This window comes from Ranitomeya imitator, chromosome 2 (assembly GCF_032444005.1).
Source record: "Ranitomeya imitator isolate aRanImi1 chromosome 2, aRanImi1.pri, whole genome shotgun sequence".
NCBI lineage: Eukaryota > Metazoa > Chordata > Amphibia > Anura > Dendrobatidae > Ranitomeya > Ranitomeya imitator.
In genome coordinates this window covers 53,736,198-53,808,286 of record NC_091283.1, presented here as the reverse complement: position 1 = coordinate 53,808,286, position 72,089 = coordinate 53,736,198, and the positions used below count along the sequence as shown (strand labels likewise).

At 47.9% G+C, this 72,089-nt stretch overlaps 1 protein-coding gene across 1 annotated transcript; it reads left to right on the top strand.

Moving 5' to 3' along the window:
- Positions 1-34,901: 34,901 nt before the first annotated feature.
- RAB4B (RAB4B, member RAS oncogene family) lies at positions 34,902-50,596 on the top strand. The gene is made up of 8 exons (XM_069746740.1): positions 34,902-35,034; positions 37,039-37,119; positions 39,121-39,235; positions 39,818-39,880; positions 43,512-43,666; positions 45,131-45,226; positions 47,607-47,730; positions 49,793-50,596. The coding sequence occupies exons 1-7, from the start codon at positions 35,019-35,021 to the stop codon at positions 47,720-47,722; spliced, it is 642 nt and encodes a 213-aa protein (XP_069602841.1). The 5' UTR covers positions 34,902-35,018; the 3' UTR covers positions 47,723-47,730; positions 49,793-50,596.
- The last annotated feature ends 21,493 nt before the right edge of the window (positions 50,597-72,089 follow it).

The following is a 72,089-nucleotide window of genomic DNA, read 5'->3' as shown; positions in this document are numbered from 1 at the left end:
CTAGAAATGTTTTTGAGATGCAGGTAAGAAGAGCGAGCCAGTGATCGGATGTAGGGGGTGAATGAAAGGTCAGAATCAAGGATGACCCCAAGGCAGCGGGCATGTTGCTTTGGAGTAATGGTGGAACCGCACACGGAGATGGCAATGTCAGGCAAAGGTAGGTTAGTAGAGGGAGAGAACACGAGGAGTTCAGTTTTTGACAGGTTTAGTTTCAGATAGAGGGAGGACATGATGTTAGAGACAGCGGTAAGACAATCACTGGTGTTTTCTAAAAAGGTCGGTGTGATATCGGGAGCAGAAGTGTATAATTGGGTGTCGTCAGCATAGAGATGGTACTGGAAACCAAATCTACTGATTGTTTGTCCAATAGGGGCAGTATACAACGAGAAGAGTAGGGGGCCTAGGACTGATCCTTGAGGAACCCCAACAGTAAGGGGAAGGTGAGAGGAGGAGGAACCAGCAAAACATACAGTGAAGGATCGGTCAGAGAGATAGGAGGAGAACCAGGAGAGAACGGTGTCCTTGAGGCCGATGGAGCGGAGCATAGTGAGGAGGAGCTGATGATCCACAGTGTCAAATGCTGCAGAGAGATCCAAGAGAATTAGCATGGAGTAGTGACCATTAGATTTAGCTGTTAGTAGGTCATTAGAGACTTTAATGAGGGCAGTTTCAGTAGAGTGTAAAGAGCGGAAGCCAGATTGAAGAGGGTCGAGAAGAGAGTTATCTGAGAGATAGCGGGTAAGACGGGAGTGGACCAGGCGTTCGAGGAGTTTAGAGATGAAGGGAAGATTAGAGACAGGTCTATAATTAGCGGCACAGTTTTGATCGAGGGATGGTTTTTTAAGTAATGGATGTATGATGGCATGCTTAAATGAGGAGGGAAAAATACCGGAAGTGAGGGAAAGGTTGAATATTTTTGTTAGGTGAGAGGTGATAGCCGGGGAAAGGGACTGGAGGAGATGTGACGGAATGGGGTCACTGGTGCAAGTGGTCGGGCGCGAAGATGCAAGGAGCCTGCTTACTTCTTCTTCTGTAACTGCTTCAAAGTCAGAGAGTGAACTAGATGCAGTGGGGGAGGGAGGACAGTGCATGGTATGAAGAGATTGGGAGATGATTTCCTGTCGAATGTGGTCAATTTTTTCTTTGAAGTAATTGGCCAGATCGTCAGCACGGAGATCCGTGGTTGGGGACTGCTCTCTTGGGTTGAGTAGGGACTGGAACGTGTCAAAGAGACGTTTAGGGTTATTGGACAGGGAGGTGATGAGGGTGTTGAAGTAGGTTTGTTTGGAGAGGTGAAGGGCAGAATTGTATGTCTTTAGCATGAACTTATAATGGATGAAATCTTCGGGTAGATTAGATTTTCTCCACAGACGTTCTGCGCACCTGGAGCACCGCTGCATGAAACGTGTTTGCAGCGTGTGCCACGGTTGTTGCCGTCTGTGCCGAGTTGTTTTATGTATAGGAGGAGCAGCTTCATCCAGAGCACTTTGCAGGGTTTCATTGTAATGCTTCAATGCAGAATCAGGACATGAGATGGAGGAAATAGGGGCCAATGAGGACTGCAAGTTCATCATAAGTTTCTGGGTGTTAATGGCCTGTATGTTTCTATAGGTGTGGAAAGTGGGGGTGACCTGAGCGGGATGGCAGTTCTTGATAGAGAATGAAAGAAGGTTGTGGTCAGAGAGCGGGAGAGGGGAGTTTGTGAAGTCATCCACTGAGCAAAGTCGGGAGAAGACCAAGTCAAGGGAGTTTCCATCTTCATGTGTTGGAGAGTTAGTATGCTGCGAGAGGCCAAAAGAGGAGGATAGAGATAAAAGGTGAGAAGCAGATGGGGAGAGGGGAGAGGCAATGGGGATGTTGAAATCACCCATGATAAGGGTGGGGGTGTCACAGGAGAGAAAGTGTGGAAGCCAGGTGGCAAAGTGATCCAGGAACTGATGAGAGGGGCCGGGAGGACGATACACCACCGCCACTCGCATGGAGAAGGGGACGTAGAGTCTGACCACATGGACCTCAAAGGAAGGGAAGACAAGTGAGGGTACTTGGGGGATAACTTGGAAAGTACATTTGGGTGAAAGGAGCAGACCAACGCCTCCACCTGCTCTGTTGTCTGATCTTGGGGTATGAGAAAAGTGTAGTCCACCATATGAAAGAGCAGCAGCAGCGGTGGTGTCTGACTGCTGGATCCAGGTTTCAGTAAGAGCCAGGAGATTAAGAGAATTAGAAAGGAAGAAGTCATGAATGAAGGAGAGTTTATTACACACAGAGCGAGAATTCCAAAGGGCACAATTGAAAGAGACAGCAGGCATGCAGGGAATATTAATAAGGTTAGAGGGGTTTCTGGGTGTAGCAATATCGTCCATCGGGAATATATTGAGGAATTGTAGAATATCGGCCATCGGGAATATATTGAGGAATTGTAGAATATCGGCCATCGGGAATATATTGAGGAATTGTAGAATATCGGCCATCGGGAATATATTGAGGAATTGTAGAATATCGGCCATCGGGAATATATTGAGGAATTGTAGAATATCGTCCATCAGGAATATATTGAGGAATTGTAGAATATCGGCCATCGGGAATATATTGAGGAATTGTAGAATATCGGCCATCGGGAATATATTGAGGAATTGCAGAATATCGGGTCATCGGGAATATATTGAGGAATTGTAGAATATCGGCCATCGGGAATATATTGAGGAATTGTAGAATATCGGCCATCGGGAATATATTGAGGAATTGCAGAATATCGGGTCATCGGGAATATATTGCGGAATTGTAGAATATCGGCCATCGGGAATATATTGAGGAATTGTAGAATATCGGCCATCGGGAATATATTGAGGAATTGTAGAATATCGGCCATCGGGAATATATTGAGGAATTGTAGAATATCGGCCATCGGGAATATATTGAGGAATTGTAGAATATCGGCCATCGGGAATATATTGAGGAATTGTAGAATATCGGCCATCGGGAATATATTGAGGAATTGTAGAATATCGGCCATCGGGAATATATTGAGGAATTGTAGAATATCGGCCATCGGGAATATATTGAGGAATTGTAGAATATCGGCCATCGGGAATATATTGAGGAATTACAGAGTATTGTTTGTTTTCGCTGAGGTTTTCCAGTACAGACTTTCTGGTGTGATTCTAGTCTCAGGTATTTTTGTTTGTGCCTTCAGGACACTTTCAATAACAATTTCCTGACAAACATTTTTACCACCCAACAACTTCCTCAGTCCCCAAGGGTAAAATGAAGAGTGAGCCATCCCAATCACCCTGACAGATATCCTCTGTAATAAGAGGTGACATTGTGGAGTGCAGGGATGTGGCGTGTAATAGAGATGTTACAAATTTGCAGACATATCGTCCAATTGAAAAATACTTTGCAGAGAAAAAAAAATGTCTAACCATTTTGTGTATGTATCTCCTTTGCTAACTATGTATCCCCATGTTTACACACCCTGTATAGTCTGATCTCACAGTCATACCCCCTTCTACCAGTACCTTTCCACCCTCTGTGCTGTTGGTGTATCATGTAGAGGGCTGACTGTCTAGCTGGGTTCAATAGCCAAGCCAGCCCCCTTTTTCTTCACGGCTGATTCAGGGAAGGGGTCTGACTTAGCTTACAAACTGAGCCGAGCAGCCAGGCCCATAAGATGTGCAGAGGGAAGGATTAGCTCTCTGGGAAGAATGTGAAGCTACTGGAGAAGAGTTCTAAAATCAGGACCCGGATGCCTATTTCAACAATTAAAGCGCGTTAGTAAGTTCAGTTGTTATCTATTTTCAGAACATCTAATTGACTTTTTTTTTAATTATCCCCAGATAACCTCTTTAAATCCTTAAGGACGTAGCAAATTTTTGCTAATATATTTTTCCTTCCTTTCATCCAAGAGCCATATTTTTTTTCCCATTGATATGGCGGGCCGATTGTATTTTGAAATAACATCGTTCACATTAACATGTAATATACTGAAAAACAGGAAAAAAAATTCCAATACGGTAAAATAGTGAACCCCCCTAGCCCCCCCCCCCCTCACGATTCTGCCATTGTTTTTTGGGTGGATATTGTGCATTAAAAAGCAATTCTACGGGTCAGTCTCAAATTGTATTTTTTTAAATTATTTTAGTGGAGTAAAAAAAATCAGAACTTTGGAAAAAAATATGTGGTTTGTGTCACCATTTCCCAAGACCCATAGCTTTTTTTAATTTTTCTATCGATATAGTTGTGTGAGTACTTTTTTTTTTTCATTAGTTGCTGTAGTTTTTAAAAATACCAATTTGCGGTACATTTGCTCTAATTTGATTTCATTTTTGGTTGGCTTTAAAATGATTATTTTGTTGATTTTCGCTTTTTTTCTTTACTGTATCTACATTGTGGGTTAAACATTTTTATACATTGCCAGATCTGACTTTAACAGTCTCAGTGATACCAAATATGCCTATTATTATTATTATTATTATTATTATTATTAGATGGGTAAAAGGGAGTGATTTGAATTTTTTAATTTTTAGTTACAGTGCCCACAAGTAGTATTCAACCCCCTGCAGATTTAGCAGGTTTAATAAGATGCAAATAAGTTAGAGCCTTCAAACTTCAAACAAGAGCAGGATTTATTAACAGATGCATAAATCTTACAAACCAAAAAGTTTTGTTGCTCAGTTACATTTTTATAAATTTTAAACATAAAAGTGTGGGTCAATTATTATTCAACCCCTAGGTTTAATATTTTGTGGAATAACCTTTGTTTGCAATTACAGCTAATAATCGTCTTTTATAAGATCTGATCAGGCCGGCACAGGTCTCTGGAGTTATCTTGGCCCACTCCTCCATGCAGATCTTCTCCAAGTTATCTAGGTTCTTTGGGTGTCTCATGTGGACTTTAATCTTGAGCTCCTTCCACAAGTTTTCAATTGGGTTAAGGTCAGGAGACTGACTAGGCCACTGCAACACCTTGATTTTTTGCCTCTTGAACCAGGCCTTGGTTTTCTTGGCTGTGTGCTTTGGGTCGTTGTCTTGTTGGAAGATAAAATGACGACCCATCTTAAGATCCTTGATGGAGGAGCGGAGGTTCTTGGCCAAAATCTCCAGGTAGGCCGTGCTATCCATCTTCCCATGCATGCGGACCAGATGGCCAGGCCCCTTGGCTGAGAAACAGCCCCACAGCATGATGCTGCCACCACCATGCTTGACTGTAGGGATGGTATTCTTGGGGTCGTATGCAGTGCCATCCAGTCTCCAAACGTCACGTGTGTGGTTGGCACCAAAGATCTCGATCTTGGTCTCATCAGACCAGAGAACCTTGAACCAGTCAGTCTCAGAGTCCTCCAAGTGATCATGAGCAAACTGTAGACGAGCCTTGACATGACGCTTTGAAAGTAAAGGTACCTTACGGGCTCGTCTGGAACGGAGACCATTGCGGTGGAGTACGTTACTTATGGTATTGACTGAAACCAATGTCCCCACTGCCATGAGATCTTCCCGGAGCTCCTTCCTTGTTTTCCTTGGGTTAGCCTTGACTCTTCGGACAAGCCTGGCCTCGGCACGGGAGGAAACTTTCAAAGGCTGTCCAGGCCGTGGAAGGCTAACAGTAGTTCCATAAGCCTTCCACTTCCGGATGATGCTCCCAACAGTGGAGACAGGTAGACCCAACTCCTTGGAAAGGGTTTTGTACCCCTTGCCAGCCTTGTGACCCTCCACGATCTTGTCTCTGATGGCCTTGGAATGCACCTTTGTCTTTCCCATGTTGACCATGTTTGAGTGCTGTTCACAAGTTTGGGGAGGGTCTTAAATAGTCAGAAAAGGCTGGAAAAAGAGATAATCCAAACATGTGAAGCTCATTGTTCTTTGTGCCTGAACTACTTCTTAATACTTTAGGGGAACCAAACAGAATTCTGGTGGGTTGAGGGGTTGAATAATAAATGACCCTCTGAAAAAACTTTTCCCAATTTAAAAAAAAAATAAACAAAGAAATAACATTCTTTTTTGCTGCAGTGCATTTCACACTTCCAGGCTGATCTACAGTCCAAATGTCACAGTGCCAAGTTAATTCCAAATGTATAAACCTGCTAAATCTGCAGGGGGTTGAATACTACTTGTAGGCACTGTATATATATATATATATATATATATATATATATATATAATATAACGCTGGGAGCGTCACTCTGTCCGAAGCCTTTTTAGACTGCGCAAGCGCCGGCGCAGTCTGGCCCCCACAGAGTGACGCTCCCAGGAGATCGCGGTATGCGTAAACACTGAACACACACCACGATCTCCACCGGAGAGTCAGGGACCACCAGGAGGGTAAGTATATTCACCTGTCCCCCGTTCTAGCGCTGCGTGCGGCTCCGTCTCCCGGGTCCTCTGCTGTGATGTTCACAGTTCAGAGGGCGCGATGACGCGCTTAATGCGTGCCGGCGCCGCCCTCTGACTGAACAGTCACAGCCAGAGGAGCCGGAAGATGGCGGCGCACAGCGGTGGAACAGGACAGACAGGTGAGTATAGCAAGTGCTGGGGGCCTGAGCTAGCGGCGATACCGGCACCTGACCCCCACAGCGCGCCGGTGTCCCCGCCTGCTCCGGCCCCCAGCACTCGGCGCCCAGCGACCATAGGTGAGTGTGGTTTTTTTTTTTTTTATATATGGCAGCAGCATACGGGGCATATACAATGGAGCATCTTATGGGGGGCATATAATACAATGGAGCATCTTATGGGGCCATCAACCATAATGGAGCAGTGTACGGGGCATATATTATGGAGCATCTTATGGGGGCCATAAACCTTTATGGAGTAGTGTACGGAGGCATACACACTGGAGCGTCTTATGGGGGCCATAAACCTTTATGGAGCAGTGTACGGAGGCATACACTATGGTGCATCTTATGGGGGCCATAAACCTTTATGGAGCAGTGTACGGGGGGGCATACACTATGGAGCAACTTATGGGGGCCATCAACCAAAATGGAGCAGTGTACGGGGCATATACTATGGAGCATTTTATGGGGGCCATCAACCATAATGGAGCAGCTTATGGGGCATATGGATGGGAGAAGCAAATTAAAGAATGGTGGCGCAGGATGGGAGCAGCACATGACAGAACGGGGCGCAGGATGGGAGCAGCACAAGACAGAATAGGGCAGCACATGACAGAACGGGGGTACAGGATGGAAACAGCACATGACAGAACGGGCGCAGGATGGGAGCAGCACATGACAGAACAGGGGTGCAGGATGGAAACAGCACATGACAGAACGGGCGCAGGATGGGAGCAGCACACGACAGAACGGGGGCAGGATGGGAGCAGCACATGACAGAACGGGGGTGCAGGATGGGAGCAGCACATGACAGAACAGGGGCACAGGATGGGAGCAGCAAATGACAGAACGGGGGCACAGGATGGGAGCAGCACATGACAGAACGGGGGCACAGGATGGGAGCAGCACATGACAGGATGGGGGCGCAGGATGGGAGCAGCAAATGACAGAATGGAGGCGCAGGATGGGTGCAGATCATGTCAGAATGGAGGCGCAGGATGGGTGCAGCACATGTCAGAATGGGGGCGCAGGATGGGAGCAGCACATGTCACAATGGGGGCGCAGGATGGGAGCAGCACATGACAGAATGGGGGCGCAGGATGGGTGCAACACATGGTAGGATGGGGGCGCAGGATGGGTGCAGCACATGACAGGATGGAGCAGCACATGTCAGAATGGGGGTGCAGGATTGGAGCAGCACATGTCAGAATGGGGGTGCAGGATGGAGCAGCACATGACAGGATGGGGACGCAGGATGGAGCAGCTCATGACAGGATGGGGACGCAGGACACCCGGGCGTAGAACGGGTTCAATAGCTAGTATATACAGTATATATAATTAAACCATCCTTAATTTCCCTTTATTTTTTCGTTTTCAGGGCCATTGTATCTGTGATGGGTGTATTATATATTGCAATACTTCAGTATTGCGGTATATAGTGAAAATCACAGTCTCCGATGAAGCTCCGCCTATGGCTGGGCTCACAGAAGAGGCTAGATAGTGACGAAGGGGCTTTCAGCAATGGCAATCCACCACCAGAACCTCGTGAATGTGTTGATGTTGAGCAGCGTTTAAGTGGTTAAATAGCAGTGTTTGGAGCCTGCTGTTATAGGCAGGTGATGGCTGTATAACACAGTTGGCACCTGCCTAGTACGGTGCGGGCTCAGATCCTGAGCCCGCTCCATACATCGGATAAGATCTAATCTCCTCCTGGCAGGACCCGCAGGCGGCCAGGATTTATTCCTTTGTGGTTGTATGAAGGGAAGCAGAGGGTTTGGTGCTCTGTATCAGAAAAATTGAGCTCCAAAGATATATTATGACATAGTATCAGTCCTAGAACATGGAGGCGGAAAATCGCTTTAATTGCGTTCATCTGCTAGTGGTGACGGCGGCGGAGAACGACCGAATTGTATCCATTCTTCTAAACAAAACAGTATCACGGATCATTGAGGAAATGGACAATTGCTGACGTTTCCTTGTGTGGCAGTCGGGTCTAGGGTTACACTGTGTTATTCTTTGCTAAGGAGAGTCCCATAGCGGAGGCCTCCACGCTGTAGAGCTCAGGGAGGTAGTGTTTGTGGAGACCACCAGCTGCTGGATGGAGCAGAGCTCTCTGCAGGTATGCAAATTAGCTCCCCTCCTGAACAAAGCAAGCTGACTCTGGCGCCACCTATTGGAGGCAGCTACATCATTCCTTTCTGGAGTCGAGCTTATTTGCATGCTGTAGAAACCGAAGCAATGGGCAGAATACTTCTTTTTTCCAACCGACGACATATGCCTATACAGGAACATCCGCTAAGTACTTTTCCAGGAGTTGAAATATATTCAATAATCAAAAAAATGTGATCACTTACATCCTCTTAGATCCCGTAGATGCAGGGTTTTTAGAAAGATAATACGTTTTTCCCATTTCCTAAGGATAGGGGATAACTTACAGAGCACTGGGATGCCCAGCAATTCCGAGAACGGGGTTATGGACCCCAGGAACGATGCTCTGCTGAGCCCCATCCTGAATGGTGCAGGGGTGCATATGCATGACCTCCACTACAGTCATTGACTATGGGACTGCCGGACAGCGCTTTCATATTTCCGGAGCACTTTTTTGGATCACTGGGGTCCTGGCAATCAGCAAATTACCCCTTATTCTATGGGGACAACTTTCAGTCTTGGGAATAATCCTTCAAGCATGTCCCATCTGCTGAGAACGCATGCCCATGCTAGACATTCACTACAGTGATTGACTATAGGACTGTCGGACAGCGCTTTCATATTTCCGGAGCCCTTTTTTGGATCACTGGGGTCCCGGCAATCAGCAAGTTACCCCTTATTCTATGGGGACAACTTTCGGTCTTGGGAATAATCCTTCAAGCATGTCCCATCTGCTGAGAACGAATTGCCCTAATGAATAGACACTTTATTAATTCTTGGATAAACCATATAACTCAACATCCCATTAAAGGGCAGCTCTCTGACATATCACTGTATGGGTGAGCATATATTGATATGTTACCCATGGGACCCCATTACAAAATATGGGCATCCTGCACCATATACATTTCTTTGAGGGATGCCTCTGTATAGGTAATCAGTGACAGTGAATTACTGAGAGAGGTAATGACAGTTGGTGCTTATAACGTTCTATGGAAGGGGAGGAGCTAGAGGCCGACACAGCGATTCTGCTGCAAATTCTCCTGAATTGTCAGTTACGCTTTAAAAAATAAACTGACTTTGTCGCCCGTAGCAACCATTCACTGAGCCGTTTTCATATTCCCAGATCTGTTTGAAAATTTGAATCCTGAGTTCTAATTGGTTGCCATGGGCAACAACGACTGTTTTTTTTTTTTTCTCTTAAAGACAAAATTGATAAATGAGGTTCGTAATGACACGTGGCTGGTCAGTATTTCACATTTTAGAGGTGTCCCCCCCCTCTTTATGATCTGTATATCTGACTAGGGCCAATCCCTTTAATTTAAAGGGAAATGATATTTACTCATAATACTTCACATAATATAATAAATCATAACAGATCTCGTGTCACATCCAGGAGACAGCACCCAATAATATCTATTATCTGTCCCTTTGATGGAGGTCTGTCCTTTAGATCCCGCACATCCTCGCTTAGTTTAGAGGGATTTGCCGTGTTCTGCGCTTCCTGTCATTTTTCAGGAGCTCCTCAATCAGAGGTAATATAATACCCCTCCCTAATCCCAAAGATCCTGCCCCAGCTCCACAAAAGGCAGCTGACAGCAGAGATTAATAGTCATCAAGGAGCATCCGGCCTGGGACATTCCCGACCCTCCCTCCTTACAATGCATGGTCCTGTGTTCTGTGCACATACAGTACAGTGCCAGACCCCCCTGACACCGCCGGGAACAGGACATGCCGCCAAATCCTGACTAGGATGTGACTATGTGCACAGGCCGGGTCCGGAACAGGTGGTACTGACGGCGTGGGACGGGGGCGCTACGCCATCACAACTTATTTCACTACTCGGCCAACCCAATCTGAATCCCTATGTCCCCCACAGTAAAATAATAACACTTAGGCTGCCGTCACACTATTCTACTTTTCCTCTGATTGTTCCTCTCCTGGTTTTGGCTTACAAATAACTGATGTAAAATACTGACCAAATACTGATAGTGTGACCGTAGCCTTATACTCACCTCCGGTACCGGTGCGGTTCCAGCGGTGCCGGCCCTGCTCTATCGGGCAATGTCCGCGTAGTGGACAACTTCTTTAATATTGGTGGCCCTCATCAGTGTAACCATAGAGGGGGCAGGGGACACAGTCACACCTGGAGCCTAGAGGGCCTAAAAGGTCCCTTTTGAGCATTTGAGAAAGGCAATACTGTTAAAGGGTTATTCCTGCAACAGTCATTATATCAGGGCTCTGGAAAATGTGCACATCTAGCCTCTGCTCCATTCATTGTCTATGGAGCTGCTGGAAACAGTCATGCTGTACTCTACAGTCTCACAGACAGTGAGCCGAGACTTTGCACGCACATTTGCGCTCTCCTTGCATGTTCTTTCTCTGCACAGCATTGCGGTTTCAGGCAGTCCCATAGACAATGAACAGAGTGGAGAAAGATCATGTACGTCTTTGCTCTGCGTACATGCTTAGCCTTTGCTCCATTTATTGTCTATGAGACTGCCGAGTACATCGCAGCTGTTTCTGGCAGTCCCAAAGACAATGAATGGAGCAGAGAAAGAACATGCAGAGAGAGCAGAAATGTGCATGCTTACCCTCTGCTCCACTCACTATCTATTAGACCGCCAAGTACTGTTTCCAGCAGTCCCATAGACAATGAATGAAAATGATAAAGAACATGCACAAGAAGCTGAGATGTGCATGCTTAAACCCCGCTCCATTCTTGTCTATGGGACTGCCGAGTACAGCTTGGCTTTTTCAGGCAGTCACATAGACAATGAATAAAGCTCTACTCATTGTCTGTTGGACTGCTGAGTACAGCGCACCTGTTTTCATCAGTAGCATAGACAAAGAATGGAGGGGAGACAGAACACGTGGAGCTGAGATTTTCATGCTTAGCCTCCGCTCCGCTCACTGTCAATTGGACTGCCAAGTACAGTGTGGCTGGTTCCAGCAGTCACATAGAGAATGAATGAAACTACAGAAAGAACGTGCACAGGGAGTTGAGATGTGCATGCTTAAACTCCGCTCCATTCTGCCAAGTACATCGTGGCTGTTTCAAGCAGTCCCATAGACAATGAATGAAGCTGAAAAAGAAAATGCAGGTGAAGCCTCAGCTGCACTAATTGTCTATGGGACTGCCAAGTACAGTGTGGCTGTTTTCAGCAGTCCCATAGACAACGAATGACACTACAGAAAGAACGTGCTCAGGGAGTTGAGATGTGCATGCTTAAACACGGCTCCATTCTTGTCTATGGGACTGCCGAGTGCAGCAGTCCCATAGACAATGAATGGAGTGAAGAAAGTACATGCATGTGGAGCAGAGATGTGCTTGCTTACCTTCAACTCCACTCATTGTCTATGGGACTGCTGAGTATTGTGTGGTTGTTTCCAGCAGTCCCATAGACATTGAATGATGCGGAGGTAGAACATGTGCACCTCCGCTTTATTTAGGATAGGGCTGCAAAACCCCAATATTGGGACTGCTGGGCACCTCAGCTATCAAAAAGTTATCTCCTATCCTATGGGAAATTGGGGTAACTTAATTAAAACTTTTGACTGTCCGGGCCCATGAGATCCAAATTACGCTACCTGATCAGTGAGAGTCTGACGTCCAAAACTTGATCAACTTGGGGACTGTGATCCCGTTACTGCGTGGTTAGTGGGATCTGGATGTTCTCAATGATGCCACTTGGCATGGTGGTCATATTGTTATTTCTTTTCTTTTTTTTTTCATTGTCGGAGATTTTAGGAATATGCCATTCATATAAACAGCGGAACCATTCAAGTATTGGGATTAGTGACCCTAATACCCGAGGAGAATTCCTGGCACTCGATGAACGCACGGTTTTGTCACCAGCATCACGTGAATTTAGGAAGCTCAGGCGCTCGTCTACACAGGGTCTTAAAATGCAACAAGACGCCTTCATCCTGACTGGCATGACGCATTTTACACCACAAGCGCTGCCATAGGGCGCTGCACTCTATGGATTGCCCATGACTGACCCCTGGTGGTGAATACAGGGGATGCAGTGAGTGCAAAGATCTGTACAAAGTTGTACCAGCAGACTAATAACAACCTGTCAGTAACACAATAATATCTAATATTATAACGGGAAGGTAGTCTCATCCTGCTGTACACGTGAGCCCTTTGCTGCAGTGGTATGTAAAAAGTTTGGGCACCCCTGGTGATGCCACCAGGCTAATAAAGTCAATCTAATTTTTGATCAGTATTGGAGTGCTGCCTATTTTTTCTTTGCATGGGGAGCGTTGCACCCGATGTACTTACCGTATATTTAATGCGCTAGTCCACTATTTTTTATATATTTATATTTTCATCGTTTACATTTTAAATTATTACCAAAAGGAAAATGGGCTTCTTCCTTGGAAAATTCTTCCAGTTCTGTGAGATTCCTGGGCTCTTCCATCCACTGCTATTTTAAGGTCTAGCCACAGATTTTCAATGATGTACAAATCAGGGGACTGTGAGGGCCTTTGTAAAACCTTCAGCTTGCAGCTATTGAGGTCGTCTATTGTGGATTTTTAGGTGTGCTTAAGATCATCTTCCATTTGTAGAAGCCATCCGTTTTGTAACTTTACAGATGGTGTTATGTTTGCTTCAAGAATTTGTTGAACTTTCATTGAATCCATTCTTCCCTCTACCCATGAAATGTTTGCCGTGCCATTGACTGCAACACAACCCCAAGGCATGAGCGATCCACCCCCATGCTTAAGGATTGGTGAGATGTTCTTTCCTGAAATTTTGTGCCCTTTTTTCTCCACGCATACTATTGGTCATTGTGGCCAAAGATTTTTATTTTAACCTCATTGGTCCACAGGACTTGTTTCCGAAATATATCAGGTTTGTTTAGATGTTCTTTTTGCATACTTCTGACTCTGAATTTTATGGCGAGGACGCGGGAGAGGTTTTCTTCTAATGACTCTTCCATGAAGGCCATATTTGTGTAGATGACTCTGAACAGTAGAACAATGTACCACAACTCCAGAGCTAAATCTTTCTGAAGGTCTTTTGCAGTCAAGCGGGGGTTCTGATTTGCCGCTCTAGCAATCCTACAAGCAGCTCTCACTGAAATTTTGCTTGGTCTTCCAGCCCTTATCTTGACCTTCACTGTTCCTGGTAACTGCCATTTCTTAATTACATTTCGAACTGAGGAAAGGGCAACTTGAAAACGCACTGCTATCTTCTTATAGTCTTCCCTTACTTTGTAGGCCTCCATCATTTTCATAGTGGTAGGCAGCTGCTTAGAGAACCCATGGCTGCTGTTTTTTTAGCACCAGGTTGGAGGAGGCTGGGTTTTATAAAGCTGGGAAATTTGCATCATCTGGGCTTTCCTAACGATGATAGTGAACAAGCCATAACCATAATAGGCTAATTAAGGTGTGGAACCTTGGTCAAGGTTATCTGAGCACACAAATCTCCAAGGGTGCCTAAACTTTTGCATACACCCATTTTCATTTTTTTAATTTTTTAAATGTAAAAAATGACAATTTTGGGGGCCTAAGATACAAAGGAAAAGTGTCATCTTTAACTTTAGGCCTTTTAGAGATCATTTCATCTTCAAGTTGCTAACTTAATATTTAAGCGCTGCGGAATATGTTGCCGCTACATAAATAAAATTATTATTATTATTATTATTTATTATTATAACTGTTCACAATGACAGAAATTGTAACCTTTTACATGCCACTGTATACAAGTTATTTTCTTTGGCTGGTATGGCCGATATGTTGAGAGAGGACTTAGTGTAATTGTCACAAGCACCAACCTCTATAAATGGTGCAACTACAACAACCAGGTGATAACTAGTCCCACTAAACCCCAATAATGACCTCCAAGGAGTAAAACATGGCAACTGCACCTTGTGAAAACATATGCAATGCAAACATGGCCTGGTTACTTAGCAAAACCTTGTCACTACCAGCAGCCTCCATAAACTGTGGGGCAGGAACAACTGGGGGATGAAGGTGCTGACAGATCAGCTATGACCTGTATCCAACAAGGTGCAAAACATGACAGCTGCACCTTGTGAAGCCATATCTAACCATCGGAAAGATAAACCCAGGGGCTCCGTGGTTCTCCCCTTACAGAAGGGGAGGTTTATAGGGGGCACTCGGCTGACACTACTGATCTGACCCCCAGCTGGAGGTTCACTGCAGGTGGGACTATTCATTGGGATGTTAAGAAAACATTGCCACCAGGGCTCCCAACCACTGCTGGGCAGGTTACTGGTGCGGCATAGTGGCACACAGTATTGCAGGGTTATGTACTCTGCATGGTGGCATGGGCTATAAGGCTACTTTCACACTAGCGTCGTACGACGCACGTCGCAATGCGTCGTTTTGCAGAAAAAACGCATCCTGCAAAGTTGTCTGCAGGATGCGTTTTTTCTCCATAGGCTTGTATTGGCGACGCATTGCCACGCATCGCAACCGTCGTGAGACGGTTGCGTCGGACTGTCGAAACCAAAAAACGTTGCATGTAATGTTTTTTGGTGCGTTGTGTCCGCCATTTCTGACCGCGCATGCGCGGCCGGAAGTCCACCCCCTCCTGCATTGTAAAACTGCATCCGCTGCCCCCGTTGTGCAGCGCTTTCACAGCATGCGTCGGTACGTCGCCACGATGCATTGCGTCGTACGACGCTAGTGTGAAAGTAGCCTAAAGTGTACCGTATAGTAGCAATATGTGCATTGTACACTACACAGAGTATTGGGACACCTACACATTACAATAGGGGGTAATAGGGCCGGATGTTATACAGTGCGCTGCGGGTGAGGTGCCAATGTTATACACCAGGGGTGAGGGGCCGGATGTTATACACCAGGGGTGAGGGGCTGGATGTTATACACCAGGGGTGAGGGGCCGGATGTTATACAGTACTCCGAGGGTGAGGGGCCGGATGTTATACAGTACACCGAGGATGAGGGGCCGGATGTTATACAGTACAGCAAGGGTGAGGGGCCGAATGTTATACAGTACACCAAGGGTGAGGGGCCGGATGTTATAAAGTACACCAAGGGTGAGGGGCCGGATGTTATACAGTACATAGAGGGTGAGGGGCCGGATGTTATAAAGTACACCAAGGGTGAGGGGCCGGATGTTATACAGTACACCAAGGGTGAGGGGCCGGATGTTATAGAGTACACTGAGGGTGAGGGGCCGGATGTTATACAGTACACCGAGGGTGAGGGGCCGGATGTTATACACTACAACGAGGGGCCGGATGGTATACAGTACACTGAGGGTGAGGGGTCGGATGTTATACAGTACACCGAGGGTGAGGGGCCGGATGTTATACAGTACACCAAGGGTGAGGGGCCGGATGTTATAGAGTACACTGAGGGTGAGGGGCCGGATGTTATACTGTACACCGAGGGTGTGGGGCCGGATGTTATACACTACAATGAGGGGCCGGATGGTATACAGTACACTGAGGGTGAGGGGTCGGATGTTATACAGTACACCGAGGGTGAGGGGCCGGATGTTATACAGTACATCGAGGGTGAGGGGCCGGATGTTATACAGTGCACAGAGGATGAGGGGCCAGATGGTATACAGTACACTGAGGGTGAGGGGTCGGATGTTATACAGTACACTAAGGGTGAGGGGCTGGATGTTATACAGTACACCGAGGGTGAGGGGTCGGATGTTATACAGTACACTAAGGGTGAGGGGCTGGATGTTATACAGTACACCGAGGGTGAGGGGCCGGATGTTATACAGTACACCGAGGGTGAGGGGTCGGATGTTATACAGTACACTAAGGGTGAGGGGCTGGATGTTATACAGTACACCGAGGGTGAGGGGTCGGATGTTATACAGTGCACTGAGGGTGAGGGGCCGGATGTTATACAGTACCCCGAGGGTGAGGGGTCAGATGTTATACAGTACACCGAGGGTGAGGGGTCGGATGTTATACAGTACACCGAGGGTGAGGGGCCGGATGTTATACAGTACACCGAGGGTGAGGGGCCGGATGTTATACAGTACACCGAGGATGAGGGGCCGGATGTTATACAGTACACCGAGGGTGAGGGGCCAGATGATATACAGTACACCAAGGGTGAGGGGCCGGATGTTATAAAGTACACCAAGGGTGAGGGGCCGGATGTTATACAGTACACCGAGGGTGAGGGACCGGATGTTATACAGTACACCAAGGGTGAGGGGCCAGATGTTATACTGTACACCGAGGGTGAGGGGCCGGATGTTATACTGTACACCGAGGGTGAGGGGCCGGATGTTATACAGTACGCCAAGGGTGAGGGGCCGGATGCTATACAGTACACCGAGGGTGAGGGGCCGGATGTTATAGAGTACACTGAGGGTGAGGGGCCGGATGTTATACTGTACACCGAGGGTGTGGGGCCGGATGTTATACACTACAATGAGGGGCCGGATGGTATACAGTACACTGAGGGTGAGGGGTCGGATGTTATACAGTACACCGAGGGTGAGGGGCCGGATGTTATACAGTACATCGAGGGTGAGGGGCCGGATGTTATACAGTGCACAGAGGATGAGGGGCCAGATGGTATACAGTACACTGAGGGTGAGGGGTCGGATGTTATACAGTACACTAAGGGTGAGGGGCTGGATGTTATACAGTACACCGAGGGTGAGGGGTCGGATGTTATACAGTACACTAAGGGTGAGGGGCTGGATGTTATACAGTACACCGAGGGTGAGGGGCCGGATGTTATACAGTACACCGAGGGTGAGGGGTCGGATGTTATACAGTACACTAAGGGTGAGGGGCTGGATGTTATACAGTACATCGAGGGTGAGGGGCCGGATGTTATACAGTACATTGAGGGTGAGAGGCCGGATGTTATACAGTACATCGAGGGTGAGGGGCCGGATGTTATACAGTACCCCGAGGGTGAGGGGTCAGATGTTATACAGTACACCGAGGGTGAGGGGTCGGATGTTATACAGTACACCGAGGGTGAGGGGCCGGATGTTATACAGTACACCGAGGGTGAGGGGCCGGATGTTATACAGTACACCGAGGATGAGGGGCCGGATGTTATACAGTACACCGAGGGTGAGGGGCCAGATGATATACAGTACACCAAGGGTGAGGGGCCGGATGTTATAAAGTACACCAAGGGTGAGGGGCCGGATGTTATACAGTACACCGAGGGTGAGGGACCGGATGTTATACAGTACACCAAGGGTGAGGGGCCAGATGTTATACTGTACACCGAGGGTGAGGGGCCGGATGTTATACTGTACACCGAGGGTGAGGGGCCGGATGTTATACAGTACGCCAAGGGTGAGGGGCCGGATGCTATACAGTACACCGAGGGTGAGGGGTCGGATGTTATACAGTACACCAAGGGTGAGGGGCCGGATGTTATACAGTACACCGAGGGTGAGGGGCCGGATGTTATACAGTACACCGAGGGTGAGGGGCCGGATGTTATACTGTACACCGAGGGTGAGGGGTCGGATGTTATACTGTACACCGAGGGTGAGGGGCCGGATGTTATACAGTACATCGAGGGTGAGGGGCCGGATGTTATACAGTACATCGAGGGTGAGGGAATGGATGTTATACAGTACAATGAGGGTGAGGGGCCGGATGTTATACAGTACATCGAGGTTGAGGGGCCAGATGTTATACAGTACATCGAGGGTGAGGGGCCGGATGTTATACAGTACCTCAAGGGTGAGGGGCCGGATGTTATACTGTACAATGAGGGTGAGGGAACGGATGTTATACTGTACACCGAGGGTGAGGGGCCGGATGTTATACAGTACATTGAGGGTGAGGGGCCGGATGTTATACAGTACATCGAGGGTGAGGGGCCAGATGTTATACAGTACATTGAGGGTGAGGGGCCAGATGTTATACAGTACATCGAGGGTGAGGGGCCGGATGTTATACAGTACCTCAAGGGTGAGGGGCCGGATGTTATACAGTACATCGAGGGTGAGGGGCCGGATGTTATACAGTACATCGAGGGTGAGGGGCCGGATGTTATACAGTACATTGAGGGTGAGGGGCCAGATGTTATACAGTACATCGAGGGTGAGGGGCCGGATGTTATACAGTACCTCAAGGGTGAGGGGCCGGATGTTATACAGTACATCGAGGGTGAGGGGCCGGATGTTATACAGTACATCGAGGGTGAGGGGCCGGATGTTATACAGTACATCGAGGGTGAGGGGCCGGATGTTATACAGTACATTGAGGGTGAGGGGCCAGATGTTATACAGTACATCGAGGGTGTGGGGCCGGATGTTATACAGTACCTCAAGGGTGAGGGGCCGGATGTTATACAGTACATCGAGGGTGAGGGGCCGGATGTTATACAGTACATTGAGGGTGAGAGGCCGGATGTTATACAGTACATCGAGGGTGAGGGGCCAGATGTTATACAGTACTGTTGTGAGTTCTGTTTTTGGGCTCCCTCTGGTGGTTACTGATGGTACTGGGTGACTTGTCTTTCCTGGGTTTCTGGGTTCCACCTGTTCCATCAGCATATGGGAGTTTCCTATTTAACCTGGCTTTGCTGGCATTTCCTCGCCGGTTATCAATGTATCCAGTGTGTCTTGTTACCTCTGCTCCCTGCTCCTAGAACCTTCTGGACAAGCTAAGTTTGGATTTTCCTGTTTTGTGTTTTGCTTAATTTGGTTTTTAGTCCAGCCTGCAGATATGTGATTCTCTGCTGCTGGTTGCTCTAGTGGGCTGAAATTGCTTTTCATGTACCATGAGTTGGCACATGAGTTCAAGTAATTTCAGGATGGTTTTTTGAAGGGTTTTTCGCTGACCGCGCAGTTCACTTTTGTATCCTCTGCTATCTAGCTTTAGCGGGCCTCATTTTGCTGAAACTGTTTTCATACTACGTATGTGCTTTCCTCTCATTTCACCGTCATTATATGTGGGGGGCTGCTATTTGCTGTGGGGTATTTCTCTGGAGGCAAGAGAGGTCTGTGTTTCTTCTGATAGGGGAAGTTAGATCTTCGGCTGGAGCGAGACGTCTAGGATCATCGTAGGCACGTTCCCCGGCTACTTTTATTTGTGTGTTAGGTTCAGGGTCGCGGTCAGCTCAGGTTCCATCGCCCTAGAGCTTGTTTGTATCTGTGCTTGTCCTTTTTGTGATCCCCTGCCATTGGGATCACGACAGTATAACCGGCCCACAAAGTGTTAATTGTATTGGCTGTAGTAGGAGGATAAGTAGTCTGAGGAAGTTTTTTTTTTTTTTTTTTTTTCCCCTCAGAGTTTGCTGCCTAGCCTTATTGCAGCCTGGCTACTTCCTCCTCCTCTTAATCTTTGAATGGCTCTGATCTCTGCTGTTTATCATGGACGTCCAGAGTTTGGCTTCCAGCCTGAATAATCTTGCCACTAAGGTTCAAAATATACAGGATTTTGTTGTACATGCTCCTATGTCTGAACCTAGAATTCCTGTCCCAGAGTTTTTTTCTGGAGATAGATCTCGTTTTCTGAATTTTAGGAACAATTGCAAGTTGTTTCTTTCTTTGAAATCTCGCTCCTCTGGAGACCCTGCTCAGCAAGTCAAGATAATTATATCTTTCCTGCGGGGTGACCCTCAGGATTGGGCATTTGCATTGGCACCAGGGGACCCTGCGTTGCTTAATGCAGATGCGTTTTTTCTGGCATTGGGTTTGCTCTATGAGGAACCTAACCAAGAGATTCAGGCTGAAAAAGCTTTGTTGGCCCTCTCTCAGGGGCAAGATGAAGCAGAAATTTATTGTCAAAAATTTCGGAAGTGGTCGGTACTTACTCAGTGGAATGAGTGCGCTCTGGCTGCAAAGTTTAGAGATGGCCTTTCTGAGGCCATTAAAGATGTTATGGTGGGGTTCCCTGCGCCTGCTGGTCTGAATGAGTCTATGACTATGGCTGTTCAGATTGATCGGCGTTTACGGGAGCGCAAACCTGTGCATCATTTGGCGGTGTCGTCTGAACCGTCACCTGAGATAATGCAATGTGATAGAATTCAGTCCAGAAGTGAACGGCAAAAGTATAGGCGGAAAAAAGGGTTGTGCTTTTATTGTGGTGATTCAGCTCATGTTATATCAGCATGCTCTAAACGCACAAAAAAGGTTGATAAGTCTGTTGCCATTAGTACTTTGCAGTCTAAGTTCATTCTGTCTGTGACTCTGATTTGTTCATTATCATCCATTTCCGTCGATGCCTATGTGGATTCAGGCGCTGCCCTGAGTCTTATGGATTGGTCATTTGCCAATCGCTGTGGGTTTAGTCTGGAGCCTCTGGAAGTCCCTATTCCTTTGAAGGGAATTGACTCTACACCTTTGGCTATGAATAAACCTCAGTACTGGACACAAGTGACCATGCGTATGACTCCCGTTCATCAGGAGGTGATTCGCTTCCTGGTACTGTATAATTTGCATGATGTTCTAGTACTTGGTCTGCCATGGTTACAAACTCATAATCCAGTCCTTGACTGGAAATCAGTGTCTGTGTTAAGCTGGGGTTGTCAGGGGGTTCATGATGATGCACCTCCGATTTCTATCGCTTCATCTACTCCTTCTGAGATTCCTGTGTTTTTGTCTGACTATCGGGATGTTTTTGAGGAGCCTAAGCTCAGTTCGCTTCCTCCTCACAGGGATTGCGATTGTGCTATAAATTTAATTCCGGGCAGTAAATTTCCTAAAGGTCGTTTGTTCAATCTGTCAGTGCCAGAGCATACTGCTATGCGGGATTATGTTAAGGAGTCCTTGGAAAAGGGACATATCCGTCCATCTTTGTCCCCTTTGGGAGCAGGTTTTTTTTTCGTGGCCAAGAAAGATGGTTCCTTGAGGCCTTGTATAGATTATCGTCTTTTGAATAAGATTACCGTAAAATATCAGTATCCTTTGCCATTGTTGACTGATTTGTTTGCTCGCATTAAGGGGGCTAAATGGTTCACTAAGATTGATCTTCGGGGTGCGTATAATCTTATACGAATAAAGCAAGGTGATGAGTGGAAAACCGCATTTAATACGCCTGAGGGCCATTTTGAGTATTTGGTAATGCCTTTTGGACTTTCTAATGCTCCTTCAGTCTTCCAGTCCTTTATGCACGATATTTTCCGTGAATATCTGGATAAATTTATGATTGTGTATTTGGATGATATTTTGGTTTTTTCTGATGACTGGGAGTCTCATGTTCAGCAGGTCAGGAAGGTGTTTCAGGTCCTGCGGGCCAATTCCTTGTTTGTAAAAGGCTCAAAGTGTCTCTTTGGAGTCCAGAAGATTTCTTTCTTGGGGTATATTTTTTCCCCTTCTACTATTGAGATGGATCCCGTCAAGGTTCAGGCTATTTGTGACTGGACGCAGCCTACATCTCTTAAGAGTCTACAGAAGTTCTTGGGCTTTGCTAATTTCTATCGTCGTTTTATAACTAATTTTTCTAGTGTTGTTAAGCCTTTGACGGATTTGACTAAGAAGGGTGCTGATGTTGCTAATTGGTCTCCTGCGGCTGTGGAGGCCTTTCAGGAACTTAAGCGCCGGTTTTCTTCTGCTCCTGTGTTGCGTCAGCCAGATGTTTCGCTCCCTTTTCAGGTTGAGGTTGATGCTTCCGAGATTGGAGCGGGGGCGGTTTTGTCACAGAGAAGCTCCGATGGCTCAGTGATGAAGCCATGCGCGTTTTTTTCTAGAAAGTTTTCGCCGGCTGAGCGGAATTATGATGTTGGTAATCGGGAACTTTTGGCCATGAAGTGGGCATTTGAGGAGTGGCGTCATTGGCTAGAGGGTGCTAGACATCGTGTGGTGGTCTTGACTGATCACAAAAATTTGATTTACCTTGAGTCTGCCAGGCGTCTGAATCCTAGACAGGCTCGTTGGTCACTGTTTTTCTCTCGTTTCAATTTTGTGGTTTCATACCTGCCAGGTTCAAAGAATGTGAAGGCGGATGCTCTTTCTAGGAGTTTTGTGCCTGACTCCCTTGGAAATTCTGAGCCCTCTGGTATCCTTAGGGATGGGGTGATTTTGTCTGCTGTCTCCCCAGACTTGCGACGTGCTTTGCAGGAGTTTCAGGTGGCTAAACCTGATCGTTGTCCGCCTGAGAGACTGTTTGTTCCGGATAATTGGACCAGTAGAGTCATCTCCGAGGTCCATTCTTCTGCGTTGGCAGGTCATCCTGGAATATTTGGTACTAGAGACTTGGTGGCCAGGTCTTTTTGGTGGCCTTCCTTGTCGAGGGATGTGCGTTCTTTTGTGCAGTCTTGTGAGGTTTGTGCTCGGGCTAAGCCTTGCTGTTCTCGGGCCAGTGGATTGTTGTCACCTTTGCCTATCCCGAAGAGGCCTTGGACGCACATTTCCATGGACTTTATTTCGGATCTCCCTGTCTCTCAAAAAATGTCCGTCATCTGGGTTGTGTGTGATCGCTTTTCTAAAATGGTTCATCTGGTACCCTTGCCTAAGTTGCCTTCCTCCTCTGAGTTGGTCCCTCTGTTTTTTCAGAATGTGGTTCGTTTGCATGGGATTCCTGAGAACATCGTTTCTGACAGGGGATCCCAGTTTGTGTCTAGATTTTGGCGGACTTTCTGTGCTAAGATGGGCATTGATTTGTCCTTTTCGTCTGCATTCCATCCTCAGACGAATGGCCAGACTGAACGAACTAATCAGACCTTGGAAACTTATTTAAGGTGTTTTGTTTCTGCTGATCAGGATGACTGGGTTACCTTTTTGCCGCTGGCCGAGTTTGCGCTTAATAATCGGGCTAGTTCTGCTACCTTGGTTTCTCCTTTCTTTTGTAATTCGGGGTTTCATCCTCGTTTTTCCTCTGGTCAGGTGGAACCTTCTGATTGTCCTGGAGTGGACATGGTGGTGGATAGGTTGCATCGGATTTGGAGTCATGTGGTGGACAATTTGAAGTTGTCCCAGGAGAAGGCTCAGCAGTTTGCTAATCGCCGTCGCCGCGTGGGTCCTCGACTTCTTGTTGGTGACTTGGTGTGGTTGTCTTCTCGTTTTGTTCCTATGAAGGTCTCTTCTCCTAAGTTCAAGCCTCGGTTCATCGGTCCCTATAGGATCTTGGAAATTCTTAACCCTGTGTCGTTTCGTTTGGATCTCCCGGCATCGTTTGCTATTCATAATGTGTTTCATCGGTCGTTGTTGCGGAAGTATGAGGTACCTGTTGTTCCTTCTCTTGAGCCTCCTGCTCCAGTGCTGGTGGAGGGAGAATTGGAGTATGTTGTGGAGAAGATCTTGGATTCTCGTGTTTCCAGACGGAAACTCCAGTATTTGGTCAAGTGGAAGGGTTATGGTCAGGAGGATAATTCTTGGGTGGTTGCCTCGGATGTTCATGCTGATGATTTGGTTCGCGCTTTTCATAGGGCTCATCCTGGTCGCCCTGGTGGTTCTCGTGAGGGTTCGGTGACCCCTCCTCAAGGGGGGGGTACTGTTGTGAGTTCTGTTTTTGGGCTCCCTCTGGTGGTTACTGATGGTACTGGGTGACTTGTCTTTCCTGGGTTTCTGGGTTCCACCTGTTCCATCAGCATATGGGAGTTTCCTATTTAACCTGGCTTTGCTGGCATTTCCTCGCCGGTTATCAATGTATCCAGTGTGTCTTGTTACCTCTGCTCCCTGCTCCTAGAACCTTCTGGACAAGCTAAGTTTGGATTTTCCTGTTTTGTGTTTTGCTTAATTTGGTTTTTAGTCCAGCCTGCAGATATGTGATTCTCTGCTGCTGGTTGCTCTAGTGGGCTGAAATTGCTTTTCATGTACCATGAGTTGGCACATGAGTTCAAGTAATTTCAGGATGGTTTTTTGAAGGGTTTTTCGCTGACCGCGCAGTTCACTTTTGTATCCTCTGCTATCTAGCTTTAGCGGGCCTCATTTTGCTGAAACTGTTTTCATACTACGTATGTGCTTTCCTCTCATTTCACCGTCATTATATGTGGGGGGCTGCTATTTGCTGTGGGGTATTTCTCTGGAGGCAAGAGAGGTCTGTGTTTCTTCTGATAGGGGAAGTTAGATCTTCGGCTGGAGCGAGACGTCTAGGATCATCGTAGGCACGTTCCCCGGCTACTTTTATTTGTGTGTTAGGTTCAGGGTCGCGGTCAGCTCAGGTTCCATCGCCCTAGAGCTTGTTTGTATCTGTGCTTGTCCTTTTTGTGATCCCCTGCCATTGGGATCACGACACAGTACACCGAGGGTGAGGGGCCGGATGTTATACAGTACACCAAGGGTGAGGGGCCGGATGTTATACAGTACACCAAGGGTGAGGGGCCGGATGTTATACAGTACACCGAGGGTGAGGGGCCAGATGTTATACAGTACACCGAGGGTAAGGGGCCGGATGTTATACAGTACACCGAGGGTGAGGGGCCGGATGTTATACAGTACACCAAGGGTGAGGGGCCGGATGTTATACAGTACACCAAGGGTGAGGGGTTGGATGTTATACAGTACACCGAAGGTGAGGGGCCAGATGTTATACTGTACACCGAGGGTGAGGGGCCGGATGATATACTGTACACCGAGGGTGAGGGACTGGATGTTATACTGTACACCGAGGGTGAGGGGCCGGATGTTATACAGTACACCGAGGGTGAGGGGCCGGATGTTATACAGTTCACCGAGGGTGAGGGGCCGGATGTTATACAGTACACCAAGGGTGAGGGGCCGGATGTTATACAGTACACCGAGGGTGAGGGGCCGGATGTTATACAGTACACCGAGGGTGAGGGGCCGGATGTTATACAGTACACCGAGGGTGAGGGGCCGGATGTTATACAGTACACCAAGGGTGAGGGGCCGGATGTTATACAGTACATCGAGGGTGAGGGGCCGGATGTTATACTGCACACCGAGGGTGAGGGGCCGGATGTTATACAGTACATCGAGGGTGAGGGGCCGGATGATATACAGTACATCGAGGGTGAGGGGCCGGATGTTATACAGTGCACATAGGATGAGGGTCCGGATGAAATACATCGGGAGAAATGGTGCCAGATATTATACGCTGGGGCAATGGGCTGGATGTTATACATTGGGGGTAATGAGACCGAAACTTATACACCAGGGGTGAGGCGCTAGATGTTATATACTGGGGACAATGGGGCCGAATGTTATACACCAGGGGAAATAGTGTCGGATGGTATACACCAGGGTAATGGGGCCGGATGTTGTACACTGGGGCTGGATATTTTTAACTAGAGGCAATGATCTTGAATGTAATGATTAATATGCAGGGCCTAATAGTTTGTCCATATGGTGTATAATGTTACATGACGGGGGCTATGTAGGCCATATATACTGTTTGAGTTTGCATAGAATATGCACTGGCCATCCCTGCTTTCCATTGAGGAGGGGAAAGTATAAAAAACAGCTGTCTACAGATGGAGGTCTTTGGCTTTTGGCAAAGACTCTGGTAGGCCTTGCCTGTAAGTCTCTCTATGCCACCCTGGCAAGAAGAAACCATACCTCCTAAACCTCAATTAAAATCCTGTCTACAGATGGAGGCTTTTCCTTCTGGGAAGACTCTGGCAGGTTTGGCCTATAGGTCCCCCTACACCAGCTTGGTGGACTAAACAAGCAGAAACAGCACCCTGTAGATTTTAGGATCAAAGCATGTGGAAGAACGAGATAAGCACCGGCTATGTTTTCATCCATCGCAGAATAACATCCTTTTACATGTTTACAATGACAAGTTATTAAAGGAAGGAATGTAAAGACAGCAAGTCATAAAGGGCCGACAGTCATGTCCATCTTCAGGATGTTCATGGCCATAGCCTGTGGGGAAGCTACTGCGGACAAGTGAGGTCCCATAAAAATGGGATGTGTACACGGACTGTGATAAATGGAAGCATTGAAGGAAACGTGTGAGCGATCCTCGGAGGTTCCTTCACCTCTGGGGTTATCAGTCATCGGAGTTAATAATACTGTACAATATGGCAGGCGCGTTATAAGATCACTCATCCCGCCACACGGGGGGAAGTAGGACATCAATAGCCATGGCGTGTAGAAACAACTATGTATTACGTCTCCATTCATCAATGGTCTCACACATAGTGAAGCCCATAGCTCGGGGACATGGCAGCCCATCTGAGCAGCGTGGAATAATGGTAAAGTCTTGTTTTATATAAAGTTTTTTTTTTAGAGCTCTCAGAGACGGGCGTTTTTCAAAAATACATTTGATCTGTTTTTGTTTTTTTTTTGCATGTTTTGCTGCATTTTTTCACTGCATTTTTCAGAATCCATAAGTTCAGCTTTGCTTCCACTACAGAAACATGACAAGGGTGAGGGGCCTTTGCAAGACAAATGGGAAACCATTTTTGGAAAATGTAGCAATGGGGAGAGGTAAATTGGTAGGCAATGGTTTACCTAAAGGAAAAAAAAGAGCATGAACCGCACATCCCAAAATCATACGTTGATCTAAAGCCGCTAGGCAAAAATTTATATACTGAACATGAGGTTTTCAGTTTAACATTCTGATCAGACTGTATGAAGCCCACTGCCACTTCACGGTAAACCTCGTAGTGGGTCCTATCGCCTTAACAGAGCGGAGCCGTGCAGGCGACCACCGCCACAGCGGCCATGCACCAGCAGGGCGGACGGCCTTTTGCCCCACAGCACCCATGCTGCGAGCCTGAGCCCCCATGACTCCAGACCGCGCGCTCTTTTTTTTCCTTTTTGCAAAGAATGGTTTACCTAAGACATGGACAGATCATTGAGTTTGTTGGACAAGGTTTACTTCCACACTTTGGTCAGCCACAGGCATTGTTCAGTTTCACACCTTGGTCGGCTAAGTTTACTTTGTATCACTAAACTGTTCTAATCCTATTAAGTTGTACTAATTCTAAACTACCATGGATATTAAATTTGGGAAGAAAAAATACATGCTTTTTTTCAATAAAAATGCAGCAAAACCTGATACCTGCGATGTTTGCACTTCCCCATGGGTGAAAAAACGCTGCAAAAACGCTAAAAGAAGTGACAAGCGGCATTTTGCAGAAACCAAGGTACTGCACAAAATACAAGCTGTTTGCATGAGATTTCTGAAGTCTAAGACTTTGCCTGTACTGTAAAACAGCTGAAAATTTGCTTTAAAAAATGCAGAAAATACACAATGTGTGAACATAGCCTTACAGTGCGAACTCTGCACACTGTCAGGATTCTCCAGTGCAGGGAGCAGACGGTCATGTGATCACAAGTATATGATTTGCATATTTGGCGCCACATTCTGACTAGTCCAATAAGAGTTAACTGAGTGAGGCTGAGCACTTCTAGTCTCTAGTCAGCAAATCACATACGAAAATCCTGACAGCGCGCACTGTGAGATTTCACAAGTCTACTGCCAAGAGTGATTTCAGACTTTAGCCCCAAGCCTGGACAACCGCTTTAATCAGTCTGTTTTCCCCCTTTTTCTTTTTTACAAAATGCATTTCAACATTTTTAAAGGGGGTGTCCAGGCTTGTGGTTGAACTCTGCAGCCTCTCTGTTTGACTAGAGACCTGTAAACACTCATAACGTGCAGTGTGCACGCTCTCAGGATTCAGTGGCGCCGGGAGCTGGTAGGTGCGTGACCACAGGTATGCGATTTGCATACATACAATAACGTGCAAACTAGACGTTCCGGCCTTGCTCCATTCAATTGAATTGAGCGAGGCGGGACATGTCTAGTAAGACTGTATCTAGAAGTATGCAAACTGCATACTTGCAGCCACATGACCGCTCCGCTCCCGGAGAATCTTGACAGCGTGCGCAAACACAGAGTTACTGCTGAGCTGTGCCCCAAACCTGCACAACCCCTTTATTCTAGGGCTATGTGGTGACATGAAGTGCTGCATTGCAACATTGTTTTTAGTTGTGCAATAGACTGTTCCCATTGAAGTCTATGCAGACAGTCCAGTGGGGTTTGTACAATCATTGCTTTTATTTTCTATTCTGTTGCTGCCCGATATATAATCATGGCCAGGACTACAAAGCCCAGCCTGCTCTGCCACCATGCAATTACTGGGTGCCTAGAGTTTACTGGAAGCCGCCTGTGCTGCCACCATGCAATCACTGGGTGCCTAGAGTCTACTGGAAGTCGCCTGCGCTGCCACCATGCAATTACTGGGTGAGTAGAGTTTACTGGAAGCCACCTGCGCTGCCACCATGCAATCACTAGGTGCCTAGAGTTTACTGGAAACCGCCTGCGCTGCCACCATGCAATCGCTGGGTGCCTAGAGTCTACTGGAAGCCGCCTGCGCTGCCACCATGCAATCGCTGGGTGCCTAGAGTTTGCTGGAAGCCGCCTGCTCTGCCACCATGCAATCGCTGGGTGCTTAGCGTTTACTGGAAGCCGCCTGCGCTGCCACCATGCAATCGCTGGGTGCCTAGCGTTTACTGGAAGTCGCCCGCGCTGCCACCATGCAATCGCTGGGTGCCTACAATTTACTGGAAGCCGCCCGCGCTGCCACCATGCAATCGCTGGGTGCCTAGACTTTACTGGAAGCTGCCTGCGCTGCTACCATGCAATCACTGGGCGCCTAGAGATTACTGGAAGCCACCTGTGCTGCCACCATGCAATCACTGGGTGCCTAAAGTTTACTGGAAGCCTCCTGCGCTACCACCATGCAATCACTGGATGCCTAGCGTTCAGTGGAAGCCTCCTGCGCTGCCACCATGCAATCGCTGGGTGTCTAGAGTTTACTGGAAGCCGCCCGCGCTGCCACCATGCAATCGCTGGGTGCCTAGAGTTTACTGGAAGCCGCCTGCGCTGCCACCATGCAATCACTGGGTGCCTAGAGTTTACTGGAAGCCGCCCGCGCTGCCACCATGCAATCACTGGGTGCCTAGAGGTTACTGGAAGCCACCTGCGCTGCGACCATGCAATCACTGGGTGCCTAGAGGTTACTGGAAGCCGCCTGCGCTGCCACCATGCAATCACTGGGTGCCTAGAGTTTACTGGAAGCCGCCTGCGCTGCCACCATGCAATCGCTGGGTGCCTAGAGTTTACTGGAAGCCGCCCGCGCTGCCACCATGCAATCGCTGGGTGCCTAGAGTTTACTGGAAGCCGCCCGCGCTGCCACCATGCAATCACTGGGTGCCTAGAGGTTACTGGAAGCCGCCTGCGCTGCCACCATGCAATCACTGGGTGCCTAGAGTTTACTGGAAGCCGCCTGCGCTGCCACCATGCAATCACTGGGTGCCTAGAGGTTACTGGAAGCCGCCCGCGCTGCCACCATGCAATCACTGGGTGTCTAGAGTTTACTGGAAGTCGCCCGCGCTGCCACCATGCAATCACTGGGTGCCTAGAGTTTACTGGAAGCCGCCCGCGCTGCCACCATGCAATCACTGGGTGCCTAGAGTTTACTGGAAGCCGCCTGTGCTGCCACCATGTAATCACTGGGTGCCTAGAGGTTACTGGAAGCCGCCTGCGCTGCCACCATGTAATCACTGGGTGCCTAGAGGTTACTGGAAGCTGCCTGCGCTGCCACCATGCAATCACTGGGTGCCTAGAGGTTACTGGAAGCCGCCTGCGCTGCCACCATGTAATCACTGGGTGCCTAGAGGTTACTGGAAGCCGCCCGCGCTGCCACCATGCAATCACTGGGTGCCTAGAGGTTACTGGAAGCCGCCCGCGCTGCCACCATGCAATCACTGGGTGCCTAGAGGTTACTGGAAGCCGCCTGCGCTGCCACCATGTAATCACTGGGTGCCTAGAGGTTACTGGAAGCCGCCCGCGCTGCCACCATGCAATCACTGGGTGCCTAGAGGTTACTGGAAGCCGCCCGCGCTGCCACCATGCAATCACTGGGTGCCTAGAGGTTACTGGAAGCCGCCTGCGCTGCCACCATGCAATCACTGGGTGTCTAGAGTTTACTGGAAGTCGCCCGCGCTGCCACCATGCAATCACTGGGTGCCTAGAGTTTACTGGAAGCCGCCCGCGCTGCCACCATGCAATCACTGGGTGCCTAGAGGTTACTGGAAGCCGCCCGCGCTGCCACCATGTAATCACTGGGTGCCTAGAGGTTACTGGAAGCTGCCCGCGCTGCCACCATGCAATCACTGGGTGCCTAGAGGTTACTGGAAGCCGCCCGCGCTGCCACCATGTAATCACTGGGTGCCTAGAGGTTACTGGAAGCTGCCTGCGCTGCCACCATGCAATCACTGGGTGCCTAGAGGTTACTGGAAGCCGCCTGCGCTGCCACCATGTAATCACTGGGTGCCTAGAGGTTACTGGAAGCCGCCCGCGCTGCCACCATGCAATCACTGGGTGCCTAGAGGTTACTGGAAGCCGCCCGCGCTGCCACCATGCAATCACTGGGTGCCTAGAGGTTACTGGAAGCCGCCTGCGCTGCCACCATGTAATCACTGGGTGCCTAGAGGTTACTGGAAGCCGCCCGCGCTGCCACCATGCAATCACTGGGTGCCTAGAGGTTACTGGAAGCCGCCCGCGCTGCCACCATGCAATCACTGGGTGCCTAGAGGTTACTGGAAGCCGCCTGCGCTGCCACCATGCAATCACTGGGTGTCTAGAGTTTACTGGAAGCCGCCCGCGCTGCCACCATGCAATCACTGGGTGCCTAGAGGTTACTGGAAGCCGCCTGCGCTGCCACCATGCAATCACTGGGTGTCTAGAGTTTACTGGAAGCCGCCTGCGCTGCCACCATGCAATCGCTGGGTGCCTAGAGGTTACTGGAAGCCGCCTGTGCTGCCACCATGTAATCGCTGGGTGCCTAGAGGTTACTGGAAGCCGCCTGCGCTGCCACCATGCAATCGCTGGGTGCCTAGAGGTTACTGGAAGCCGCCTGCGCTGCCACCATGTAATCACTGGGTGCCTAGAGGTTACTGGAAGCCGCCTGCGCTGCCACCATGCAATCACTGGGTGCCTAGAGGTTACTGGAAGCCGCCTGCGCTGCCACCATGCAATCACTGGGTGCCTAGGTTACTGGAAGCCGCCTGTGCTGCCACCATGTAATCACTGGGTGCCTAGAGGTTACTGGAAGCCGCCTGCGCTGCCACCATGTAATCACTGGGTGCCTAGAGGTTACTGGAAGCTGCCTGCGCTGCCACCATGCAATCACTGGGTGCCTAGAGGTTACTGGAAGCCGCCTGCGCTGCCACCATGTAATCACTGGGTGCCTAGAGGTTACTGGAAGCCGCCCGCGCTGCCACCATGCAATCACTGGGTGCCTAGAGGTTACTGGAAGCCGCCCGCGCTGCCACCATGCAATCACTGGGTGCCTAGAGGTTACTGGAAGCCGCCTGCGCTGCCACCATGTAATCACTGGGTGCCTAGAGGTTACTGGAAGCCGCCCGCGCTGCCACCATGCAATCACTGGGTGCCTAGAGGTTACTGGAAGCCGCCCGCGCTGCCACCATGCAATCACTGGGTGCCTAGAGGTTACTGGAAGCCGCCTGCGCTGCCACCATGCAATCACTGGGTGTCTAGAGTTTACTGGAAGTCGCCCGCGCTGCCACCATGCAATCACTGGGTGCCTAGAGTTTACTGGAAGCCGCCCGCGCTGCCACCATGCAATCACTGGGTGCCTAGAGGTTACTGGAAGCCGCCCGCGCTGCCACCATGTAATCACTGGGTGCCTAGAGGTTACTGGAAGCCGCCCGCGCTGCCACCATGTAATCACTGGGTGCCTAGAGGTTACTGGAAGCCGCCCGCGCTGCCACCATGTAATCACTGGGTGCCTAGAGGTTACTGGAAGCCGCCCGCGCTGCCACCATGCAATCACTGGGTGCCTAGAGGTTACTGGAAGCCGCCCGCGCTGCCACCATGTAATCACTGGGTGCCTAGAGGTTACTGGAAGCTGCCCGCGCTGCCACCATGTAATCACTGGGTGCCTAGAGGTTACTGGAAGCTGCCCGCGCTGCCACCATGCAATCACTGGGTGCCTAGAGGTTACTGGAAGCCGCCCGCGCTGCCACCATGTAATCACTGGGTGCCTAGAGGTTACTGGAAGCTGCCTGCGCTGCCACCATGCAATCACTGGGTGCCTAGAGGTTACTGGAAGCCGCCTGCGCTGCCACCATGTAATCACTGGGTGCCTAGAGGTTACTGGAAGCCGCCCGCGCTGCCACCATGCAATCACTGGGTGCCTAGAGGTTACTGGAAGCCGCCCGCGCTGCCACCATGCAATCACTGGGTGCCTAGAGGTTACTGGAAGCCGCCTGCGCTGCCACCATGTAATCACTGGGTGCCTAGAGGTTACTGGAAGCCGCCCGCGCTGCCACCATGCAATCACTGGGTGCCTAGAGGTTACTGGAAGCCGCCCGCGCTGCCACCATGCAATCACTGGGTGCCTAGAGGTTACTGGAAGCCGCCTGCGCTGCCACCATGCAATCACTGGGTGCCTAGAGGTTACTGGAAGCCGCCTGCGCTGCCACCATGCAATCACTGGGTGTCTAGAGTTTACTGGAAGTCGCCCGCGCTGCCACCATGCAATCACTGGGTGCCTAGAGTTTACTGGAAGCCGCCCGCGCTGCCACCATGTAATCACTGGGTGTCTAGAGTTTACTGGAAGTCGCCCGCGCTGCCACCATGCAATCACTGGGTGTCTAGAGTTTACTGGAAGTCGCCCGCGCTGCCACCATGCAATCACTGGGTGCCTAGAGGTTACTGGAAGCCGCCTGCGCTGCCACCATGCAATCACTGGGTGCCTAGAGGTTACTGGAAGCCGCCCGCGCTGCCACCATGCAATCACTGGGTGCCTAGAGGTTACTGGAAGCCGCCCGCGCTGCCACCATGCAATCACTGGGTGCCTAGAGGTTACTGGAAGCCGCCTGCGCTGCCACCATGTAATCACTGGGTGCCTAGAGGTTACTGGAAGCCGCCCGCGCTGCCACCATGCAATCACTGGGTGCCTAGAGGTTACTGGAAGCCGCCCGCGCTGCCACCATGCAATCACTGGGTGCCTAGAGGTTACTGGAAGCCGCCTGCGCTGCCACCATGCAATCACTGGGTGCCTAGAGGTTACTGGAAGCCGCCTGCGCTGCCACCATGCAATCACTGGGTGTCTAGAGTTTACTGGAAGTCGCCCGCGCTGCCACCATGTAATCACTGGGTGCCTAGAGGTTACTGGAAGCCGCCCGCGCTGCCACCATGTAATCACTGGGTGTCTAGAGTTTACTGGAAGTCGCCCGCGCTGCCACCATGCAATCACTGGGTGCCTAGAGTTTACTGGAAGCCGCCCGCGCTGCCACCATGTAATCACTGGGTGTCTAGAGTTTACTGGAAGTCGCCCGCGCTGCCACCATGCAATCACTGGGTGCCTAGAGGTTACTGGAAGCCGCCTGCGCTGCCACCATGCAATCACTGGGTGCCTAGAGTTTACTGGAAGTCGCCCGCGCTGCCACCATGTAATCACTGGGTGCCTAGAGTTTACTGGAAGCCGCCCGCGCTGCCACCATGCAATCACTGGGTGCCTAGAGGTTACTGGAAGCCGCCTGCGCTGCCACCATGTAATCACTGGGTGCCTAGCGTTTACTGGAAGCCGCCCGCGCTGCCACCATGCAATCACTGGGTGCCTAGAGTTTACTGGAAGTCGCCCCGCTGCCACCATGTAATCACTGGGTGCCTAGAGGTTACTGGAAGCCGCCCCGCTGCCACCATGTAATCACTGGGTGCCTAGAGGTTACTGGAAGCCGCCCGCGCTGCCACCATGCAATCACTGGGTGCCTAGAGGTTACTGGAAGCCGCCCCGCTGCCACCATGCAATCACTGGGTGCCTAGAGGTTACTGGAAGCCGCCTGCGCTGCCACCATGTAATCACTGGGTGCCTAGAGGTTACTGGAAGCCGCCCCGCTGCCACCATGTAATCACTGGGTGCCTAGAGGTTACTGGAAGCCGCCCCGCTGCCACCATGCAATCACTGGGTGCCTAGAGGTTACTGGAAGCCGCCCGCGCTGCAATCTCTGTCCTATGGGGCCCATAACTACAAAGCATGAAACCAATGGCAGGATTCCCCCTTCTCCGCACTTGTACGTTTTGCTTTACGCGTTTTTCAGTACATTATGTAGTAAACTGAATGGAGGCATTGTGACTACAAACCGCCCTGCAATAAACAAGCCTGAGCCGAGCAGGAAATAACGCAGCTTGTCCCTGAGGGTAATGGCGGCACAGAACACACAGGGGCCGCTGACAGGAGACTGTGGTCGGCACCCGGGGAGGACGGCGGAGAAGACACTAGTGCGCACACCGCCCCCTCCAGGTAGATAGTGGTACAGCCGCGACTCCGCCCATGTACCGGGTACGCCCACGTGACTGGTCACATGGCCGGGACGTCATCAAAGGTCCTTTAGCTCAGTAAGAAAAGATAGAGGAAGAGGTGAAGCTGCAGTCCGGGCCCCGGGCCGGAGGAGGAGGAGAGGGCCCAGAGCGCGGAAACATGTCGGAGACATACGGTGAGGCCCGGGTCAGGGGAGGGAGGTGCCTCATGTCACGGTGCCGGGGAGATGTCTGATGGTGACACGGGGGGGGGGGGAGAGATGTCTGATGGTGACACGGGGGGGGGGAGGGGAGAGATGTCTGATGGTGACACGGGGGGGGAGAGGGGAGATGTCTGATGGTGACACGGGGGGGGGGGGAGAGATGTCTGATGGTGACACGGGGGGGGGGGAGGGGAGAGATGTCTGATGGTGACACGGGGGGGGGGAGAGATGTCTGATGGTGACACGGGGGGGGGGGAGAGATGTCTGATGGTGACACGGGGGGGGGGGGGAGAGATGTCTGATGGTGACACGGGGGGGGGGGGAGAGATGTCTGATGGTGACACGGGGGGGGGGGAGAGATGTCTGATGGTGACACGGGGGGGGGGGGAGAGATGTCTGATGGTGACACGGGGGGGGGGGGGAGAGATGTCTGATGGTGACACGGGGGGGGGGGGAGAGATGTCTGATGGTGACACGGGGGGGGGGGGAGAGATGTCTGATGGTGACACGGGGGGGGGGGGAGAGATGTCTGATGGTGACACGGGGGGGGGGGGGAGAGATGTCTGATGGTGACACGGGGGGGGGGGGAGAGATGTCTGATGGTGACACGGGGGGGGGGGAGAGATGTCTGATGGTGACACGGGGGGGAGAGATGTCTGATGGTGACACGGGGGGGAGAGATGTCTGATGATGACACGGGGGGGGGGGGAGAGATGTCTGATGGTGACACGGGGGGGGGGGGGAGATGTCTGATGGTGACACGGGGGGGGGGGGGAGATGTCTGATGGTGACACGGGGGGGGGGAGAGATGTCTGATGGTGACACGGGGGGGAGAGATGTCTGATGGTGACACGGGGGGGAGAGATGTCTGATGGTGACACGGGGGGGAGAGATGTCTGATGATGACACGGGGGGGGGGGAGAGATGTCTGATGGTGACACGGGGGGGGGGGAGATGTCTGATGGTGACACGGGGGGGGGGGGGAGATGTCTGATGGTGACACGGGGGGGGGGGGGAGATGTCTGATGGTGACACGGGGGGGAGATGTCTGATGGTGACACGGGGGGGGAGATGTCTGATGGTGACACGGGGGGGGAGATGTCTGATGGTGACACGGGGGGGGGAGATGTCTGATGGTGACACGGGGGGGGGGGAGATGTCTGATGGTGACACGGGGGGGGGGGAGATGTCTGATGGTGACACGGGGGGGGGGGAGATGTCTGATGGTGACACGGGGGGGGGGGAGATGTCTGATGGTGACACGGGGGGGGGGGAGATGTCTGATGGTGACACGGGGGGGGGGGAGATGTCTGATGGTGACACGGGGGGGGGGGAGATGTCTGATGGTGACACGGGGGGGGAGATGTCTGATGGTGACACGGGGGGGGGGGGAGAGATGTCTGATGGTGACACGGGGGGGGAGATGTGTGATGGGGGGGGGGGATGCTGCGATGTCTCGGTAGCCTCTGGCCTGTGGGGCCGTGTAATCAGCGCAGTCTCTTCAGCTCTGACTTGTGGTTTCCTGTCTGGTGGCCGCAGTGTGAGCGCTGTGCTGTGCCATCCTCCATCTTCCGGTGTGTGGCCTGTGATGATTCGGGCCTGTACTCCGCCATTGTGCTCCTTCTTCTGTCCTTGCCGTCTCTGCTTTGTGTACAGTTACTTTCTATATTACTTGCTGTTCTGTCCTCTGGAGCTGCGTTTACCGCCCTGCGGGGCTGAAATCCCCCAGATTTCTCGGTGTCTGTGCAGTAGTGACCGGACACTTCCATCGCGGGTCGCGGGTTCCTCTGTGCGGTACATGTCCATTATCCGCTGTGCTCAGGGGGGAGGGGGTGCTCACCACAGGCATGTTGACGGTTTCCACTATAAACCAGTCGGACCAGTGGCGGACCCTCCCAGCTGTTGACGCTCTTGGCTGCCGTACACATGGGGAAATGCTATTTATACAACTGACTTCATTATTAATGTTCATTCCAGATTTTCTCTTCAAGTTCCTGGTCATCGGCAGCGCAGGGACGGGGAAGTCCTGCCTCCTCCACCAGTTCATCGAGAGCAAGTGTGAGTAGTGGTCCTCGTCTGTGCCTGCTGGGGGACGTTGTCAGCGCAGATCCGGACGATGCAGACGAGGAATATATGGGGCAAGATCTCCCGTGATAGGACGTACTGGATGTCTTGTTGTGTGGGGTCCCACCGCTGAGACCACCACTCACTCAGCACCACTGAAGCTGCATAGGTTTAATAATGCAGAATGTTTAATAATCTGCGTCACGTTCTTTCCACACTGCCGACTTTAGAAAAAAAAGTGGTATTTACTCTACTTTTATTTTAAAAGCAATGAATTTTTTTGGGGGGAGCCGAGGTATCTCCTCCTGCACAAGCCGGACGTCAGTAGTGAGTGCAGCCGGGACAGCGCAGCGCCATCTATCATGTGGTGGCCGCTGCCAGGTACTGCAACTCAGTAAAGAGGATAATAGGTGATCTTAGCCATGTGCGGAGCTGAGCTCTTCTGCCTGTGGTCACGTTTCACATCTGACCGCCCCCCGGAGCTAATTGATGGAGGTGCTGGGTATCCAACCCCCTTCCATCTGATATTGATGACTTGTCCTGAGGATAGATAATAGAATGATAGAGTGTGAAGGGACCTCCTGGGTCATCTGGTCCAACCCCCTGCTCAAAGCAGGATTCACTAAATCATGATGTCTGTCCAGCCTCTGTGTGAAGACTTCCATTGAAGGAGAACTCACCACCTCTCGTGGCCGCCTGTTCCACTCATTGATCCCCCTCACTGTCAAAGTTTTTTCTAATATCTAATCCCATTGCTGCTAATCTTTCCTTGTGCAAATGAGAATAAAGCTGATCCTTCTACAATGTGACAGCCCTTGAGATATTTGTAGCTATTAAGTCTCCTCTCGGTCTTCTTTTTTTGCAAGCTAAACATTCCCAAATCCCGCAACCGTTCCTCATAGGACATGGTTTGCAGACCGGTCAAAATCCTGGTCGCTCTTCTCTGAACTTGCTCCAGTTTGTTGATGTGTTTATTAAAATATGCCAAAAACTGGATCCAGTATTCCAGATGAGGTCTGACCGAAGAGGAGTAGAGGGCAGTAATGACTTCACGTGATCTAGACTGTGTGCTTCTGTTAATACATCCCAGAATTGTATTTGCCTTTTTTGCTGCTGCATCACACTGTTGACTCATGTGCAGTCTGTGATCTATTAGTATACCCAAGTCTTTTTCACATGTGCTGTTGCTTAGCCCTATTCCTCCCATTCTGTATATGCTTTTTTTCATTTTTATTGCCCAGATGTAGTACTTTGCATTTGTCCCCATTAAAAACCATTCTGTTAGTTGCTGCCCACTGCTCCAGTTTATTTATATCTGTGTGAATCCTTTCTCTAGTATTAGCTATCCCTCCTAGCTTTGTGTCATCAGCAAATTTAATCAGTGTATCCTCAATTCCTTCATCTAAATCATTGATAAAGATGTTGAACAATACAGGGTCCAGGACAGAACCCTGTGGTACCGCACTTGAGACATTCTGCCAACTGGATGCGCAGCCATTTATGACCACTCTTTGGGTCCAATCACTAAGCCAGTTATGAATCCACCTAACAGTTACCTTGTCCATTCCATACTTTATCAATATAAAAGTAATGGAAAACCCCTTTTATAAATTTGCCCCAGAGTGTAACTGTGATCACAATGGCATAGTCGGGATATAGCGTGTAGTCACAAGATAGGCGATAACTGTATGATTGATGGAGACCTGACCTTTGGGACCATCATCAATCCTGAAACCGGTAGGGGTCCTAAGGTCGGCTGAATGCAGCGTATCTGTATATGCGCCATTCACTTCTGTGAGACTAATGGAAAAAAATGTCTTCCCGTAGAAGTGAATGCAGCCGTCACACATGTGCTACAATGGGACCCCCATCCTCACAATCAGCGATTATACACTTGTGCTCTGAATTGTGGATAAATGTATTTAATGCGATAACCCCCTGGGACCCCCGTACACCAGTCATTGTTCTCTTTATGTTTTTTTTTTTGCCTTCTAGTTAAGCAAGACTCTAATCACACGATCGGAGTGGAGTTCGGCTCCAGGATTGTCAACGTGGGGGGTAAATCGGTGAAGCTGCAGATCTGGGATACTGCCGGACAGGAGAGATTTAGGTCAGTGTAATGTGACCCCCGATAAAACCGCGGACTTCAGAAGCCAGAGTCCTGACCGATCCGTAGGGTTTTCTGCAGGAGATGCCTTTCTTAAAGGAGTATTCCAGTCTTATAACGTGACGGTGTAACTCTAGTATACGCCATATGGGGTCGGACGTCTCTGACCCTGGGAATGAGTTTCAGCACAGATTCTTAGCTCTGGATTTGCTTTTCTGTCCTCCCTACTTATTGGCATGACGTGCAGGAAGCGGACGCCGGCCATATTCACTTTCATGGAGCTGTTCTGCCGTTCTTGTGACCGGTGTCACCGAGTAGGGAGGTCAGAGAAGGGGACGCAGCCCTACATCACAGCCGCCTCCTTTTATTTACGGGGTCTGCAGAGGCTTGAACATGACTGGTCGTAAAATAATTGCATGTCTTGGTGATATTCTACATGGGCATATCCCTTTAAATATCAATTTTATTTTTTGCTTGATCTTTTCTGCAAATTATTTAATATATTTTTGGGATCTTCCATTATTGTACTCTGATACTTGTGTTCCCGGCTGATTTTTTTTTTTTTTTGCTTCTTTCTTTTATCAGGTCAGTTACTCGCAGTTACTACAGAGGAGCAGCGGGGGCGCTCTTAGTCTATGACATTGCAAGGTGAGTCTACCGGTGAGCACTGCCGCCAGTCTGCAATTACCTGGGTGTAGACTTACTGGTAAACCTATTAACCAGTTCAGCTCTGTGAATGCTGAACCTTTAGGATTTTTTTTTTTTTTTTTCAATGTATTTGTTTTACAGTTATACGGTAACTTGTTTGTTGGCTCCCGGTTTGATTTATTTTTTTGGTCTTAGTGTAGGTTCTATTTGTTATCATGTTTCTATGAGTACTGGTACGTTCTACGACGAGAGTGGGCTCATGAGCTGAGCCCACTCCACACTGGGCCGGCGCTCTCTGTATTATACAGCCAGCGACTGCCACTGATGGCAGCGATCATGGGGAGACGTGGGGTTGCCTTTGCAGAAGTGGACCTACTTAAGGCCCCCGTCACTGCCATCTGGGTGCTCCTATAAGGCTGGGCTCCAGAGGAGAGGAGTAGGTAATATACACTGCACTAAAACAATAATGTAACATTTTAATTAAAAAAATGAATAAATCAACCCCTCCTTTTTCCCAGTTCAAAAATAGAAAAATAAATCCTAAAACCTGATCTATCAAAATATAAACCTAATTAACCCATAAGGAAAATTCCATAAAAAATAAATAAATAAATACATATAAATGCCAGAATTACCATGTTTCTCATTATATTTTTTTTTTTTTTTTTGTGGTTGCACTGGGATCACCGTAATTGTACCGATCTGGAGAATCGTGTTGTCAGGTCATTGGAAGCTTCAACTTGTCCCACCAAAAAAAAAAAAAAAAAAAAGCCCACATGGGTGTTGATGGAAAAATTAAAAATAGTAATGACTCTTGGAAGAAGAGAGGGGAAAAAAAACAAAAACCAGTCTGTAGGGGATTGTCACTTTTTTTTTTTTTTTTTTTATAGTTTCATAGAGCTGTGCATAAAGAACAGAAGGGGTGAAGCATTTGCCTGCTTGATCCTTTTGCCAACTTAATCCCTTGGGTGAATGCATATTGGCATGGATTTGGGGGCAGGATTTAAAGGGGTTGTTCAGTGAATTGAAATAATGATCGATGTAGTACTCAATCCTGACCGGCAGACCAAATCCCCCCCACCCACACACATCCACCCAAGAGATGAGTAACCTGACCGACAGACCTCCCCTTCCCCCCCCCCCCCCCCCCCAAGAGATGAGGATCATGAGCGGCCGATTTCTTGAGGGCCTCCCCCAGTGATGAGGATGATCCTGACCGGCAGATTTACAAAGAGATGAGGACCCTGACCGGCAGAAACCCCCCAGGAGATGAGGATCCTGACTAGCAGACCCTACTCCCCCAAGAGATGAGGATCCTGACTAGCAGACCCTACTCCCCCAAGAGATGAGGATCCTGACTAGCAGACCCTACTCCCCCAAGATCCTGGGTGGCAGACCCTACCCTTCCCCTCCCTCAAGAGGCTAGGATCCTGACTGGCAGACCCTCCCCCCTCAAAAGACGAGGATCCTGGGCGGCAGACCCCCTCCCCCTCTTCCCCCCTTCAAGGGACTGGGATCCTGACCGGCAGACCCCCCCCCCCCCCCCCCCTCAAGAGACGAGGATCCTAGGTGGCAGAACCCTGCCCTCCCCTCCCCCCCCCCCCCCCCCATTCACCACGAGGTGAGGTTCCTCAACGGCAGATCCTCCCCCTTCACCCCCCGAGAGATGGGGATCCTGACCGGCAGACCCTACTCCCCCAAGAGATCAGGATCCTGAGTGGCTTATTTCCCCCCACAGTGATGAGGATGATCCTGACTGGCAGATTTTTAAGGAGCCGAGGACCCTGGCCGGCAGAAACCCCCCCCCCCCCTCTCAAGAGGCTAGGATCCTGACCGGCAGACCCTCCCCCTCAAGAGACGAGGATCCTGGGCGGCAGACCCTCTTCCCCCCCCCCCCTCCCCCTTCAAGGGACTGGGATCCTGACCGGCAGACCCCCCCCCCCCCCCCCCTCAAGAGACGAGGATCCTAGGTGGCAGACCCTACCATCCCCCCCCATTCACCACAAGGTGAGGTTCCTCACCGGCAGATCCTCCCCCTTCACCCCCCAAGATATGAGGATCGTGACCAGCAGACCCTACTCCCCCAAGAGATCAGGATCCTGAGTGGCTTATTTCCCCCCACAGTGATGAGGATGATCCTGACTGGCAGATTTTCAAAGAGCTGAGGACCATGACCGGCAGAAACCCCCCCCCCCCCCCCCACCTCGTCCCCTCTCAAGAGGCTAGGATCCTGACCGGCAGACCCTCCCCCTCAAGAGACTAGGATCCCGACCGGCAGACCCTCCCCCTCAAGAGACGAGAATCCTAAGTGGCAGACCCTACCCCCCTAGGAGATGAGGATCGGATCCTGACTGGTAGAGCCTCACGACCCCCCCATTTCCCCCCCCCCTTCCCATTCACCACGAGGTGAGGTTCCTCACCGGCAGATTCGCCCCCCAAGAGATGGGGATCCTGACCGGCAGACCCTACTCCCCCAAGAGATGAGGATTGTGAAAGGCAGACACCCTCATCCTCAAAGAGATCTGGATCCTGACCAGCAGTCCCGTCCCATCACCCCCGTACCCCGCCAATAGACCAGGCAGACATCCCACACCAAGAGATGATCGCGGACGGCTGCCCTAATGTCCTAACTTTGAGTTTCCAGACTCGCCCATGAACAATAATGGCCCCTGCATGTCTCTGCCCCTGTGCCAGGCTCCTGCATTGCTGCGTGCCCTCAGATATCTTCTTATCTGCACACAAGGCTGCTGTTAGACCGGTCTGGAGCCGCGGCGGAAGGTTTCATCATGGCCCAGAATGAAAGTTAATAATTAACCATTGTCGATCCAGTTCTGAGAAGTCGGCGTGTGACCTCCGCTGGGCTCCTGTCAGTACGATTCCATCTGTGCTTTATCTAAGAACGTGGCCTCTTACCAAAGCAAAGGTCATGGCGGACCAGGACGGCAGCGATTTCTCCAGCCCCGATGACTGTGGTTTATAAATGGAGATCTCTGCTTTTGGTGGTTTTATTTCCAGCTCTTCCTGTACTAGATCTGAGGACTCTGGGTCGGGTCTGTGCACCGTAAAGCACCTCGGTACCGCTGGACGGACACTGTGCGCCGTGTAAACTCGTCATTATCAGCGTAGTACGGAGAACAATTATTATTAAGCCTTCTTAAATATCATTGCACCCGACGAACAAGCTTTTTCCTCGCTCATCAGACGTTGGCGGCCTGTTCAGACGGTCTATAATTGGGAACGAGCGTTTCTACTCCGGCTCGTTTGAATGGGCCATTTGATGGAGGATCAAGAACTTTGCATCAAAATCCTACATGTAAATGGAGCAAGTGTGACCAGTGCAGCATCCACGATCTATGGGGCGGAGGTCTCGCATATGCACTACTGCTGGCCCATAGAAGTGAATGGACTGATGGTCCCCATCACAAAGGCTAGTACAAAAAATGAATTGGGGCGCCCGTCTCCTTGCGCTGAATATTCAGTCTCCACTAGGGGGCCTCCTTGCGCTGTGGAGGAAATCTTCTGATTGTGGCGCCCTCCCTGACGGCCGGCGGGTTATTTCACGTTTAATAAACTGCAGATTTTAGCATTTACAGACTGATATCCTGTGTTTTTGTTTTTTTGATTCTTGCAGCCGAGAGAGTTACAACTCCTTGACCAACTGGCTCACCGATGCGCGGACGCTGGCCAGTCCCAACATTATCATTATTTTATGCGGTAACAAGAAGGACTTGGATGCCGACCGAGAGGTGACGTTTTTAGAGGCATCGCGCTTCGCCCAGGAAAATGGTAAGAATATTAACCCCTTTAACGACTCATGACACATCTATATGTCATCTGCTCCGGTGGTGAGCCCTCATCTTTCCCTGATCTGATCAGCTGTCATGGGCCCCTAACGGTCGCGGGTGGAATTGCGATCTACCCGCGGCTGTTAACATGTTAAATGCTGCTGTCAATCTCTTGCACTGGAAGTGCGTCACAAACCTCACCCATCGACGCCCCTGTCATGTGATCGTGGGGCGCCGATCTGTGGGCATGATGACTGGGGGTCTGCAGGAGACCCCCATGCTTGTCATTGCAGATCTGCTATGCGTGCCGCCCATGGCCGGCGTTCATAGGAGATGATTAGTTCTGCTACACATAGCGTGGCTGAAGCTAGTTGTGCTGCATCGGAACAACACTGGACGCGATTTTCAAAGAAACCGGTATCCCTCGTGCGGCATGCAGCTCATCTGATCCCGTGGCAGCGTACTTTCCTGACCCAGAAGTCACGCCACGTGGGTGCAAAGATGGGTTATTCTCTGACGTTTCCATTTGAGGAAGGATCCCAATGAAAATGAATATAAATCAATGTTGGTTCATTAACTGTAATCAGGTTTGTTAGATCACATTAAAATAATTTTGGGAATAAAAATAGTTAAAAACTGAACATGACGCGTTTCAACTCTTCTGAGCCTTCATCAGGTATATAAAAGACACAGCACAGGAAAGGTTTTTATATATCGCATCCTTGTTTTTGGTTCTCTCTCTCGTATGGGACCCAATCTTCATGATCAATACTGTGACCAATCACGGAGAGGGGGGTCTCGCTAAAGATGAGTAACTCTAATGGGTCCGATGTTTACGTGCATAAGAATAAATAAATCGTGTTTTATAAAAATAAAAAAAAAAGATGTAAATGGAGTCTATTTCATTATCATTGACCAGGCGTTATTGATCTCTATCCTTCCGCGACGTATCCTAGATATCCCATGTCACTTGTTTGTGTGTAGGCAATCCCAACAACGACGAGTAGTTAAGATCTGTGTTGAATTCGCTACCTATTCGCCTACACCTCGTATTTCCTAGTGTCACGGGGGTTACTGGTGGATCCTACCTCTAGTCCCACGAAAAAAACAAACCCATTCCTCTTGAGATTGGGGAGTGATAATTTAGTCCCCACGTTTGGACGAGTGAGCTAACAAACCCGATTGTGATCACAGTTAATAAACCAACATACTTGTATTACTTTTCATTGGGATCCTTCCTCAAGCAAAAGTGCCATCAGAGACTTACCCGTTTATGTAAGCACTGTAGGTTTTCTAGGTATTGTAGTGCCCCCCCCCCCCCCCCCATAATAATCCAACGGCGGTGCTAATCCTTGCGCCCACTGTCTTCTGGCAGGCTGACTTTGTCGTGTGTTTATGCAATTAAGTTGTCAACAGTGAGCTAAATCCCAATGCAAAATGTTTTAACTAAGTTTGTTCTCTGCAGAACTCATGTTCCTAGAAACAAGTGCACTGACCGGAGAGAATGTGGAGGAAGCTTTCTTAAAGTGTGCCCGGACAATATTAAGTAAAATAGATTCAGGTAAGTGAGAGTCTACAGGCAGGAGAAGGGTATTTGCAATTAAAAAAAAAAAAAAAAAAATCCCTGTAACCCCCTTCCCCAACTGCAGTTCTAAAAGTTGACCTTTACTCACCCGTCCCGGGTCCAGTGCTGAAACTCCTTCGCATCTCATGGGTCTAATATTGTCTGCAGCGCTGTGGCAAATTAGTGATATCAACGGCCCTACCTGTGTAGACAGGATGCCCCACCCTGAGCAGCTGAAATCGCTAATTGGCTGCAGCGCTGTCAAAGTCAACACACCAGGAGACTGCTGTATGCACATCATGTAGGAGACACTGAGACTGCTGTATATACATCACATTGGATGTGCAGAAACTGCCATTATATACAAGTGCTTTTCACAAAATTAGAATATCATCAAAAAGTTAATTTATTTCAGTTCTTCAATACAAAAAGTGTATAGAGTCATTACAAACAGGGTGATCTATTTCACGATTTTATTTCTGTTAATGTTGATGATTATGGCTTACAGCCAATGAAAACCCAAAAGTCATTATCTCAGTAAATTAGAATAATTAAAAAAAAAACCCTGCAAAGGCTTCCTAAGCGTTTAAAATGGTCCCTTAGTCTGTTTCACAATCATGGGGAAGACTGCTGACTTGACAGATGTTCAGAAAGCAGTCACTGACACACTCCTCAAGGTAAGTAAATTTTGCATTTCATTTGGAAATCGAGGTCCCAGAGTCTGGCGGAAGGGTGGAGAGGCCACAATCCAAGGTGCTGGAGGTCTAGTGTGAAGTTTCCACAATCAGTGATGGTTTGGGGAGCCATGTCATCTGCTGGTGTAGGTCCGCTGTGTTTTATCAAGACCAAAGTCAGCTCAGCCGTCTACCAGGAGATTTTAGAGCACTTCATGCTTCCCTCTGCCGACAAGCTTTTTGGAGATGGAAATGTCATTCTCCAGCAGGACTTGGCTCCTGTCCACACTACCAAAAGTACCAATACCTGATTTACAAACAACAGTATCACTGTGCTTGATTGGCAGCAAACTCGCCTGACCTTAACCCCATAGAGAATCTATGGGGTATTGTCAAGAGGAAGATGAGAGACACCAGACCCAACAATGCAGACGAGCTGAAGGCTGCTGTCAAAGCAACCTGGGCTTCCGTAACACCTCAGCAGCGCCACAGACTGATCGCCTCCATGCCACGCCGCATTGATGCAGAAGGAGCCCTGACCAAGTATTGAGAGCATTTACTGAACATACATTTCAGTAGGCCAGCATTTCAGATTTTAAAATCATTTTTCAATCTGGTATTATAAAGTATTCTAATTTACTGAGATAATGACTTTGGAGTTTTCATTGGCTGTAAGCCATAATCATCAACATTAACATATATTAACACTTGGAACAGATCACTCTGTTTGTAATGACTCTATACAATATATGAGTTTCACTTTTTGTATTGAAGAACTGAAATAAATTAACTTTATGATGATCTAATTTTGTGAGAAGCACCTGTACATTACATAGGAGACACTGAGACTGGTGTATACATCACGTAGATACAACTGACTGTTGTATGAATCACATAGGAGACACTGAGACTGCTGCATATACATCACACAGGAGACACTGAGGCTGCTACATATACATCACACAGGCGACGCCGAGCCTGCTGCATATACATCACACAGGAGACGCCGAGCCTGCTGCATATGCATCACACAGGAGACGCCGAGACTGCTGCATATACATCACTTTGGCATTATGGGAAATGTAGTTCAGCATTAGGAGAACCTTTTCAGAGGAGAAGCAGGAATTAAGGTGGCAGATATGGTTCATCAACTTAAACGGACGTACACAAGCTAAACCCATAAACCTGTACAATATTCTTTAGTATCAGCCTGTGCTGTACTGTATAGGAATACACATCGCTAGAGTGCTCTTATTCGTCAGACAACCCCTTTAATAATATATGATGAGTGACTTCTAGTAGGGTGCTGCAGGTCTGTGATCCGGTGTGAGTATTGCAGCGGTCACTTCTCGGACCCTCTGTTTGGATTCTGCGCTCAGATATTTTCGTCATGGTATAACTAATCCATAAATCCCAGTGCATCGCCCCGTGGAGTGCGGAGTGACGTCAGTCCGTCACAGGAGCCATGTCCTCACTAATCCTGCTAATCCAGAAACGTCATGTTCCTATTTCTGCCGTGCAGTGTATGTGCGTACATGGAGGCATACACTGCGGGGTATTACCAGTAGCTGAAGGACCCCGGACCACCATGTGCATGCATGTTGTGTAAGGTGGTGTGCTATAAAGCCAGTATCTAATCGTTTTGGCCTTTCCACCACACTCCTACTTATCTTTGCCTCTGACGTTCCCTCTCATTATTTTAGGTGAGCTGGATCCTGAGAGGATGGGATCTGGGATCCAGTACGGTGAAGCCTCGCCGCGGCATGCAAAGCACACGCACGGGACACAGCTACAGAACCGGCAGCAATGCAACTGTTAATGATGAAGGTAAATTTCTAGTCCGCCCGTCCCTAAGAAGCGGCGACGTAGAAGTAAATCAAGAAGAGGTTCTATTGCCAGGCAGAGTTGTCATGGGGACTCAAATCACCAAACACATTGAGGGCCCCCATCTTAAGATATTAATGTATATTATGACTTAAAGGGAAATGCCCATCTTAAGAAGCACTGGCGCACCCGCGGTATATATCATTACGATCAATGGGGGTCTGATCTCTGCAACCCCTACTGCACTAATAATAAAGGGCCTGCAGAGCTATACCTGCACTGCAGCCCTTTAATTTTCAGTGTTGGTGGAGGGTCCTTTTCTAAAGAAGCCCCCTGACCATTCTGCCGTGCGGGGAAAATTATCCAGCCCCATTCACTGGAATGAAGCGGCTCATCATTTCCCTGCCAAAAACCAGAAACGGGGCTACACTACTGGGGGATACCAGTGTCGGACCCCCAGTGATTATAATGGCATATGTGAGCGATATGTCATCACGTTATACCCCTTTAAATCTACAAGTCTCAATTATTAAACTACACGTGCCAGGAGGCATCAGACTTCCACTTTAAGGCTTTAGACTTAAAGGGGTACTCCAACTCTGGGGATTGTTTTTTTTTTTTTTTACTTAAATTCATGTATTTCTGGCTTAATTTTTTTGCAATTGGGCTTCACTACAAATTTTGCACTGGTTTGCTCTTAAAGGCTCCATATTTCCCTGTGCATTCAACATTGATGTGGTCTGTGGTCATAAGTCAGCAACAAGCGCTCAGATAAGGACATAACAAAGTGCTATACATTTTCCCAGAACGAGCTCACTGATTGATTCCCAGTTAACCCATTCTACAGCCAGCAATACAGTACAATGCAGAAGCTAAAGTTGGCGAAAGGTGCAAAAATTTTTAATAAAACCCATTCATGGCCCGCAGGAGATCCCTTAGATGGCATTGCCATTGCCCCGTGGCCGGCGTTCATAGCAGATGGGTAGCAGAAGTGATCAGAAGATGGCAGCTTGCAAACTCTTGAAGCCAGTAAAAAGTGTAAACATGAAAAAAACAAAAATCAAATTGCTCCCATTTTGCCAAATTCAAAATAAAACCATTAAAAACCCCACATATTTGGTGTCACCGCTCTCAGAAATGTCCAATCTATCAAAATATAATAAGAATTCTTCCGATTGGTCAACGGCATTTTTTTTTTGGTCGCCGCAACATTGCAATAATAGGCGATAAAAAGATTGTACCTAACTTAAAATGGTATCAATAAAAATATCAGCACGGCGCACAAAAAATAAGCCCTCACTAAGACCCACATTACAAAAATTGGAGTCACTACAAGTCTCAGAAAATGGCGCCATATGTGGTTTTTTTTTTTTTTTTTCCTTAAACAAACTTTTGGATTTTATTCTCACCACCGAAATAAAAAAAAACAAAAACCTAGACATGTTTGGTGTCTGCAAACTCGTAATGAACTGGAGAATCATAATGGCTGGTCAGTTTTTGCATTTAGTGAACATGGTAAAAAAAAACAAAACTGTGGGATTGCACTTTATTTTATTTTTTTTTTTTTTGCAATTTTACCGCACTTGGAATTTTTTTTCGTGTTTACCAGTACACTATACGGTAGAATCAATGCTGTTGTTCAAAAGTACAACTCGCCCAGAAAAAAGCCATCATATGGCTATATTGACAGACGAATAAAAAAAAAAGCAATGGCTCTGGGGAGAAGGGGATTGAAAAACGGGGGGGGAGGGATAGCCTGGTTGTGAAGGGGTTAATCCAAAAGTACATGCATTTGGATTTTAAAAAAAAAAAAAAAGTCCCCAAAGCTGGAGAGTCATGTCGGGTAGGAGAGGAAGGGCTGCCGGATGCTTCCGATGCCAGGAATGGACGGAGGTAAAAGCGCTGGAATCCGCCGCCATTAGTGGAGGAGGTTTTATGGAGGGCGAGTGACGGGTCGTAGCGGGGGATGCGAGTAGGTTGGAAGGTTTTACATGGGAGACGTGAAAGTTTCAGGAAATATTGAGAAGTAAATTTTGATTCTATCTTTTTTTTTTCTTTTCTGCAGCCATCTGCCTGTGAATCTTTTCCCGAGGAGAAGCACTAGACTGCACGCGCCCCTGACTATATTGCACTTGTATAAGAGGATAACCCACCTGTTTGCCCCTCTGCCCTCGTGTTTAGAAGCCCCCTATGACGGCCAGTGTCCTGAAACGGCTCCCTAAACGCAGCCCAAACATTGGCGAACCCCCCGCCCCCCATGTGTCCTCCATATACTTTTATCCAAAGGAGAGGAACATCCTGAAAATATGCCAAAGGGAGTTGTGTAATTGTGAATGACCTGAGCCCGTGCCCATTCTGCTCGCCCCTTTCCATTATACCCAGGCGCCATTCAATATTCTCATCCCACAACGCTTCGCTGCTGAAAAAAAAAAATGTGATTATTCTCCTCTTTTGCCATAATCTATATTTTATAAGAACGGTTCTTAATACAACCGAGACTTGTCTCGCACACCTCGCCGGCTGGAAAACGGTTAATTTATTTCTACTCCAGCTCAACATGTATGTGTTATGCCTTTGTTTTTGTTCCCTCTAGTCTCCTGTAAATTATCAATTTGTTTCTTTAATGAAAAAAAAATGTTTTCCACGTCTCCAGATTATCATTTTTTTATTTTTTTTTTTTTTTTATTTTTTTTTTTAAATTTTCACAATTCCGTCGATTAGTCCAATGTATGCCATAGACGTCCTCTATAGTAATGCCTGGGATGGAAGGAAGTAAATATGATACTGTTACATATGTTTCTCAATAGAGCGAGATATATATATATATATTACACACAAGATGTATTAAATAAAAGCTCTGTGATATTTAGCCTGTGTGGGATTGAAAATATTACACTCTCCCGGTTCACTGTATAAATGGCCACCTTATTAGAAACACCGGCCCTTTTATGACTGCTGCTTTCCTGTATGGAAATTAAGCAGATGACCCCCGGAGTGCGGTCGGAAATCAAACGATTGGTTTCTGCTGGAATCCAGAAAATCGAGTGAATTACAGCAAGACGTAATCACTGGTGCTATACTGGCCACTCAGTATTTTGAAATCTGTCAACTGCGAGGGGTTTTCTGATACAACAGTGTTGGTAGTATATTGAGTATGGTGCAGTGTGTCATGGTTCCACCCCTCAGTGTGTCTGGGATGCAGTTACTGACATCTCAGCCATCCAGTTTGGTACAGGGGTGTGCTGAAACTGTCAGCATTTTGACAGCTCAGTCGTCCAGTCTGGTGCAGGTTCGTGCTGAGCTGTCAGTGTGTAGATTAGCAGCTCTGCCGTCCAATCTGAGGGAGGCACTGGTTGTCTCCAGGTGTTTATTGTCCCAGATGAATGCCAGATTACTTAACTCGCAGACCTATACCAGACATACATTCAGCCACTGTGTGATATCTCTCTCTGTGCCTTGCCTTCTGTTTGTAGATCTTTTGTTGCCCGACCTTGGAACTCATTCTGACCTTCCGTCTTGTTTAACCCCTTCTGCTCTAATCTTATATTTTCTCCTGGTGTTCTAACCTCGGAACGTTACCCGACTATGCCTTTTGCCTCTTCCTTCTGTTTATGACATGCCCTCCTGGCTTTTGACCTTGCACTCCTTGACTATCCTGACTCATGGCTTGGCCTTGAGAAGTGACTCACTGTCACATGATTGAGGAAAAACATCCAGGGAAAGGGGATCTATGAAAGAGGAGAGGAGGATGCGAAGGATTGTTCTGACAAAATGGCGACAGAGGAGGATGTGAAGAGTTTTTTTTTTTATTTCTGATGAATGGGTTCAGAATAGGATCTAAAGAATTGTTTATATTAAATGGGTCAGGAGAATGTGAAGAATTGTTCGTATAAAAGGGTAGGGGGAGGATATGGAGAACTGTTTATATAAGAGGGGTCAGGAGGTTATGGAGAATTGTTCGTATAGAACAGGGTCAGTGGAGGATGTGAAGAATTTTTCATATAGAAGGGGTCCGATAGATGTGAAGAATTGATCTGATGAAAGTGGTCAGAGGGAGGATGTGAAGAATTGTTTGCATAAAAGGGGTCAGAGAAGATTTCAATAATTGAATAAAAGGGGTCAGGAGGCTGTGAAGAATTGTTCATAGAGCAGGGGTCAGAGATAACTGTGAAGAAATCTTCTCGAAGGGGTCAGATGCATGTGAATAATCGTTCTGATAAAAGGCGTCAGAGGGACATCTGAAGAACTGTTTGTATAGAGGGGGACAGAGGAGGATGTGAAGAATTGTTCTGGTCAAAAGGGTAAGAGAAGGTTGTGATTTTTTTTTCTTGTTTTTTTTCTTTTATCGCAAATCTTAATATTGTAGATCCTCTCAGGGATGGGCTAGAAGGATTGTTCCGAACATGTAAATACCTTCATCTAATTAGCAATAATTGTGAGGATCTAGTCTGTCCAAAGGATTTTTTTTTGGGGGGGGATAAACGTCTTGTGCTGGATTTTTCCCCAGTGCGTTATTTTTTTTTTATTATTTTTATGAAATATTTTCTTTTGAGCTTCTTATTTATGTTTCTTGTACATTATCTCTACACCTTCTGCAAAGACAGAGAAGGGTGCGGACGGCAGGAGAGACGTGAAGGAGGAGAACCCTGGGCTCATGGAGAAGTTCTCATGTTACAAAGAGTTATAGGAAAAGTTTCCTGAAAAGAGACAAATCCTTTAAGCTCCATTAATAATTTAAAAAAAAAGTTTGCCATATTTATCCTCCCTGCTTCCAGCGCTGAGTTTGCACCGTTGTTCTCAGTTTCTGGCGCTGCAGCCAATTGCTGAGCTCAGCAGCTTAACATAGACCAAGCCGCTGAGCTCAGTGATTGGCTGCAGCGCTGCGTTTAGGTTTAACTAAGCTGTGTATCAGGACAATGGAATTGCGACTGCTATAATGAAATATTACAATTAATGATTTCTTCTTATTTGCTATATATTCATCAGTCCTGTTGGGGAGCAGCGGAGCGCCTCACTACTTATTGTATTGTGTGGCTACACACAGGGCGGAAGCGGCTCTTTGTATTATGGCAGGAAGCCATTTGTGCCCCGGTATATGTTCTGTGTCGTCACTGTGAGCGACTGTACATTTTGTTTGTTTCCTCCCATTAGACACTAAAATGTACAAAATAATGGAAACAGCTTTCCGTCTCAGCAGGTATCCGTAATGTGCACAAACCCACCGGCGGAAAAAGGCCAAATGGGCCATCGAATAATGCAAAACTTCACCCGCTTCGGAGAAGGAAGAAGTGGCCCTCTTACCTCTTGGGCCCCTGAGCACAGGTTGCACTAATGATATGTCCGCCTCTGTACAAACCTATACATTATCTCTACTACTTCATTAAATCTAGCACCAAATGTTATTAAGATCCAAAAAACGCATACCGTATATTTAATAGTGAACATTCCATTGATCAGTGGCTCCTACAACATTCTATTCTCCTGTTACTGACACCCATCAATAGGTCGTAATAAAAGCTGACCATAGATGTTATCGCTGGGCACTGATTTATTGTATTTTTTTTAATATTATTTATTATATTTATTTGTATTTATTATCGTTATTCTTTATTGTAGTTATAGCTAATAAGTTATGATAACGGGTATTCCAGGCCTAACCAGTCTTTTACAAATCTCTCCATATGTGATATTTTGACTGAGCCCATTACCGAAAATGAGGGACTTGTGTTTCTTGTTCACCACTTGCAGCAAGCCCGTGGTGGGGCAGGGTGTGCAGCACTATAACTACACCTTCTGCCATCGATGTGCCCCTCTCTGACCCTGCCGCACAGATCCAGTCATTCTCCTAATTCTCTAATGCTCTCCTTCTGAAGTCTGCTTCCTTCTCTTTTCCTCACACACTAATCTTCACTGCTGTGCTGTCACACATTGTTACTGTACAGTTTCTTCAGTTTTTTCTGTCTTTTCCTCTCTATGGCTAAGCTTTCTCCTGTGACATCCTCTCACTATCCAGATTTACCGCTAAATGGCTGCTGCATTCTCTGCCTCTTGCTTTTATAAGGCCAATATAGGTCCTCCTGATTGGCTGTACTGTATCATGTGATGGCTACAAGGCATTCTGCCTCCACACCTAAGGCCATGTAACCGTTCTCTAGCTTCTGCAACGTGTAAAATGATCATCATTTTTGACCAATTCGCTCATTGCATATAGTTAGAATTCTCCGGGTTCAGGCGATTCCCAAAAAATTTAACACTAACTCGATTCGAATTCAATTTGCTCACCTCTAGTGCATAAATAACTGGTTTCCACCACTATACTCCTTAAAGGGGTGTTCTGGGACATAGAAGTTACCACCACCTAGATAGATGGGGACCACTGATCCACAGAATGAGACACGGTTATGGTTGAGATTGTGCATGACTTTCTCCAGCAGCCCCATTGGGAATGGATTGAGGATTGGCTGAGTATATGCACTGCTACTCCTTTAACACGGGGATAAAAGTGCCCCGTTCTGGTGGTCGAACCCCCACTGATAAAGTAGATGTCGCCTATCAATGTCTCCCAAGCAGAATACCCCTTTAAGGCCAATGCATCGCCGTGCAGCAAGCTCCCCCTAGTGGTGGCTGCAGACTGAATATTTCATGGCTTTGCAGAAGATTTGGAGCTCTATCGGAAAAAAAAAAGCTTTGATCGCTATAAAGATTCATAAAGAAATGAATTGGCGCCACGTTTCTGATTTATTTACATGGATAGATGAAACGCTGGGCGTTCGCTTTACGCATTCAGGTTAATCCGGCCACCGCCATTGGGCCAGTGTTGGGTCCTTGTCCCCAGCTCCTTGGCTTGGTCGGTGTCATTAATCTCACACGTACACACACACACACACGCATGTGTTTTCCTAAGAATTCCATAATGGAGCTTTCGCGTGACAGCTTCTTCTGGTCTTCCTGGGAGGAAGCGGGAGGGGTGCGCAGGGGAAAAATAGGCCAGGAAGTTTTGGTGAGAAGTTTATGTTTCCTCTGGCCCTGTCTGCATCTTCCAAAACAAGAAATCGTAGAGTAAAAAAAGAAAAAAAAAAAAAGCGACGTGGATTTGTGTGTATGTGTAGCGCCACTGCTTGTTTTCCTGGGGATGATGGGGGTAGATTCAGTCCTGAGATTTCTCATTCCGCCGGCTGTGTAACATGACCTCTCACTATCTCATAGTGTACATGTTCTCTGCCAGGACTTCCCGTTACTGTGTGATTATTATAAATATCACTGTACAGTTAAGAACGATGCAGCCGTCGGAGGAAACCACTGGGCACATAAAAAAAAAAATCCACAATTCTACAAGGATACGACCGGGAATAAGATTCCGGTAAGAATTTACTGACGGTTTCACTGTAATGACTGCGACGCTTCAACGGATCCCACTGATTCTAAGACTGTTTTTTGTGACATATTGTACTTCATGATAGTGGTAAAATTTGGGGAAAATTTTGCAATTTTCAAACTTTTAATTTTTATGCCCTTAAACCAGAGTTATGTCACAAAAAATAGTTCATAAATAACATTTCCCACATGTCTACATCTGCATCATTTTTCAAACATTTTGGGTTTTTTTTGGTTTGGAAGTTAGAAGGGTTAAAGGGTTAATCAGCAATTTCTCATTTTTCCAATAAAATTTGCAAAAATGTTTTGTTAGGGACCACATCATATTTGAAGAGACTTTGAGGGGTCTATATGATGGAAAATGCCCCAAATTTTCACCATTCTAACACCGCACAGTACTCAAAACCACATTAAGGAAGTTTAAGAGTTTCACAAAACTCTTAGCTTAACCCCCAAATTTTTATTTTCACAAGGGTAACAGGATAAAATGGAATCCAAAATCTGTTGTGCAATTTCTCCTACGTACGCCGATACCCCAGAAGTGGGGGAAAACTACTGTTTGGGTGCAGGGCAGAGCACCATTTCATATCATGAACACAAAATTGGCTGGAATCATTAGCGGACACCATGTCCTGTTTGAAGAGACCCTGATGTGTCTAAACAGTGGAAACTCATCCCGAGTGACCCCATTTTGGAAACTAGACCTCATTTTACAAACTACACCCCCAAATTATTCATGTAGTGGTGCAGTGAGCATGTTAACTACACACATGCCTCATAGATTTTTTTTATACCATTGAGCATCGTACCATTACTACTAAAATGTTTTTAGCAACGCATTTTTATTTTTATAAGGGCTAATAAGAAAACATAGACCTCTCAGTTTGTTGCTCGATTTCTCCTGAGTATGTCAATACCCTACATGTAGTCGAGAACTACTTTTCAGGCACAGTGCAAAACTCAGAAGGGAAGAAGTGCCATATTATAGTGCAGATTTTACGGTTATTGTTTTAGCAAGCCATGACCCACTATGAGAGTCCCTGAGGTGTCAGAACAGCAAAAAAAAAAAAAATGTGACCCCAATTAACAAACTATTTGCCTCCTGGAGCGCAGATTTTCCTAGAATAGTCATATACAGAGCCCCTAAGTGCTACTAAGTGCTAGAAGAGCAGAATTCCCCCTCAAGTGGAAATTACACCCCTTTGGGAATTTATCTACAGGTAGTGATGATTTGACTCCACGGGTGGTTTCCACCGCAGGAATTTAAACCTTTACGACATAATGTGTAGTTTTAGGCTGATCTCTCACCTTCCTCATGATCAAGGATACCCCACGAGGTGAGATTTCGCATGGTGCCCCAGATCGATTTGACAGTCATTTTCTATTTCTTCCATTTTCTTACTATTGCACTGACATTTTTCTCCTTCTCACCCAGTATCTTACTTATGGTGTTATAACCCATTCCAGCTTTGTGCAGGTCTATGATCTTGTCCCTGACATCCTTATAAAGCTCTTTGGTCTTGCCCATGTTGTAGAGGTTAGTTAGTTTTTTTGTTATTTATACACAAGAAAGTAGCCATTCTGCAATTTTTATTCTAATGGACAATCGGGCCAAGAGAAAAACATTACTCTGACTAGCCCTATTGAACAACCCAGGTCAGTGTGCTGTCCGATCAAAAATCGCACAGCACACGTCTGATTTATACGCTCATCTGCATAAGCCCTGAAGGTAAATTTCCACAGGTCGTGCGCGTGCATTCGCAAGAACACTTGTTTCCAATGAGCGGACTGTGGAAACATGGTGGCAATCACCCGACGAACAAGGGAAGTGCTCATTCGATGACTGATCAACATTTTTACCAGCTCATCACCCTGAGTCAGCCCGAAGCAGCATGGTACAGAACAATTGTATTTTCCTGTTCCTCTTCAGTTTTCATCATCCTTTGTAAACAGGTTGGTAAACTGTAAGGAAAAACACACAAGGAGAGAAGCCGGTGTGATGGAGCTTACACAGTCAGCTCTCTGGTGCCCCTCTTACCCTCAGGACAGTCAGGAAACTGCACCTAGGATAAAGTAGTCGCCGGAGAGGCTGCCCTGTCACGTACTGGTTATCGGGGCTCTCTGCAGTGAGGGCGGTATATATGCCACCAGTTCCAGACTGGGAATATATATATATACATATATATATATATATATATATACCTCCGATCCGTTACTGCCAGGATCCCTCAATAACACCAGAACGGCATGCTGCCACCAGTTCCGTTAACTCACTTATATTGGCTCTGGCAAGTGTCCATGGTTACGGAGCGGCGTTGGAAGAAAACACATTCGCACGACGACTTCACTGCATTCAAACAGGCAACACTCGCTTTTAAATCTGCTCTCACCTCTGATAAACAGGCCTACTTCACAACCCTCATATCTTCCCTATCCTACAACCCCAAACAGTTATTCAAAACCTTTAACTCCCTCCTCCGCCCCCCACTGCCCCCTCCAACCTCCCTCATCTCTGCCGAGGACTTTGCCACACACTTTAAAAATATGATCGACCAGACAAGGCAAGTCTTTATTGTTCAACCACTTTGTATACCAGACCAATGCCCAAACCCAATAACCTCCCTATCCAACATCACTGAAGGGGGACTTAATTGTCTCCTCTCCAAATCGCACCTCACCACCTGTGCGGTCAACCCCATCCCACCTCCCCAACCTCACCACCACACTTATCCCATCCCTAACCCACCTCTTCAACCTATCACTAACTTCTGGAACCTTCCCTTCTGCTTTCAAACATGCCACAATCACGCCTATCCTTAAAAAGCCAACCCTCGATCCAACTGCTATGTCCAGCTATCGCCTAATATTGCTATTCGTTTCCAAACTCCTGGAGCAGCACTTCCACGCTGAACTTTCCTCCCACCTCTCATCTAACCAGCTCTTTGACAATTTGGTTTCCGCTCCCATCACCCAACTGAGACAGCCATGACCAAAATTACTAACAACCTACTTACAGCCAAAGCTAACGGACAATACTCTGTACTCCTTCTAGACCTGTCCTCTGTTTTCGACACAGTTGACCACTGCCTCCTACTACAGATCCTCTCCTCCTTTGACATCAAAGACCTCGCCCTATCCTGGATCTCCTCATACCTTTCCAACCGCACATTCAGTGTCTCCCACTCCCACACTACCTCCTCATCCCGCCCTCTCTCTGTTGGAGTCCCCCAAGGCTATGTTCTAGGACCCCTACTCTTCTCAATCTATACCCTTGGCCTGGGACAACTCATAAAGTCCCATGGATTCCAGTACCACCTTTATGCTGATGACACTCAGATCTACCTCTCTGGCCCAGACGTCACCTCTCTGCTGTGCAGAATCCCAGCGTGTCTATCAGCCATATCCTCCTTCTCTCGCTTCCTGAAACTCAATGTGGACAAATCTAAACTCATCATCTTTCATCCATCTCATAGATGTTTCTTACCTGACCTATCTATCGCAATTAACGACATCACGCTTTCTCCGTACCGGAAGTCCACTGCCTCGGGGTAACCCTTGACTCTGCCCTGTCCTTCAAACCGCACATCCAAGCTCTTTCCACCTCCTGCGCCTCCAGCTCAAAAATATCTCCAGAATCCGTCCTTTCCTCAACCCTCAATCTACTAAAATGCTTGTGCATGCCCTCATCATCTCCTGCCTTGACTACTGCAACATCCTGTTCTGTGGCCTCCCTGCTAACACCCTTGCACCTCTCCAGTCCATCCTTAATTCTGCTGCCCGACTAATTCATCTCCCCGCTACTCCTCCGCTTCCCCCTCTGCAAATGTCTTCACTGGCTCCCATTCCCTCAGCGTATCCAGTTCAAATTACTAATACTGACCTACAAAGCCATCCATAACCTTTCTCCTCCATATATCTCTGAACTAATCTCCCAATATCTTCCCTCACGTAATCTCTGGTCCTCCCAAGACCTCCTTCTCTCCTCCACACTTATTCGCTCCTCACCCAATATCCCCCATCCTCTGGAATTCTTTGCCCCAACACGTCCGACTATAAACCACATTCAGATCCTTCAGACAGAACCTGAAAGCCCACCTCTTCAGGTAAGCCTACAGCCTGCACTGACCCCGCTGCCTCCTCACCACTACCAAAGCTACCGCCTCACCAACATCGGAGCTCCCGCAACCCTCAACCTATTGTCTCCTTCTCCACCATCCCGTAGAATGTAAGCCCGCAAGGGCAGGGACCTCTCCCCTCTGTATGAGTCCGTAATTGTTAGTTTGCTTATTGTAAGTGATATCTGTCATTTGTATGTAACCCCTTCTCATGTACAGCACCATGGAATCAATGGTGCTATATAAATAAATAATAATAATAATAATTGGTTCAGAAACCAACCCCAGGAAGCGTATAAGTATTAGCCGGACTCACAAACTTGGGAAATCGGGTTTCGAGATAAAAGAGCAGCCCAAAATTAATTATTTTAATTGCCGAAAGGTGCACTAGATACTACAAATATATACAGAGATTACAGCCAGAAGTACAGATAAAAGTAGGGTTGGGGATAGGAGTTAGCTGTATGTGTCACATACCATTCTTATCACGTGTGGATGGAGGGAAGCTGTCGTATCCACAGGCACCTTCTTAGTTTCTGGACCATCCCCACACACAACGTAACGTGGCTTCCATGGCAGAACAATAAGGCTATATTCACACTTTGCGGATTTTGCTGCGGATCCGCAGCGGATTTGACCGCTGCGGATCCGCAGCAGTTTCCCATGAGTTTACAGAACAATGTAAACCTATGGGAAACAAAAAACGCAGTGCACATGCTGCGGAAAAAACCGCGCGGAAACGCTGCGGATTACATTCACTTCTTTTCTGCGGATTTTCACCTGCTCCAATAGAAAACTGCAGATGAAAATCCGCAGAAGAAACCGCAGTAAAAACCGCAATAAATCCGCAGTAAAATTCTGCTGCGGAAAAATCCGCAGTGGAATCTGCAAAGTGTGCACATAGCCTAACAGGGCTAGCTAAAAGTGTGTAGCTAGCTTTTAACCTTTAGCGCGCCCCCTCCCATATTTGACACCGCCCCTCTGGGTTGGGCTGAATTCTCCCTTTTCCTCCTAGCTGAAATAATTCCCAATATCTAGGATGGGTCATAACTTCCTAGCGGGAGGTCCAAACAGGACGGCTGACATCTCAACGGGTTCATTGGGACTGGACCTATACAGGGAGTCCAAACTTGGGTTGGCTAAGTGGTTCTAGAGAGCCAGTTTCGATAGCTCGGTATTGGAGACAGCTAGAGAATTATGAGACAGGGGTGCGTGCAGGGGCTCCCAGGGTTCTGGTGATACATTGGACTCTGGTGATTACTTAGGTGCATGGTACTTTCATAATTAATCTCTATATGTTGTGCCAAAGAGTCTAGCGTTTTCCCTTGAAGCAGGCAGACTTGCACAAAAGACAGCAGAGGGTCCTGGCTCTGCTCCTCCTTGCCTCCATTAACACGTGGCTTCTAATTCTCTGGCTATTTCGCAAGAGTTCAGCTCTTTTGGGAATTGTATACTTTTCCCAAGGGTGGGGGGCCACCTTTCAGGAGTGGAGGGAGATCTCTGGATAATCTATGGGGCCTGAATTCATAAATCCAAAATGGAGTCTCCCTCGTCCCTCACATAAACGAATGCTGATCTACAGTGGCGTAAGCTCCAACGGGGCCCTCAAATATTTTAAATCTTTAACAGCAATAGTCTTTTTCTATAGGCCAAAGGGACTTTTAGGGCCCCCTAGGCTCCATGGCCCGGGTGCGATTGCAACCCCTGCACCTATTGTAGTTACACCCCTGCTGATCTACCTGTATATGATCAATCCTTTTTTTGTTAATGTACTGAGATCCAGGGCCGACCCAAGATTTTGAGGGCCCCGGGCGAAAGAGTCTCAGTGGGCCCCCCCTTTAACACATGCCACGATTCATGATCACATATAACACAGCCCACGTAGCATATAACACAGCTACGTAGCATATAACACAGCCACGTAGCATAAAACACAGCCACGTAGCATAAAACACAGCCACGTAGCATAAAACACAACCACGTAGGATATAACACAGCCACGTAGCATATAACAGCCCACGTAGTATATAACAGCCCACGTAGCATATAACACAGCCACGTAGTATATAACAGCCCACACAGCATATAACACAGCCACATAGTTTATAACACTGCCCACGTAGCATATAACAGCCCATATAGTATATAGCACAGCCGCATAGTATATAACACGGCCCACGTAGTATATAGAACAGCCATGTAGTATATAGCACAGACATGTAGTATACAGCACAGCCCCCCTACCCCCAAGAATGGCCCCATAGTCCAGTCCAGCACTCACTGTTATAGTTAAAAAAAAATAAAAAAACACTCCTCACCTCTCAACGTGCCCGCGCTGCTCCCTGCTCCAGTCTCGGCTGCTGCTGCTGTACTGCCTGACACACAGCGAGTGCGCGATGACATCATCGCGCACCCGCAGTGTCAGAGGCAGAGCGGTGAATGATGGGAGAGGGAGCGTCAGGTGACGCTCTCTCCTCCATCATTTGCTTTGAACTTTACCGGCAGACGCCTGTATAGTTCAATACAGCAGGGGTCCGTGTCTCTATGCTGTGGTTTCCGACTCACGTGCGTGATGCTGTCCTGATGGCGACCATTGGTGTCCTGCTTCGCAAGCGCCAGGCCACACCTCCCTCAACCTGGCCTTCTGTTGCCGGGGACGCTGTTGCTGTCTGCTTGTCACCTGGCCGGGTGTTCTTTGGTCACGTGTCATCCCACGTGGTCTCGGTGCATCCGGTCTTGTGGGCTGGTTGCCATGGCAGTCCCTGAAGCTGCAGCATAACACTCTATACATGCCTCGCTTCGGGCTCACGACCGCCGGATATCCGCCTGGATCACCTGTCTTTACACGTGGTCCCTGCGTCTCCGACCACGTGGGCCTATTGCCAGCGCTGGCGGCAGGCGGGCCCCCCTGCCTCACAGGGGCCCCATAGCGGCTGCATGATGTGCTGCTAGCTGAGGGCCTCTGGGGGAGCGGGGACCCTAGGCACTGGCATCTGCCTGCCCCTAATGCTAGCCCTGAATGGACCCCCCTGTCTCGCCAGGGCCCCGGTGCTTGCCCGGGTACGCCGGGTGCTGACGCCAGCCCTGCTGAGATCGACTTGTCCAAATGCACCATAACAGGTTGTCTGTGTGGCAAATCCACCTCCATAGACCCTATACGACTGCCTGTGCTATTCCTGTGGTTCTGTATAATGGACCCATAGAAGGTTGAACATGCAGAAATAGGAGACCTTCATTTTTTTAAACTACTTATGGTCACTAAAGTGTACATTTAAGGTGCCCCGTAACATTACATTCATTGTCAGGGTCCTTGAGTTAATACTGAGCTCCATTAATCCATATCTTAAACCCTCTCTTGACCCATCTTGTGTATCTAGCTATCGCCCTACATCACTTCTCCCCTATACCTCAACACTACTGGAACAACACGTCCATCTTGAACTGTCTTTACATTTCTCTTCCTGTTCCCTCTTCGACCGCTTACAATCTGGCTTCCGGTCACATCACTCCACTGAAACTGCCCTAACTAAGGTCACCAATTACCTATTAACCGCCAAGAGCAAGCGACACTACTCTGTCCTCCTCCTCCTCGACCTGTCGGCTGCCTTTGACACAGTGGACCATTCCCTATTATTACAGACCCTCTCATCCCTTGGCATCACAGACTTGGCCCTATCCAGGATCTCGTCATACCTAACAGACCGGACATTCAGCGTCTCCCACTCACACACCACCTCCTCACCCCGCCCCCTATCTGTCGGAGTCCCGCAAGGTTCAGTCCTTGGGCCCCTGCTCTTCTCCATTTACACCTTTGGCCTGGCACAGCTCATAGAATCTCATGGCTTTCAGTATCATCTCTATGCTGACGACACACAGATCTACATCTCTGGACCAGATATCACCTCCCTACTAACCAGAATCCCTCAATGTCTGTCCGCTGTTTCATCCTTCTTCTCCACTAGATTTCTAAAACTTAATATGGACAAAACAGAATTTATCATCTTTCCACCATCTCACGCGACCCCCCCAATGGACCTATCCATTACAATAAACGGCTGCCCACTCTCCCCAGTCCCACAAGCTCGCTGCCTCGGGGTAAACCTTGACACTGATCTCTCTTTCAAACCACATACCCTTTTCACTTCCTGCCGCCTTCAACTCAAAAATATTTCACGGATCCGTACATTCCTAAACCAAGAATCTGCAAAAACCCTAGTCCATTCCCTCATCATATCCCGTCTTGACTACTGTAACCTCCTGCTCTTTAGCCTCCCCTCTAACACTCTCGCACCCCTCCAATCTATTCTAAACTCTGCTGCCCGACTCATCCACCTGTCCCCCCGCTATTCCCCGCCCTCTCCCCTCTGTCAATCCCTTCACTGGCTCCCCATTACCCAGAGACTCCAGTACAAAACCCTAATCATGACGTACAAAGCCATCTACAACCTGTCTCCTCCATACATCTGTGACCTCGTCTCCCGGTACTTTCCTGCACGCAACCTCCGATCCTCACAAGATCTCCTACTCTACTCCCCTCTTATCTCCTCTTCCCACAATCGCATACAAGATTTCTCTCGTGTATCACCCCTACTCTGGAACTCTCTACCACAACACATCAGACTCTCACCTACCATCGAAACCTTCAAAAAGAACCTGAAGACCTACCTCTTCCAACAAGCCTACAACCTGCAGTAACCACGGATCGACCAAACCGCTGCATGACCAGCTCTATCCTCGCCTACTGTATCCTCACCCATCCCTTGTAGATTGTGAGCCCTCGCGGGCAGGGTCCTCACTCCTCCTGAATCAGTTGTGACTTGTATTGTTCAAGATTATTGTACCTGTTTTTACTATGTATACCCCTCCTCACATGTAAAGCGCCATGGAATAAATGGCGCTATAATAATAATAATCCTCATCTCTTGGCTAGTAGTGAGGTGACTACAAAGAGCCGCTCCCTGGAGGTCAATGAAAATGAAACATGAAGAGCCATTGATTTCAGTGTGTGATGCTTTATCTCCTGTGTTGGTGCAGGAAGGGAATGGGGCTCCTATCACTAGGGTCCATCACAGATTGCAGAAAGGGTTCCGGTTCTGGTGAACAAAATTAATATCAACGATAATAAGTACTAGGCTACACTGAGACTTTTTTTGTAGCATTGCTGGTTGATTTTTTAACTATTTAGCCACAGCTGCAGCCAAAGCATGTACTTGGGTGGACGGCAGATGTCAATAAGCAGTTACGCATCATTCAGTAGCGCAACAAGAAGCCGAAGTGTAGGCGAGGCCTACAGCTGCGTCTGCAAAGTTATGAAACTTTTTGCTGAAACTAAATGGTGAAATGCTCATTTTTAAAATAAATAATCTTAGAGCGCTGCTGTCATGTTATGACCTAACGGGTGATTTTGTAACCTCCGCAATAAAATCTCATGAGATAAATCACCCAAAGAAAGGGAATTTCCTGTCTTCTCTATTTTAGAAGTCGTTTCCTGTCCAGAGAAGCATAAATAGCAGCTAATTGTTCATTCTGTCATAACTGACTGATGTGTACGAGTGGTAAATAAATTGTCGCTGTGCCCACTGAGGGGCACCACTGAGGGGCACCACTGAGGGGCTCACACTAAGGGGCTCACACTGAGAGATGCCACTGAGGGACATCACTGAAGGGCACCATAGCAGAGCACCAGACACCAATGATAGGCCTCACTGAGGCACACCATTGAAGGACACCACTGAGGTTGATCACTGAAGTGCACCATTGAAGGATACCATTGAAGGGCACAAACTGAGGGATACCATTGAGGCACATCAATGAAGGGCATCATTAAAGAGCACCAGACACCACTGAGAGGCATCACAGAGGCACACCACTGAAAGGAACCAATGATGGGCACCATTGAAGGGCACTACTGAGGTTGATCACTGAGGTGCACCGCTAAAGGGAACACACTGAGGGATACCACTGAGTGGCACCACTCAAGGGCACCAGCCACTACTGAGAGGCACCACTGAGGCACACCACTGAAAGGAACCAACGAGGGGCACCATTGAAGAACACCACTGAGGTGCACCACTGAGGGGCACCATGGAGGGACACCACTGTAGGACAGCACTGATGTAGACCACTGAGGGGCACCATTGAGAGGAACCACTGTAGAGCACCAATGTGGCACACTATTGAGGGGCACCACTGAGACGCGCCATTGAGGTACGCCACTGAAGAGCACCACTAAGCATTAGTTTGAGACTATTGTGCCTCAGTCACACATCCGTGTATCATTGCCGAGCACGGATCATGATGCACGGACTCCTGAACCTAGACAGAAGAGGACAGTCCGTGCATCATGGGGAATAACAATTGTTAGTACGACCATTCAGTCCCCATGTGTGTATTAGTGGGAGAATGTCTTCATGTATCCACAAAGAGATGTGTCACCGATGATGATTTTTTTTAGGCCACATAAGAGATGCGATCAACCCATGAATGCGTGTATGCTCAATTGTCAGCTGATTACTGCCATGCTTAAATGCCCATTTGTTGTTTTTTTACAGTATGTCCCTACGGTGGACGTATGCCCAGTCATTCTTCTTGATTGTGATCCCTGTCAGGTGTATACTTCCAGATCATGTGTGCTCAACAGTGGCCATAACTGCAGCTTCTTCTCAAGCTATGTGAGATCAATAGGAATCAGACCAGTAAGAAACCCACACCATAATGTATGTCATGGGCGTAACAAATATCCACGTGATTCCATAGCAAAACTTACTCTGTGGCACCAATATACATTAAAAAAGTCATATACATGAAACATGGACGAAGGATGGCCACAAGACGAGGTGTACAGCAACAATCAGCAGACACGTACAACAATTAGATGATATATGAATATTTGCTAACCAGTTTCTAAAACAAAGGAAAGGATGATAGGTAAACAGTGAATAAGTAGAAAATATAGTGACATCAGTTACTCTCAATAACGCCAATTAAGAGTATACGCAGGGACGCGTAAACAGAATTAACAGTTATATATGAGCAAAATACAACGTGATTAACTCTTTCTATGCATAAATTAGTAAAATAACAGTATTGTACCAGTACTTTAGTAATGGCCTACTCAGGTTAGTTTTCAAAGTGTCTCTTACAGAAGAACCTCATCTCCTAACTAACTGGACCTCTATAAGGATATTTATATAAACGCATATATATTCAGATGTAAGATGGTACCAGTACGTCCTGAAACTGAAGTAGAAAGGTTCTTGTTGGGCTGAGTCCCGAAAAATAAAAACAAAACGCCGTCTTGAAGCTCTTAGGGAATGCCGATCTCTCCAACGCAGGGACTCACTAAGTCCTTAGTGATAGAAACGCATTTTTAAAACTCTTAGGAAAAAATAAAATAGAGGGGAAAGCGCACCTTGCGCAGATCAATCAAGTCAGACTGAGTCCATGTGGCAAGCATACTCACCTGAAAGCGTTGTGCAACCAAGCACAACACTGAAGCACATGAAAATGGAATCTCCTGTTGGCTGCTGTTCCACTTGCCGGATTCTCAGTGACCCAGATATAATCATGGTGAGAAGAAGTTACTGGTGTGAAAACGAGCGCTACTGGACAATGCAGGAAGGATTCCAAGAATGGCTCCTTCATTAGGCAAGTAAAAGCAATCAATGAATTTAACAATTAAATACCCCTGCAAAATAGCACCATCTATTGGGTGGAGCATTCTCTAAGGATAATTAACCCACTGTTGTGTCTCGTTTGATCCACAAAGGAACAAAACTTAGAGTAATCGAATGCCTCCCAAATGATGTTGCTCAACAAAAAATGCTGTATGCATCATCTTCAGGGTTTGGTCTTAAAACAAATATATATAAAAAATATGTCTAAAAAACATAATCAAACCTTATTTAATTAAAGGGCACAAATGCAATGCGAGAACCCACCCGGTAGCCCAAAAGTATGTTGGAGGTCACATGACTGACTAAAATTATTGGTCCTTGGTTGTTGGATCACAAATTATTTTGTACTATCAATACATTCATTCAAACTCTGTGGTATAAGTGATGCTAATTTAAAAATCTAATAGGATTCTCTATAGATAAGTTTTTGCATGTGCAGCGCCCCAGAGTCCTGGTCGATGTAGTAATGTCGTTCTTCCACTAGTGGGAGCGATGTTACGTCTGATGACACCAAAGGAGTCCACCCTGCCAGGTATCATAGCCACACACACACTTCACACACCGGCCACCAGGGGGAGCAAAAGGTTCTATCTATTAGGCCACTCTTCACACTTGGGTAAAACTGGGGGTTGGTTAGGAAGTGAGCCAGTCGTTGTAGGAGAGTTGGAGAAGGAGCCAGGAGGAGGAGAGGAGAGGAGCAGACTGGGCTTGGCCCAGGAAAGGGAAAGAAGGATACGGAGCTGCGCCTGCAACCCATGCGGCAGCCTCCTAAGAAAGGACAAGAAAGGAAGTGTGCCGTAGTGCGTGAGCACAGAAGCCGTAGCAACAGGAGTAAAACACCAGTGGGAGACCAGCTAGAAGCAGGCTGCCTCCCACTGAGCGCAGAGCTGGTGGCCGGAATACCGAGGGAGTAATAGACTCTACGCTTTACTTCAGAGACCGGCAGGACAGTCGATTCCAAGTTGGCTGTCCGACCTAAGAACCTAAGCAGACAAGGTGGCAGCGTGGAGGAGGGGCGACGCTAGGGTCCCTATAAAATAGCCTCAGACCACCACCGTCATACAGGTTTATCCTATCCATCTGGGGGACAGAGAGAGGAGTAACAAGAGTGAGGACCCTATGGGAGCTAATGCACGTAGGGACCTACTACGTTACTGTGCGCAAGGGGAAGGCTACTGATTTCCACCTGGAAAAGGGGACTCTGGAATTGCCATCAGACCGGCCGGACTCTGCCTACCCTGTCATCTGGCACTCTGGACTGTGGATGCTGAAGTCTTCAGTAAAGGTAAAGAGACTGCACGCATTGTGTCCTCGTTATTCACCGCGCCTTGCACCATCCACCATCAACATCTACACTTCTGGGAAGCCCTGGGGATATACTTCACCTGTGGGAAGGTATACCATCTAGCTGCCATTCCATCACCCCAGTGGACCCCTAAGCAGCGTCGGTCACCCTGACCGAATACCACAGGTGGCATCACGAACACTACCATTATCTACAAACTACTTCCCCCTATTTATTTGGGCACCTCTCATAGGGCCACGGTCCGGGTCGGGCCACCGTGACATCCCAGCTGATGGAACTGAAGGACCCGGTACCGAGTACCCCATTGCCCTTACGTGGGGGCGCGGCACATGCTATTTGGAATGTCCTCAGATATCCGTTCAATGGTAGTGAGTTCCAGGCCTTTAGGAGCAGTGCCTTTGTTCTAATTTAAATGTTCATTTGAAGGTATCTTTTATTATTTCAGTTGGATACCGTTTAGCTCTGAATCTCTCATGGAGAATATTTGCTTCTTTTAAAAAATACGCATTGATGGAGCAGTTCCTTATCTTTATCCTTCTATACTGACCATAGGGGATGTTGGTGACCCATTTTGGATAGTGTCCACTACTAAATTCGAGGTAACTATTTACAATTACCATTTTGAAAAAGTGGAGGTTTGGATAGCGTCTCCCTCCCCTTTCTAAATGTTTAGATCCAAAGACTCAATGTTGGATGAAGAGAATTTGTGTGAGAATTGTAGGACAAACCAATCTGCCTCCTTCAACGTCCCCGTCCATATAATGAATAGGTCATTTTGTAATAATGGATGTTACACACCGACAAGTGGGGCTGGGCTGTACGGTGGGACTCGAAATCCCCATAAAAAGGTTTGCATAACTGGGTGCATACCATGTACCCATCACATTGCCCCTCAGCTGCCAGTAAGTCACACCCTCATAGGAAAATGCACTATATTCTAGGACAAACCTGATGTTGTCAGGCAGAAAGGTTGTGTGAGTATTGGACATAGAGTTATCACGATCCAAATAATGCTGAAGGCTCTTAAGCCAAGTTCATGATGGATATTAGAATAAAGGGCCTGAACATCCAAAGACATGAACGAATATTGATTGGGGGTTCTAGAGTCTTGAAATTGGTGATATGATGAGTCAAATCTCTTAAATGAGAGAGTAGTCGAAGAACGTAGGGTTGTAGGAATAGATCAACAAAATGGGATAAATTGGCGGTATACTGAAATTATAGGGCGACTGGGGTGTTGTTTATGCATTTGTGAACTTTGGGCAAAAAAAATTAAAAAAGGTAACTGAAATTGTTTGACATTTAAAAATTCTTTCTCCCTTTTATTTAAGAGATTGTGATTATCCGCTCCTGAAATTAGTGATAGATACTCTTGATGATATTGGAGTTAATTTTAAGTAATAGAGGCCATCACCTAAAATCCTTAGGGCTTCGTTGTCATATGTGTCCTTACTTATGATCCCAGCCCCTTATCTGCTCCTCTGATGTTTAGTCAGGAGTTATTTTTTAGGGATTCCATGGCTATGCATTCACCTTTCGTTAAACTGTCCTTCCCTATTCTATTGGGCATAGATCTGAAAGGGAATGTCACCTCATTTTTCGTATATAAGCTGCGGCCACCGCCATTAGGGGCTTATCTGCAGCATTCTGTAATGCTGTAGATAAGCCCCAAAGTAACCTGAAAGATAAGAAAAACAAGTTAGATTATACTCACCCAGGGGCGGTCCCGCTGCGGTCCAGGTCGTATGGGTGTCACCGATCCGGGTCTGGCACCTCCTATCTTCATTCGATGACGTCCTCTTCTTTGCTTCTGTCGCAGCTCATGCGCAGGCGTAATTCTCTGCCCTGTTGAGTGCTGATCGAAGTACTGAAGTGCGCAGTCGCCGGGAAAGCTCAGAGAGGCCGAGCGCCTGCGCACTGCAGTACTTTACTCTGCCATCAACAGAGCAAATCAGTACGCCTGCGCCGCTCTCGTGACAAGAAGCAAGGAGGATGGCGACATCGTATGAAGATGGGAGGCACCGAACCCGGCCTTGCGACGCCCAACTGACCTGGACCACCCCTGGGTGAGTATAATATAACCTGTTTTCCTTATCTTTCAGGATACATCGGGGGCTTATTTTCAGCATTACAGAATGCTGCAGATAATCCCCTAATGGCGGTGGCCGCTGCTTATATGCGAAAAATGAGGTGACAGATTCCCTTTAATTCCTTGAGTACCAAGAGGTGGAAAGTTTTTATGTAATTCCCCTCATGATGCAATGGATAGAACTTGGTTTTCCTTCTAACATCTACATGCCTGGTACCGTTGTCCATTTCAGGTTACTTGACAGAGGAGTGTGGTTGACCTGACATTGTAAACTGTTTTTTCTTAATCAGAAAATGTCTATTTAAAGTCAATTTTCTGACAAAGGTGTTGACATCCAGATATAAATCAAAGGGGTTATGTCATGACACAGCTGTCGGGTGACCCAGGACCAGGGGCTCCTTTCCTGTCCCTAACACTTGGGGGCACCCTAGCTCTTTCTATTTCCCGGGATACTTCTGAAGGTGAAGATGCCGGGGCCTCCACCCTTGCCTTATCTCCTCCCTCCTTCTGTTCTCTTCCCCCATCAAGGGAAGAGGGCCGCTGTTGTGCACCGCAGTACACCAACCCAACGAGCAAGGCAACACGAACAAGGGTAACTGAAAATACCAGGCATACAAATATTCACTCACATATGACAGAAGAATGCATCGGGGAGTGGAGGACAGGGAAAATCCAAAGTAAGACTAGGGAAGGGAATTATCACACTTACAAATCCACACAACAGTCACAGATAACTCCTCCAAACTCCTTCTCATATAACCACCAAAACATCACTCTTCCAAGCCATGCAGCATAAGCTAGCTCTGATCATGTGTTTCAGTCAGGACCTAGATTATAAAGGGGATAGGAGTGGCATATCAAGCTAAGCAGAGAGCTCAGACTCACAGATCTCCCAACATGGCCAATTAACCCCAGTTCTGCCCAAAAGAAATTGACACCATTAAAAAAAAAGGTGAAGTGCTTCTTTTCAGCGCAGAAGTAGGAACAATCAGACGCTGCGTGCGGTCTTCTGGCTCTTCTCTGTTGCTATAGGACAAAAGGAAAGTCCTTTGTTAAGTAATCTAACTTCATCAGAACTTATAATGTGGTCAGATAAATTAAATATTCTTATTTCTTGCTCTTTTCGTGTTGAATCTCGAGTGAGTCTTTTTTCGAGAAGAAGCGATTGGGATTTGGGGTATTCAGAATGGGGAAAAAAGCTGTGATTTAGTTGGAGAGGTTTTTTTATTTACCAAGAGATTGATTGAGGGATCCTTGGTTGTAAGTGGGATACATCTCCTCAGGGATATTGGGAATCTGGGGCAGTAAGCTCCTATTAGTTGTTGACCTGAATCTAGAGTTATGAATTAACAAGGGAATATGCTGTTGGTGGAAATAAGAAAATTGTCCGTTGATGAACTGTAACATTGAGGAGATTGCACTGGTATACCCGAATGGGAATCTTTTGGCAACGATGTGGAATTGGACGTGAGGGCTTGTTGGGGATGGGAACTGATGATTAGTGTGTTGCAACACTGAAGGGGAGAAGTTTGTGAAACCAAGCAAAAGGGTCCATGTTTAAAACTGATTGAGGAATGTTTATGTGGTGATGGATTGGTGCTCTGAGTTCTTGAGTTGTGCCTAGAGGGAGAAAGTGTCTTAGAGCAAGAACACAAGTGTATGAGTTCAGAGACAGATGGACCGGTGTTGTAGTGCTGTGAGTTATGACTGTCCCCAGGATTGGTGGTTTTGAAAAAGAGATGATTATTATTATTATTTATTGTTATAGCGCCATTTATTCCATGGCGCTTTACATGTGAGGA

Coding starts and splice junctions, on each gene's coding strand:
- RAB4B (XM_069746740.1), top strand. Junction 39,236..39,817: donor GCCGGACAGGAGAGATTTAG/GTCAGTGTAATG, acceptor TTCTTTTATCAG/GTCAGTTACTCGCAGTTACT. Junction 45,227..47,606: donor ATTAAGTAAAATAGATTCAG/GTAAGTGAGAGT, acceptor TCATTATTTTAG/GTGAGCTGGATCCTGAGAGG.